General features: G+C 45.8%; 9 protein-coding genes across 19 annotated transcripts; 6 read left to right on the top strand and 3 right to left on the bottom strand.

Annotated features, from left to right (window-relative positions):
- The first annotated feature begins 8474 nt into the window (after positions 1–8474).
- cdcp2 (CUB domain containing protein 2) lies at positions 8475–11802 on the top strand. The gene is made up of 6 exons (XM_041068259.2): positions 8475–8541; positions 8699–9046; positions 9209–9550; positions 10436–10789; positions 10928–11106; positions 11251–11802. Exons 1-6 carry the CDS (start codon positions 8475–8477, stop codon positions 11554–11556), a joined length of 1596 nt encoding a protein of 531 aa, XP_040924193.1. The 3' UTR covers positions 11557–11802.
- tceanc2 (transcription elongation factor A (SII) N-terminal and central domain containing 2) lies at positions 11605–13499 on the bottom strand. Its single transcript, XM_029131915.3, has 4 exons — positions 13054–13499; positions 12824–12965; positions 12365–12558; positions 11605–12076 (listed from the first exon to the last, which is right to left on the bottom strand). The coding sequence occupies exons 1-4, from the start codon at positions 13150–13152 to the stop codon at positions 11888–11890; spliced, it is 624 nt and encodes a 207-aa protein (XP_028987748.1). The 5' UTR covers positions 13153–13499; the 3' UTR covers positions 11605–11887.
- A 333-nt stretch (positions 13500–13832) lies between these two features.
- tmem59 (transmembrane protein 59) lies at positions 13833–16733 on the top strand. The gene is made up of 8 exons (XM_029131911.2): positions 13833–14063; positions 14279–14384; positions 14603–14697; positions 14893–15045; positions 15149–15221; positions 15539–15653; positions 15735–15852; positions 16031–16733. The coding sequence occupies exons 1-8, from the start codon at positions 13908–13910 to the stop codon at positions 16181–16183; spliced, it is 969 nt and encodes a 322-aa protein (XP_028987744.1). The 5' UTR covers positions 13833–13907; the 3' UTR covers positions 16184–16733.
- A 300-nt stretch (positions 16734–17033) lies between these two features.
- On the bottom strand, positions 17034–18924 carry lrrc42 (leucine rich repeat containing 42). Its single transcript, XM_029131909.2, has 7 exons — positions 18524–18924; positions 18318–18449; positions 18111–18232; positions 17935–18020; positions 17755–17868; positions 17561–17645; positions 17034–17481 (listed from the first exon to the last, which is right to left on the bottom strand). The coding sequence occupies exons 1-7, from the start codon at positions 18922–18924 to the stop codon at positions 17186–17188; spliced, it is 1236 nt and encodes a 411-aa protein (XP_028987742.1). The 3' UTR covers positions 17034–17185.
- A 118-nt stretch (positions 18925–19042) lies between these two features.
- yipf1 (Yip1 domain family, member 1) lies at positions 19043–23033 on the top strand. 3 transcript variants are annotated; one of them, XM_029131914.3, is made up of 10 exons: positions 19043–19183; positions 19764–19857; positions 20004–20137; positions 20237–20317; positions 20410–20497; positions 20658–20774; positions 20859–21025; positions 21125–21307; positions 21963–22057; positions 22326–23033. In XM_029131914.3, the coding sequence occupies exons 2-9, from the start codon at positions 19824–19826 to the stop codon at positions 22053–22055; spliced, it is 897 nt and encodes a 298-aa protein (XP_028987747.1). In that variant the 5' UTR covers positions 19043–19183; positions 19764–19823; the 3' UTR covers positions 22056–22057; positions 22326–23033. The 3 variants fall into 3 exon arrangements, with proteins under 3 accessions (XP_028987747.1, XP_028987746.1, XP_028987745.1); XM_029131913.2 differs by lacking the exon at positions 19043–19183 and adding an exon at positions 19380–19605; XM_029131912.2 differs by lacking the exon at positions 19043–19183 and adding an exon at positions 19381–19601.
- Positions 23034–23184: 151 nt separating this feature from the next.
- Positions 23185–24682, top strand: zgc:113691 (uncharacterized protein LOC503529 homolog). Its single transcript, XM_029132691.3, has one exon. The coding sequence runs from the start codon at positions 23867–23869 to the stop codon at positions 24614–24616; it is 750 nt and encodes a 249-aa protein (XP_028988524.1). The 5' UTR covers positions 23185–23866; the 3' UTR covers positions 24617–24682.
- A 70-nt stretch (positions 24683–24752) lies between these two features.
- Positions 24753–30915, top strand: ndc1 (NDC1 transmembrane nucleoporin). The gene is made up of 18 exons (XM_029132690.2): positions 24753–24932; positions 25704–25824; positions 25912–26013; positions 26208–26382; positions 26470–26596; positions 26816–26924; positions 27004–27055; positions 27164–27296; positions 27552–27644; positions 27735–27816; positions 27920–28081; positions 28175–28429; positions 28595–28707; positions 28972–29022; positions 29535–29598; positions 29685–29785; positions 29967–30127; positions 30221–30915. Exons 1-18 carry the CDS (start codon positions 24894–24896, stop codon positions 30282–30284), a joined length of 2004 nt encoding a protein of 667 aa, XP_028988523.1. The 5' UTR covers positions 24753–24893; the 3' UTR covers positions 30285–30915.
- A 721-nt stretch (positions 30916–31636) lies between these two features.
- On the bottom strand, positions 31637–37652 carry dcaf8 (DDB1 and CUL4 associated factor 8). Of its 4 annotated transcripts, none has more exons than XM_029130701.3 (13): positions 37400–37652; positions 36917–36968; positions 36744–36839; positions 36036–36658; positions 35803–35943; positions 35640–35734; positions 35362–35472; positions 35139–35269; positions 34524–34631; positions 34310–34440; positions 34094–34213; positions 33903–34019; positions 31637–33653 (listed from the first exon to the last, which is right to left on the bottom strand). In XM_029130701.3, exons 2-13 carry the CDS (start codon positions 36951–36953, stop codon positions 33549–33551), a joined length of 1815 nt encoding a protein of 604 aa, XP_028986534.1. In that variant the 5' UTR covers positions 36954–36968; positions 37400–37652; the 3' UTR covers positions 31637–33548. The 4 variants fall into 4 exon arrangements, with proteins under 4 accessions (XP_028986534.1, XP_028986535.1, XP_028986532.1 ...); XM_029130702.3 differs by having other exon boundaries at positions 36744–36836; positions 37400–37651; XM_029130699.3 differs by lacking the exon at positions 37400–37652 and adding an exon at positions 37093–37360.
- Positions 37653–39024: 1372 nt separating this feature from the next.
- Positions 39025–66508, top strand: LOC114843880 (guanine nucleotide exchange factor VAV3-like). 6 transcript variants are annotated; one of them, XM_029130698.3, is made up of 28 exons: positions 39028–39868; positions 41898–42014; positions 43487–43545; positions 43763–43828; positions 44280–44397; positions 44683–44772; positions 45374–45442; positions 45520–45623; positions 45698–45797; positions 45962–46057; positions 47408–47476; positions 48023–48109; positions 48893–48978; positions 49127–49259; positions 50759–50868; positions 51983–52084; positions 52283–52374; positions 52990–53012; positions 54174–54204; positions 55396–55523; positions 57487–57552; positions 57725–57759; positions 57830–57946; positions 59985–60072; positions 60379–60508; positions 64020–64073; positions 65548–65696; positions 65783–66508. In XM_029130698.3, exons 1-28 carry the CDS (start codon positions 39665–39667, stop codon positions 65822–65824), a joined length of 2565 nt encoding a protein of 854 aa, XP_028986531.1. In that variant the 5' UTR covers positions 39028–39664; the 3' UTR covers positions 65825–66508. The 6 variants fall into 6 exon arrangements, with proteins under 6 accessions (XP_028986527.1, XP_028986526.1, XP_028986528.1 ...); XM_029130696.3 differs by having other exon boundaries at positions 44680–44772; XM_029130694.3 differs by having other exon boundaries at positions 39025–39868; positions 59985–60508.
- Positions 66509–66748: the final 240 nt, after the last annotated feature.

Here is a 66748-nt window from a genome sequence, read left to right as displayed (position 1 = left end):
AGGACCAGCTGAGAAAACATTGGCTTACCCAGAACATCCGCACAAGCTGCCCTACCGGGAAGCTGATGAAGTGGTTATCACGATACATAAGCTGAAGCAGATTTCCATATTCCATTCCTGGAGACAAAACACGTTTGTATGAAGAAGGGACACACGGAGCGGGAGATGTAGACCAGGAAATGGAATAATCTAAGCTCAGTGACCATACAACCTTTCAAAATAATAAGGTGACTGTGGGTGTATGTAGGCAGGGAGGGAGCCTGGAAAGATTTTATCACAAGAGAGCAAAGGCGTATTAATCTTAGTCACACGAAGACGACGGTAAGGGAAGAACTCAGCAAAGGTTAATGGGTGTAAACGGAGTAATAATGTGCTGCATTGGAATACTAAACATGCAGCACAGCAATCACTGCACTTTGTCATACGTCATTCTACATGAGGTAAAAGCAACGCATACGCTGCTGACAGAAAACAAGATGAAAAACCGCACAGCAGCTGCAAAACTGCATGAATTTAAAAAGGAAAAAGAATTGTTTGTGTGTGGGAAGCTCAGCTGGTTAAGGCTGTCAGCTTGAATCTGGCTCAGTCTTTCCAGCGTGTCATATCCGCTCATATTTCTTAGCAGAATAATCTCACAACATCTTAAACATCATCAACAACCTACACTTTATGCAAATAATCCATCGCAAATCCTCTTCAGATACTGAGTGAAAGATAAAATGATAACCATTTTCAGTTCAATATCTGAGTCACTTATGACCTTCATAATGACAATAAAGAGCAACCAAGGCAGGAACCAGCAAAGCTGGCACAAACTACGGTACATCAAACCTTGAGTGATTTAGTTCAGCCTCTTTTGGACACTGCAGCAGGCTACACGCTTCATATCTCTGCTCCAAATGCAAAATCAAAGAGAGCAAGGATTCATCAGCAGGTGATTTCCCTCATCGTCTCAGCGTGGCTGTCCTGGCAGCTGGCCGGGTACTCGCTGTGTTTTTTACTTCCCACTAACTAATTCAGAGGAGAATTAAAAGGCCATGTTGAAAAGTAGCAACCGAGCTCCAGGGATCACTTTCATGACACAGACACCTGCAGAGAGCAGTGAGAAAAAAGGGGAAACCACGCCAGTGTCTAATTTCATGTACAAACAAATGTATGTTCAAATGATCAAGGACTTTTGACAAAAGTTAACATTTTTATCAGCAGGCTTCCAGACCAGTGGCTTCCATTTGATTTAAGACAAACAAAAAAAAAACAGTCCTTCCACTTTCGTTGCTTTAGATAGCCAGGAAGATAAATCATGAGCGATCCCGACCTTGGTTGTCACAGCTCCCAAAACAACTCAAGTCCTTCCAGTAAAATGGGATTTTGCAGCTTTTGAACTGACACCAGCTCAAATGTAACCACTTAGCAGTTCTGAATCATCTGAATCAGCAGAGCTTGTACAGTCTGTCAGTCAGGGTCCAGGAGTGTTCCACATGAAAGAGCCCAGTCTTTAAATTAATTCAGGAAACACCCCATTATCAAAACTGCCTCATTTTCAAAAACATTATTCCTACTCATATACACGGTGCATTTGCCAACAAATTCCTGAAAAGCAAATAATTTTTGACATTTGCTGAGCTCACCATCAATGCAAATCTGAGCCTCACAACATCAGCATAGCAATTTCCCTTTCCCGCAGAAAAAAGGTGTTGTAATAGGCATGTTGCTGGTTCAGAACAACAATCCTACCCTTCCAACACAGTACTGTGCAACATCAATCAGGGCGGTGGGTACTAATGGAGCCTCAGTGGCCATCAGAGAAGGGCAGTCTACTGATAGATGAGGGAACACAGCACAAACAACCCCATGCACACAGAAATACACAGACACTCACATCAGCCTGCATTCAAGTAATGATAATGTCTTATGAGAGGCACTGACGATCCACCCACAACACTGAGGTTCACGGATATGGACAACATAGGAGTCATAAAAAGTGAGAAAATCAAGCAATATCTGCTTACTCTTTTATTACACAGAAATATTACCGCTATTGTTTAGGAGGGAGACTATTTAATTAGAGCGCTATTAATCACAGTAATTGGTCATTCTGCATCCCTGGAGTGTAACTGGCCAGTGGTTGTTAACCTTCTGTCTCCATCACTGCTGATGTCCCCAGAACTATTAATATACTGGTAGACATCATTTTTAAATGACCCGAGGGAGGAATCTTTATTGGTTCTCGATAAGAGGATTATTATCTCCTGTTTATTCATGCAAGGTGGACTATTCCTTAAGAGTAGTTTGAATTGTAGACATTGTATATCCTGCACTCGCTGCCTATTGCACTTCTGGTCAAATGCCCCGTACTTGTACATGCATAATGGCAATAAAACTAAATCTAATCTAATTTAATTGGTATTTTGTTTTGCTAAGAACTAGTGGTCGACCACGATTAATCAGGCAATCTTTGACATTTCTAATTAATCGCTTCCTGGTACACTCATTCCAGGCAAACAGTCTGGAGGCATTTCACTCATATGCGACTAAAAATGGCCGTGCATTAATGTAAAAAATTGTTTAGGTGCACCACAGTGACTCACTAGGATGCACATCATTAGCACATTAGAGCATCTCAAAATAGTCCTACAGTTCCAGCATTTACATGACAGGCTCTCCTCTCTGGGACCATGGGCAGGGCTCAGCTCTTCATGCAGTATTATAACACGTAACACAGGTTACGCTGTAGTTTTTGAACAAAGTCATGTCTAATACTCAGAATCAAAATGTCACAATATAATTAGGTTATGCTGTGATTTTACGTCCTTGTTTCCTCAGATTACAGCAGCGTTTGGTAATAATGATATAACTGTTCAGATGGAACACCACACGCCTCTGTCGAATACAAGCCTTGATGAAATTAGTTTCTATATTGCAGTATAAAGAAACATTTTCAACTCGTGTGAATGTTTAATGAGACGCACATTGCGGGTATTCTGCATGTCCTCTGTGTGTACATACAGCTGGTGCCTCCTACAGCTCAGGAAATGAGTTGTACATTACACCATCTGTCTAAAAGCAAAGAGCAGATTGAAAAGCAGAAGGGCCACAGAGGTCAAAAGGGTCGGCGCTAGGGAAGAAAACGTGATTAGATAGGCTGGATGTTGGATGGATGGATTGCTGATAGTTTCAGAAAACAAACAGTGAGTGTCGGTAGGAAACGTAACATCTGCTGAGCCATGCAGCAACTCTAACCTTACGACATACCACCACCTCCCCTCCATGGCTCCTGACAAAAGACAGTCCTAATTCCTATAGACACTAATTAAAACTTTGTCACTTGTACATAAATGTCAATTTAGGGCATTTGCGCAGACATGAATAATGAATAATACTGTCGTTCTTTCTTAATGTTAAAATGAACAATTACAAGACTATTGTAAGCGCAGTAATAACACATTTTCACCTCAGTGCCCTCCTATTTGTCATGGAGTATCTGAGCTGTCTATGTCACCAACTCCTGTCCTCATCCACTTCATCATTCTATTCTTTTAATTACTAGTAATATGCAATATTCAATTCTCTTAATTGCTATGTAAATATTCAAGCAAGATCATAGGAGGCGCAATCTTGTGCTATAGATGATGCATTATGAGTCAGATGTTTAGTACCCAGTGAGTAAAGGGTACTAAAACAGCTTAATCAAGTGCTCTTGCTATGGGCCATAATTGTACTCTGTTTATGTGCCAGAGCCCCCCCCTTCCGAGTTCCTGCTATCTGGAGTATTTACACTGCAGCATCACTATGTGAATGATTAATTAAAATGCTGTCGCTTTTAGCCCAAAACAACACAGCCGTCTAGACAGCTCAGTTGGAATTGATTTATAGGGCTTTCTATTTGATGCTTTACTTTTAAGCATTTGCTCTATGAAAAGCTGTGAAATGTATCATTATACAGAAACACTCCACTTATCACTGATGAAAGTATATTTCAAACTGTTCCTCTCACAATTTTTTGCGCAGTTAGCAAAACTAAACTGATTTATAGTGAAATTGCTGATGCATGAGCAAAAATAAGAAACATGTCCTGAGTATTTATTTTTAGAGAGATGTGTGATTCCAAGGTTGCATTTTGGTTTAGAAAGTCTGGCTTTGTGATTACAACAGATTGTGTGTATAAAATACAGGCTTTTATAGATTTAAGGCAGTCGAAGTACAGAGTATCTCCTTCCCCACCGAGGTCTTCACAGCTGAGACTGACAAAATACAATCAATTCTGTCAGAAAATACTTTAAATACTGAGCTAAAGGCCACTTATTACAAAGGTTCTGCTATGTCCAGACCATCCTATCAATTGCACTGTGTTACATTACATCTCAAATGCTCTACTCAGTACAAACCCGTAGGAAATAACCAGCGTTGAATGTCCCATGAAGCTAAAATAACATTAAGAATGTGCCTAAACCAACATACTGTACAGTATTGGCCTCCACTAGAAGTGAATGGCACCGCTTCACCTAAACCCATCAAAACAGCGCATTTGTACTACACAGAAAAAAGCCACACAGCTCAATTATTTCCTTCAATGACACCACTGTATTGATACTGTTAATTTAGTCTCTAGCAGGAAAAGTGCCGTTGGGCTGGTTTAACGTCACATAGCAACTCGCCACATAAATCAATCAAACACGTGCAAGGAACAGTTCCAGAAGATACCAGTGAACATGTGACTGGACTCGTTCCACTGATTTCCTTTCCTCGAAAGTTGATATGATCTAAAGATGCAGCATAAATATGAAGGTTTTCAAGCATTGTGGGATTTTACAGCCATGGTCATGACTTTAGAATACAGACTAAAAGGAACTGGGTCCCATCCTCATTAGACAGACAATCAAATCGCCCGTGGTCTCGTCTAAAACCTCTAATATTGCATGCGTGCGCTGTAAACCAGCAGGAGCCAGTAAATGTGGGCACAAAGGCCCTAAAATGACCATGTGTGGCGGATAAGAGCTGTTTGGTGCTTGGGGTGCCTCCACGTTGACCTTGGGCTGTGTGTACACATCAACCGCAATATAATCTAATAAACACACAGTCTCCTGCACTTAAGAGTGATTTCTCTATGGAGGTGAAATTGAACTGGCGCATTTCACATCCCTTTATGTCATATTTACATAGTTACAACAGCATACTGTACTCAATTAGCTGCCTTGGTGTAAATACAGACAATAGGAAACCCACACAGAGAATATTAATGAGTCAGTGGGAGACAGTTTATCTAATAAAGAAAGAATGTGTTCCAAAAAAATAAAAGAGGTTAAAGGTTTAGGCAGAAAAAAAGGATAGTAGCAAGCAGATCAGTATACGGTTAGCTAACATTAGCAGTAGCATCAACATTAGACGTTCGCCCTAGCAAAAGTAGCAACAAACACTTACCTTTATTAGGAAGAATCACAGAAAAACGTCTCGTAATCACTCCTTGAGTCAGAAACAGCGACGGTCAACACAGCCAACAAAACCTGTTGCAGTGAAGTTGAACCGTTGGCTTGTTAGCTAGCTACGTAGCATTCTCAAAAATGCTAATTATGAGACGAAAGATGCTAAAATTGCTTTAACCAAATTTATTACCTTATCACAGGTGTCTTTCTGCTTAAAACATGTTGACTTCAGTGACTTCAGGCGAAACAAGAAACCTAATTTCTGAATTGAATAAACCTATTTTCTTGACAGGTCTTCACACATGACACAGCAGGAAAATCACAGGTGACGTCGGTGATGATAATAATAGTAATCACACTGCACCTGTGGCAACTAATTACTGATACAATAAATACCATGGCTCTAATAATAATAATAACAGAAAAATCAATTAAGTATTGTGTGCAAAGTTAAATTAACATAACTAACTGATTAAAGACCTCTGGCTTTATTTGTCCTTTGGTTCAGTTTGACGGCCTTTGTGTGAAAGTAAAACAGCTAATAACACGCACGTAAATGTGTTATGAAGCAGAGTGAAGGTAGCAGAAGTCGTCACAGCCGCACACTGATCTTTTCTCCTTTCTGTTCCTTAACCTGAATAATGGATTTCATTGTCCCTCATAACTACAGAGCCGGGCTTAGCTCATTATGGTCAATAATCCAATATGCGAGCTCTCTGAATTGGCAGCGCAATGACATATCAATGTTGTCCTTGGTCCAGAAAGAAGGTGGAAATGTAACAAAGTGGCTTAGAGAAATGTTAACAAAATCACTGTGAGGGAGGAGAAAGAAGTGTTGTGGCTTTGAGCGAGGACCAGCTGGGAATACAAGGTACAAGGTTGTAGCAATGTTTACTGTGAACTCATTGGGTTTGGCTGCTCCACCACTGCGCCAAACGTCACTACTGCTACATCAGCTCATTTTAATGCTAACTGCAGCTAAGGAATCCCATCAAAAGATTTATCTGCTCAAAACAAATGAAAAAAACATGAATGAATCGCAGTCCTGAATGCGTGCATCAGAACTATACACTGCATAACTATATTCATGGTTATCCTTAAGCCTTCTCTGCAGAAACTCACCATGCATTAAATAAAGACAAATCATGCTGACCTAACGACATATAGCTCTGGATGCACTTGGAAATAGCTGGGAGATGTTCCGCCGACCTGCAGGCGCTGTGTGACGCATCCACTTTTTATTGTCCTGTGACACATATGCTTATATATTCATCTCATTTCTTTCTTTCAGAGAGAATTCATCACGGAGCGCAGCCTCACCAGCAGTCCCTATACACCCATAGCGGAATCTAACATAATCTGTTTTGATGTGTTGCAGGCAGATTACTTCTATTCACATTTTTCCCAAATGTCCACAAATATCAGCACTCGCATCGTTTGCCTTCGTCCTATTTTAATCACAAGATGCCAGATGCCATAGCTGTCAAGTGCCCCCGCACACAACACACAAACACGTATTTAGACACTCCTCTCACCTGCCAAGCAGCTAAATCCCTTCCACCTCTGTTTTATTTCATAAATGCCTTTTTTGTTTTGCTAAATTTACCACAATGCTTAATTTATGTAGTGTTGGCCCCAAATCATTTCATTAAGCCCCAAAGGGACACCAGGTCAAAGCATGCGGCTTGTTTCTCTTTGCTGATGAATTTATCAGTAGTATTTGTATTTCTTTTTTAGTATTTACTTTCTAATAGGTGATTAAATTGCTCTAAACAAACAATATCTTTCTAAAACACATTTCGGCCCTGCCCAGTATCCACATCCTTGAACAATGACGAGCTTTCAGAGAGGACAGAATTAAAATTCAAAGGCAAGGCAGTTCATTTCAGTTCCAGGAACCGCTGTGTGAAAAACACTTGACTGATTTTAATCACATTCTTATTTATTTCAGCTTAGAGCTCAGCTTGACTTTTCAGCAGCCAGTGGCGACTTGCAGTGCGCTTTCGCGGGCCAACAGCACCATCTAGCAGGTCTCCGAGGGCCCGGCTCGGCTCGTGGAGCCATTAGGCGCTCGCTCTCAAAGCGCTGCTGCAATAGCAAACACTTCTCTGCAGAATAGGGTTTTACGAAGAGTACTTTATATCCCTGTCTGTCATACACTCCACTGAGTCAGGATTATTGCTGTGTACATGTGTCTGCACCATTCAGTAATAAGACTTCCAAGCCAGGAGGAATGAGTCATGGGAAATGATTGGCGTTTGGCAAACACATCAAAATCTCTATGGCTGAGAGTCATTGCATTATTTCCTCGGAAACAGAACCTAGAGTGTAAACAAAATTTGCATTAAAAAGCTTGGATTTTTTGGGAGAGGTGACCTTGCTTAGGAATCATAATGCAGTGTCTCCCCCTGCATATGTTTAATTAGTAAACACTGACAAAGGGAATAAATCATAAAAAGTTCTCTCTTAGATTAAAGAGCAGAGGAGCCAGTGCTGGAATAGAAACCACTTGCTTTATGGAACTATATTTCTTTTAAGATTATCATCCGACAGCATCACTAATGCACAGCATCCAGTGGTAACATGTTGGTGCCTTTGTGTCACTAGACGGTTCTGCCCCCGGCTCCACGACATCAACAGTCCTAGCATCTTCTCTTCCTCTAATCACTCTAATGAAACCATTAATAACAGTGACAAATGTGATCATCTTCAGTTCTTCCCCCCTGGTTCTTTTATCAGCTCCACCTGCAGCTGCTGTATCCAGTGTGTGTGTGTGTGTGTGTTTGTGTGTGTGTGACCGTCATTAAATATGTATAGCGCCCCTCCAAACAGTGTCCTGACAACCCTACTCATGCTTATTGGATATCAGTCATTAAAATTTAGTGAAGAGGGCAAAGCGTGGCCTGGGTGGGTATCAGCTTCCTCATTCAGGGTGGATAAATTTTTCAAAGTCCCATTACCTCTACAGCAGCGCGGCCGATGTTTCAAGGCTGCATGCTCTGACACCGGCTGTCTGTGCTGGTACTGAAGCTGAGCCGAATCAACAATAACACCATGAGTCCCTGGGTGGCTCTATTGATTAATTTACTACTGGCTGTTGACAAGGCGGATTCTAAAAAAGGTGAGTTGCTATTTGTTATCTTGACGGAACAAAGCTTGATTTTTATGGGACTGCTTCGTCTTGCAGGTGCGGTATGTACAGCTAAAGCGGGCTGTCAGTTCTTCATTGTCAGCTTGTAATGCACTTTGAGAAGTCCTTTGTTTCTTTCCATTTTCAGATGTCAAATGTGGAGGGATCCATTCTGCTCCGTCTGGGAACATCTCCAGCCCCAACTTCCCAGGCCCATATCCCTACAACCTGGACTGCTCCTGGCTCATTGTGGTGGCAGAGGGCTCCTCCGTCCTCCTGACCTTTCACCACTTCGAGCTGGAGTACCACACCAGCTGTGCTTATGACTACATCAGAATCTACAATGGCATATCGGAGGATGAGGGAAACCTCCTTGGGACATTTTGCGGTGACATCGCTCCACCTCAGTTCACCTCGTCCTGGAATGTCATGTCCATTATCTTTCATTCAGACCGCCATGTGGCCCACAGGGGCTTCAGCGTTGGCTACAGAAAAGGTAACCTGGTGTATCTGATGCAGTGTGACAGTGGCTAAGTGTCCCCAACTTTAGTTGACTGTCTCTGGCCACGTCACAAAACCTTAAGTCAGCACTTAGCTCAAACAGAACTTTCTCATACTGTATAATAACGTGCAGTCCTGTGGCTGCTGTCCTCTCCAGACATGTGTGGTGGCTTCCTAACTGGCCTGTCCGGTGTGATCACCAGTCCGGGCTACCCTCAGGAGTACAGCAACAACGCCGACTGCTCCTGGTCCATCCATGTGTCCAACAGCACCGTGGTCACCTTGGTCTTCCTGGATTTTCAGCTGGAGAACAATGAAGAGTGCAACTTTGACTTTGTCGCCTTGTTTGATGGGCCAACAGTCAGCCACCGCCACCTGGGCAAATACTGCGGCACGGACAACCCCCCCTCCGTCGTCACCACCTCCAACCAGCTCTCCGTGGTTTTTAAATCAGACTTCAACATCGGGGGACGAGGGTTCAAGGCCTACTACTACTCAGGTAAGAGGTTTGTTCTATAAATGGAATCATTTAAAGTGCTTTCAGTAGCTGGCTTCATTCAGCATCTATACTTGTTTGAGCCTGTGTAATTGTGTAATTAAATATGTGACACTACAATATTACTCAGCATCACCTTTATTCCCAACAAGCACACGTCCTCGACTCTTAGAACAGAAGCTCTGCAATGAAATATTTGGAGTTATGTACAAATAGCTTTAACATTGAATAAATAATTGGGAGGTATAATTAGGGTAATGTTCATGTGTTGAAGAGAAAGAGCAAATGACATCATACTGGGAATCTTAATCAAGGCAGATGAATGACCCACAGCAAATCACACAGGATCCTGTCTTGAAAATTGAACACTTCTGCTAGAATGCAAAGCTCCATCACTGACAGAAACTGGGCAGAGAGGACCTCGTCACCCGTCTCACCCTATTCTTACCGTAAAAGTCCTTCAGTTGTCAAGATAAAGCTCAGACTTGAATCCAATAGAAACTCTGCAAAATAACTTTTTGACAGCTGCTCACCGTCACCTTTTGACCTCGTCACATACTGGATAAGAGAATCAGCAGTGCAGATAAAAATGCATGAGCCAAATGATGCACACACCGACGTTACACATATCAGTGGAAACACACAAATAAGTTTCCCTTCTGAAAATCATTTCATCACTTCATCAGGAGAAATAAAGCCAAAAGACCAGCTTGACATTTTGGCAAATCCACATATTTGCTCTGCGGAAAGTTAGATGAGAAGATCAATAAGACTCCCACAATCATTACATTGATCTTTCCATCCAAGTCAGTTCAAATACCAAACTGCACAGATTTTAATAAGCTAATATAAGATGATTAACCTCACGGAGCAACTGTACTTTCACAGGTGAATGTCAGCAGGTTCTATCAGATGTAAGTGGCAACTTCAGCAGCCCCCATTTCCCCAACATCTATCCCAACAACATCAACTGTCACTGGAGCATCACTCTAGCAGCTGGGTACCGCATCAAACTCTTCTTCCCCATCATGGACTTAGAGGATCGTAACAGCCTGTCAGACGAGTGTGACTATGATTCCGTTGCTGTTTACGACGGAGACAGCCACACAGACGCGCTTCTGGGACGCTGGTGTGGCAGGGAGCAGCCTTCCTCCCTCATCTCAAAGGGAAACAAGCTGCTAGTGGTGCTCAACACAGACAGAAATGAAGCTCACAGAGGGTTCACCGCCTCGTATCTTGGAGGTAAAAGTTGATTATATTGGGATGACATACAAATTTAGAATCCATGCATTTATTTGTCACACAGCCTTGTGTTGTAATTTGTGACTTCAGTGGACTTAGGTTTGATTCATGCGCTTCTTTTTCTCCCTGCAATTCAAGTGGTGCCTGTAAATGTTAGCTGCACAAGATCAGAGTTCACCATTTTGATACCTCAGCAGTCTTTACCTCAGCTGGACCGAGAGAGTATCTACCTGGGAAATCCAACCTGTGCAGCGCAGTTAACGGCCACCTCGTATAAGATACTGGCTCAGTTTGTCAACTGTGGTACAGCAAGCCAGGTGACTACCCGCATTCTCATCCTGGCACACTATAATAGGCAAGGATTTACTATACCTTAGCTGTTAAACACACCATCAAAGAAAATGTCTCATAGAAACAGCCTGTTTAACTTGAGTGTAACACTAAGTCATATTGCTTTACAGAAACATCGCAACATCACCATGCTGGTAAATAAACTCTACATTGATTTTTCTGATGGGAAGCAGCATAATGTACAAGAATATAAGGTGCAGTGTGATGCCCTGAGGAAGATTGCATCGGTGTCCATTATTTCAGCAGAGGAGCGGCGTCTTGAGGAGCAGGCCCAACAATCTGACACTGATAGTAACATCGATGCAGGAGAGAAGAAAGCTGAGTCTCATGACTTTAGTGATATTGTCTTCATTAGCATCTGTGTTCTGGCTGTAATTCTGATGGTAATAGCTATTGTTTGGCTTGTGCTGCTTTAGTCATTTATATTGTGCACATTGAACTGTCAAACAAGGAAAGGGCTTAAATTAATTTGTCATATTTTATTGACTTTCTATGTTTACCGACAGTATTAAACAAAACACCGGTCAACAAAGACTCCATTATTTCAGTACAAACAATGGCAATTTCATCACAACCAACAATAAAGTTTCATCTTCTTGACAATAAGCTACAAGCAGTAAAAAAAACAGTGTGCCACAAAATGTAAAAGTATTTTATATGTCTAACCAAAAATAAAAACAACATGTTAAACAAGCAGAGGCCTTTATGAAGTGTTTATGATCTGAAGTCCAGCCTTGTTATCATAAATTATTTCTTGTATTTAGAAACCAGCTGGTTGACTGTTGTTAAGTTGTCCTTTACCTGAGTTTTGATCTCCGGATGGTGTTTAAAGGCAAAAACCAGTGCCCTAACAGTCCTTCTGTACGAGCTGCTGACTAACCGGGAGCTCTGGTGAAAGACTTCTCTCTCTATGTTGTCTATAAGGCCAGAATCCTCCTGTAGTTTACATCATAAAATACAAAAAATGCAGTATATTAAAATATATAATAGAATAAAAATATATAATAGAAAATAGAATATTTTTGTTAGTCATTAACTCAGTCGCACTATTAAAATACTAAAACATTCGTATGTAAAATATTTTTTTTAATGTGTAACACACAATAAAATAAAAACATTTCTGCAGTGTGTTACTAAATTATCAACATTGAGTGTAATTTTTCTGAAGTACAGAACTAAGTAATTGTAACACAAACATTTCCTCACTGAGAGGATCTTTCTCACCTTGACCTCCAAGGCTTCAGACATTAGTCTTCTAGCATTGCTCCGCAGTCCTTCAGATTGCTTGTCAGAGCGCACTTCAATAGATGGCTTATTAGAATTCTCCTCAATGAATGTCCTCCAGTCAGTGTAAACCTTTGCTGCCATTGAACTCACCTCAGGATCCTGATGCTTTCGCATTTTGTTTACAGTGAAACCTTGGAAGAGAGAGACTTTTGTTATGTATTGAAGTAAGTTAAACTATGTGAATTTGACAAAGGGCCTAATATGATTGAGGTAAACATATCTTTGACAGCTGTTTGCACTTTGGCACTATAAGCAATCTGTGCCACAGCCTGAAAACGTGTAATATAATGCTATAATACACTCTTATGCTGATGTGTTCATACAAATATTGCCTTGTGCCAGGTATTAAACCCCACCACATGAGAAGCCACACAGAAAGCTAGACTTTGTCCCTACCAACTTTTGTGGATTTGAGAACCTCCCTGGATGGGATCTTCTTGCTCAGCTCTGTCAGAGCGTTTAGCAGGTTGTCCTTGCTCTGTTCTGGCAGTTCCAACATAGACTTGTAGCGCATGATGTCCTCAATCACAACGACCCTCTGTAAGACAGATTAATTAGAAACCAACCATGTGTCTCAGTAGCATTAACTTTCCCTGATTCATTCACGCATAGCACTGTTATCTTACCTTTAAAGACTCTAGTGTAGTTTGCTTGTAAACCTTCTCATTGGCTTTCGACTTTTTTGGTGTTTCCCCTTTTGGGAGTCGCACTACAAACTTGTCCATATTGTAAAAATAGCAATAAAGCAGTTCCTAGATAACAGTAAGGTGCTAGCTAACTGCTAACTGTTATTAGCGTTTAGCTTTATTTAAAATGACCTAAAATTTAGACCCGGTTAAAAATCAATTTGTCAAATGCACTGCTGAAGTGGATCAAAAAATCAGCCCATACCCGATGCGTGTTTAAATGTGCCTTTATGGCTGAAGCTGTGACAAATTACCTGTTTGTTTACATACAGTTTTAAATGCTAGAAAGCTACTAGTAGCGTCACAGCTATATTAATGTTGCCTTCAAATCGGAATCGGAAACTACATGAGTCTCGTATAAGGTATACAGTAAGTGCGTAACTACAAAATAATAAAATAGTAAAATTTTAAATATAAAAAGGTAGAAGATTTAAAAAGTTGTATTTACATTAAAATACATTCATTTGTGTTAGTTATGTGTGCCTTTTCAACCTTTGTTTATTATATTGGTATAATTAGTCTGTCTTCATTCCATTGTACTTTGTACTATGGAATATATATATAAATATATATTAAAAACAAAACAAAAACACAAGCAAATTAAAAAATGATATATAATGTGTGTGAATGATTTCCGAGCACAACAGTTTACAACAGTTTCATACTTTACGGGGAAGCCATAACACACCAAACGCTTATGGACGGTCTCGTGCGATTCAAACTCTCGCGACAACATAAAGCAACGGGGAAGGAAGACTAGAGTAGTGTTGTTTGTTTAGGTGTTCGCAGACAAAATGGGCACTCTTTCCTGCTTTGTCTTTATTCTAGAATTGTTCGCGCTGCTGGCGTGCACATCGGCGTCCACCAATGTGTTCGGTAGCGTCCTGGGAAACACCGCATCTTGTCATAAGTCGTGTGAAATGACATACAGTTTGCACACGTATCCACGGGTGAGTTCTCGTCGCGTTGAGTAAAGTAATTTCTGCTAGCGTCAACATCCAGCTTAGCTTAGCTAACGTAACCAACGTTTGGTAGCTCAGCACAGCACTGCGCCTTGATTTTTATAAAATGTCGCTTCTGACTTATATACATGGTGATATGGCGTCATCCTTCGCGGGTCTGTTGTAGTCGAGACATTCAACTGGTTCTGTTGGTTGTTTTGCAGGAGGAGGAGCTCTACGCCTGTCAGAGAGGATGCCGTCTCTTCTCCATTTGTCAGTTCGTTCGAGACAGCGACGATCTGAACCAGACTAAAACCGATTGTGAATCGAGTGAGTGTCTGACCTGTTTAATGTAGCGCCTTGTTCAGGCCTCTGTCACAGCTGGTTACTGCCATAACTTGTGGCACAGTTGTAGTTGTCGCATATAATCAGCCCTATGTTTACGAGTCATCTTCCACAACAAAGGGGCATGGTCCAAACACTCCTTTGTCCTGTTGTTATAATCCTGCTACCATCTGTCACCTTCCTCCACCTTTAAACTTCCGCAGCCTGTCATGAAGCCTACACCCATTCAGATGAGCAGTTTGCATGCAACCTGGGCTGTCAGAACCAGCTGCCATTTGCTGAGCAGCGGCATGAGCAGGTATGTATGTAATATTCATTCAGGGGTTGTGTCAGTAGAGAACAGTATGGGCACAGGAAGTTAGAAACTGTGCTGTCTGGTAATTGCATCCAGCCTAATGCCACTACATACAGTGTATATATATCATAAAGAGATAATGTAACATTTTACTTATAGGCACAAATTAAGTATAACTAATTTAAATAATTTCTTTAGTTGGAGGCGATGATGCCCAGGATTCACCTGCTTTACCCCCTGACCCTGGTCAGAGGATTTTGGGATGATGTAATGAGTCAAGCTCACAGCTTTGTCACTTCCACATGGACATTCTACCTCCAGGCTGATGATGGCAAAGTTGTCATTTTCCAGGTATAGTACTGAGTTTACTTTTATTATTTTTATCTAATTTTGGATTCTATATGCGAAGAACAGTATGTTCTGTTCTACTCTAGTTCTGACTTCTGTTTTGCAGACTGAACCACAAATCAAGTTTTTCTCACAGTTTGGAATGGAAAAGGAAATTAAAGAGGAGCCTCAAAACAACTGTAAGTCTTTCATATAAACATAATTCACTTAACTCACAGAACCCTGGTGAATGTGTATTTATTAGTATGGTTAGACCTCAATAAAAGGGAGTTCTCTGTGTTACCTGGTATAAATTAGACGGGTTGCATCCTTCATAGGAACAATGTGGTGATGAGGCTGAGCGTCTAATAATGGGATGTACTAAACAGAAAGACTAGTACAATGTTGGTTTTTGCCCTTTGATGCAGATAAAATAGACATTATAGTAGCTGCTCATCCGTCCTTATTAAACCGATTATGTGTGAGCGTTTAAAATTTCCTTTTCCTATTTTTCCAGTCCCTGGGCCGGTTTACAAAGAATACCAGCGCACTTTAATCCAGGAGAGGGACAGAGATATGTACGGTGACCGTAGCTATGAGGATGATTACAACCTCTTCAGCTGTCTCTCACGGTGGGTTAACGCACATTCATGTGTTCTATAGACAGGCTTGTTTAAGTTGCAAAAGATTCACAAGTGTTCTTCACTTTATAGGAACCCATGGCTGCCAGGGTGGATCCTGACCACAACTCTAATCCTGTCTGTATTGGTCCTGATTTGGATCTGTTGTGCAACTGTGGCGACTGCTGTAGACCAGTATGTACCTGCTGAGGTTAGTTCTGGGCTGCACTCTTTTAAAATTGGCAATTTACAGAAAGCAAACAAGGTTTTTAATGTTTGTTGTATGTTTTTGCACTGAACAGAGTAGTGACACGAAGAATTAACCTGGTACAACTTTAAAATAGCAAAACCTTTTAAACAAATGACCAATCATGTTTTTTTTCCTTCAGAAATTGAGCATCTATGGTGATATGGAATACATTAAGAAAGACAAACTGACTCCATATCCGGCATCTTCCCTCCTGATCATCACCTCCAAAGGACTAGATGAAGAAGCTGGGCCACTACCCTCCAAAGTGAACCTGGGCCAGTCTGATATTTAGAAGCCAAAGCTGTAGCAGAGAAGTGACATCCTCCTTTATGAATAATCTTTAGTTGATTTTTATCCACTGGCACAAGATCTGTTACAGGTCTGAACTTGCAGAATAACTTGTATTTCTAATATGTGTTCTGATTGTCTCCCTTTTTGAAGCATTTGCATTTGGAGTGGGTTTTTTGTATATTGGTGTATTGAGGCATTATATTTTAGTGCAATGCGAATCAAACTGGTTTGGGATTTTTTTCTGGCATGTGCATTAGCTCTTTACTGGTCTTTTTGTTTTATTAAATGAAGGTAAAATTAACTATTTGTGACTCTAAGTGATACAGGTTTCTCCCAAATCCTCAACCTTTGCTAAAATTGATTGTGCAAATATTTCAGACTATTGTTTGTTCTGTTTCATTGGTACGATGAAGCATAGGGACAGTACACACAGTGGGTCTGTCCTGCTTAGAAGGGACTGGTACAGTAAACCAGTACACACAGTAGCTCTTTCCTACTTAACTGTTGTCTGTTTTAAATATGGATCAAAATTAAACACACAATGGACAGAAGTTTTTGACTTTTTAAAATGCTTCTATTCAATAAATATAACCACATAGGAATGTAGTTAAGGTCTCTATTTGGATCGGCAGTGCTATGGAGCCGTCTTAGCACCTTTTTGCTGCTTTATGTTCCACGACACGGCCTCTAAATCAGGTCATAACCTTGCTGAAGTCAGGTTATTGTGCTTCACGATCCTGACAGACAAAGCTACAATCAAAGCTGCACAAAACCAGTTCACTGAATTAACTGGCGTGGCCTGATGAGTGCACTAGAGTTCCAAACCACAAAATGGCAAACTACAAAGTGGGAACATGCAAACTACAAAACTTTATTTACAGTAGACATATATAAATATAACAAGAAAACCACCTGGGAAAAGAAAAAACCTTGTACAGTTCACCAGTGATGAACAGACACATCAGTGCTGTGTTCTGGTCATGGAACGACACGAGTGAAGGCCTCAGTAGCTGTTTAACAAGTCCATATCCTCTGCAGAAAGCACTGACGCAGACAAACGTTTTGTTGGAGGGCTGTGATGAGAACTGCCACAGCTTTCAGGCTGGTGCTGCCTTTTTTTGCTATTATGCCAGGAAGGCTTCGCTTGGACATTTTCCCTGTCAGAAACCTGTTCATCCAGCGTGCGCCTGTTCACCGCTGGTTTGTAGAAGTGCAGTCTTTCTCTGTTGGCATCATCCTCGTCGTCACATACCAGCGGTGCAGCATTCAGGACTTCCCTGACGAACTTCTGCCTGCCAACTTTGGAACAAAACACGCAACACTAGTTTTGTTAAGGGGTCGTAATATTTTTTAGGATGTAAAGAAAGAATAAACTTACAAAAGCGAAGTGCAGATGTTCTTGATTCCTCAAGTTTCTTCTGTTTAGGCATCTGTGCGCTGTTTGTTTCCCACTGGACTATAACCTAAAAGTAAGGCAAACATACACTATGCTCAGGAAATCTCAAAATAAACGACTTGCTATAAAACTTTGCATGTAGAATGTGAATCTTATCAGTGTTTAGGAACATTTACCTGCTCTGCCCAGCCCTCGGTTTTACATGTTGAATGATCAAAGGCGTCCAGCGGGTTCTCTGAGTAGCTGAGACCCAGCAGCTTCCATATGGTTGTCTTCAATCCTGTGCCAAGCTGAAAGTATGGAAGACAATATCAGCATCACAGTATCTTACAGTGTTTTAGATTTTTTTGCAGTACCTTTAAGTTCGTTCCCGACACATCGAGTTTGTCCAGTTTGGGCAGGCAATTGAGGTATCTGAGCGCCCCCTCTGAGATGGGGTTGTCTGTTTGGGAAAAAACAAACTAATTAGCGTCTCAAACCTGGATGTGTGCGTTAGTGGAAATGTTGCTATGAAGCAGTGATGCTGCGGTACATGAAACGTCAAGGATCTGTAGACTGTCCAGGCCCTTTCTCATCACCCGGAGAGGCGCCGTCAACCTCTGTAAGCCGGCGTCTGACAGGCTGTTGCCTCCGATGAAGAGCTGAATGAGGCTGCTGTGGGGGGAAAAGGCAGAACGGTCAGAACAACGCGGTTCCAAATAATCTGCATCACCTTCGGCACAGAGAGGCCAGGCGCTACCTTGCCAGGGAGCTGGAGGTGAGATGCTGGAATATGACGTGATCGTCACCCAGTCTGCAGCCGAACAGATCCAGACTCTTCAAACTGTGGAATGTCTTTATTTCACTGATCCTCTCGTGCAAAAGTGGGAACCTGCAGAAATGACGAGAAGCGATGAGTGCTGCTGGTGTGAAGAGGCCGGCGGATGTCATGGGAACGTCCCGTACCTGTTCCGTAGACAGAGCGACCCCAGCACCATCTGCCCGTACGCATCACTGAATAGCTGCAGGGCTTTGGGAGAAATATCTGCGTTTAAAAATACACGACTCTCCTCCACTGCTGCGAAGAGTCGGTCTCCTATTTGCTCCGGGAAGCCAACCAGAGAGTCCACGTGGTGAATGTTGTCAGCCACGAACAGCAGCGTGATGTCAAAGAGGGATTTGGACGTGTACCTCAGACTCCCCTCTGCGTTGTAAGTGAATATGAAGTGCTCCTTTCTCAGCACAAACGCGTCTGTCCTCCTGCATGACGACAGCAGCTTGGGCTGTGCCAGCACGATGTCATTGACCCGTCGAAGTTTGCCTCGTTCTCGGACATAGATGGCCTCGTTGGCCACGCTGAAGCTCATTTTCCCCCCTCGTGAGCAGGACAAAAGTCTCAACTCACGAACATCCGCTAAACACCTGAAGCTGGACCTCGGAGCAGCTCATTAGCTAGCTAAGGAGTGGGAGCGATAACTTAGCTAAAACCGTGTCAACACGTAATTGTAAAGCACAAATCACTTTTGTCTCTGATCTAGATTCACCGTATTCCACATTTTGTTCCAGCTTCTTCGCTACTTGCGTGTTTTGAGCTTTTCGAGTTCCTGTCTTTAGCCTGCACAGTCGGTGGGTACCTTGATTCCTTCAAAATAAAAGACCGACTACTAATATATGCTTTTGCCGTGATCCAAAGAGACTAAAAGGCGTCGTAAACAGACGTTATGTTAAGTGAATACAGTTGTACATCAACAATAATTACCTTACTGTAACAATTTCAGTTATATGTTAAAATCTTAAACTTTAAACACTTACTTTGAAAAGATTTAGTGAAAGGAAAAGGTCTTGTTTACATTGCCAGGATGTCCTGCTCCGGTTAACGCTAAGCTAACCGAGAGAAATGAAATGATTTTAAATTCATGAGACAGTTTGGAAGGCTTGATCTCGTGACAGAAAAGCAGATTTAACATACTTACGGCAGCCAGGTTTATTTGCCAAACACACTGGTGGAGGTTAGCTAAAGCTAAAATAGTTGTCGCTAGCGAAGGTTGGTGAGTTGTCAAATTGAAGTTTGTAAAATAGCTTAGCCAATGTTAACTCAGTGACTTGTGGTGTGTAGCTGTTTCTGTACTGTTAATATTTTGTAACACTTTAAACAAATGAAAAAAATAGCCAACTTGAACGACTGAAAAGCTTTTTTCCTTTGCAGATTGAGGTGTTGCCTTTGAGCCACGTTGACGGACACTGACAGTAAATCCGCGTTGATCAAATGGCGTCGACAAAAGATCCCTTTGAGTTTCAAGGTGAGCCTCTCACAAACTGTATGAGACTGCTTCCTTGGTATTTTGATGAAGTTTACTAGTGTCTGTTTACCTGCATCTGAACTGTCACTGAGCTGTAAGTTAAGACACTGGTAGCAACACTTTCACTTCCTTTGCCATGAAATCAGAATTTGAAGAAGCGGGCAGTTTGTTGGAGGCGGACAGAGATGCAGTCACCATTAGCATAGAAGATGAGAAGCCGAGACAAGCCCCCGGTGTGAGTCCTGATGAGGAGCATCTTGACAGTGATGACAAAACAGAGGTCAGAGGAAAACAAATGCATTTACTGGGAATGATTGTTCTTTATGTTGAATAAAACGTGCTTTTGGTTCATTTTCTTTTCCTATGTTTTTAAATGAAGCTTCTCTCTGGGCAAAAGAAAAGCACCCCTTTCTGGACGTTCGAGTACTACCAAAGATTTTTTGACATTGAGACCCATCACGTATGACACAACCTTTTAACACTATCAGTTAATGCAAATGGGTGTAGCTTTATTTGGATTGCATATGTAATGGTTACCTATTTATTTTTCAGGTGAAGGAAAGAGTCATTGGATCAATGCTGCCATGGCCTGGAAAGAACTTTATTCACATTTACCTTCGTAGAAACCCTGATCTTTATGGTAAGAAATGAACATTTCTGCCTTCATGAGAGGCTGCCACTAAACCTTTGGTGTGTCCAACAAGAATATCCAGTTGGGGCTCTGCACTGTAGTGAACCTCTTAAAGAATCTGATAAAATCACAAACCTGAATTCTAATGCTTTTGTATTGGTGTTTTCAGGGCCATTCTGGATTTGCACCACTCTTGTGTTTGCCATTGCCATCAGTGGAAATCTGTCTAAGTTTCTGACTTCATTAGGCAAATCAGGCTATAAATATACCCCAGAGTTTCCAAAAGGTAAGTGCTGCTACTCTGTCAGTTTCTGATTTCTTTGAAAAAAGTTCTTGTAAAAAAACATTTTTAATTTGCTGTGTTTTCCAGTGACCATTGCTGCGACAGCGATCTTCAGCTATGCATTTTTGGTGCCCCTTGCCCTCTGGGGGTTTCTGCTATGGAGAAACAACAAGATAATGAACTTGGTGTCATACTCTTTTATGGAAGTTGTCTGTGTGTATGGATATTCCCTATCGATTTACATCCCTGCAGTGGTAAGACCTGAATCTTGAATCTGAATCTGAATAACATTAGGAATATGATCCCATGTATTTACATGTAGAATGAAATGCATATTTTTGCTGCTTTGTAAGGTGGTGTGGATACTTCCTTACGAATGGCTGAGGTGGTGCTCCATCGTGGTGGCCCTTTGCCTTTCTGGCTCAGTTCTGGTGTTGACGTTCTGGCCTGCAGTCAAAGATGACCATCCCAAAGTTATTATAGCCATCATGGCAGCTATACTGGTGCTGAATTCCCTGCTCGCTGTTGGTTGTAAGGTAACTATGCAACAGCTGTGATGCTGCTTTTACGTAACTTTTGTGGCTGGATTATTTACAAGGTGAATAGACAAAAGGAAAATAAATCTGTTAGAGGAAATAAGATACAACATTCATTGTCCAGCTTTGGCAGACTACATCTGACCCAATCTTGATGATGTAAGCCTCCTGTCCATCTTGATGCAGATAACAATGATTGCTCACTCATTTATTCTTCCTGATTGCAGTAGCGAGGCCCAACTTACCTCCATCAATCACAGGCACTAAACCAAAGGGAGATTTCGTGCCTGTATATCCCTGCTTGTTTCTAGGAAAAGACTCCATTCGATAGTCTCAAGTTAACTCCCTATTGGGAGACATTTAATCTGAAACTTTGACCGCATTCACTAACACGTGTGAGAATTAGCTGTTAGCGCAAGCCATTCTAAAATTAGTCAGTATCGTGTGTCTTCCTACATGTATGTAATTAGTCTACTAACTAAAGCCGTGTCTGGAGGCTGACCGAGAAGAATGGATTTCAGAGATGTATCTTTCATGTAACACTGACCATTTGCTCACACTCCAGCCTCAGCTCCTGACTGAATAGTAGTAGCTCTTTATCATGCAATTGACTCTTAGCTTAGTTCTCTCCTTTTGTATTTTGTTTGTTTTTCAGGCCTATTTCTTCAGCAAACCAGAACCCGTAGGAACAGTTGCTCCTTTAAATGAGGGGACCAAGACAATGCCCGCTACATTAAAGCCAGTCTAAAGGTAATCAGTAGTGGCACATAAGCCATTTTATAGCATTGTAATAATACACAAAGAATTTGACACATCTAAGTTGACTTTCTCTCTGGATCTTCTTGTTGTATGAAGAAGGACAATTTTGTTCCACAGCAGTTGCAGCTCCAGTATTTAACCTGTTTTTCTTCTTTTGGTCCATATTAGCTTTTTTTTCTGTCAGAATATCTGAGACTGGACTTCCCGTACACGATTTGTCTTTCTCAAAACAAGTGTTATTTATTTCTTTAAAATGCAGGTTCTCCTGTTGCCTGATTAGGAAGAATCAGGTTGCTGTGGTGATGAAGTCATAGGTTGACTGGCTTTTGCCTGCACTCTGACCTTCTGGCCTTTAAACTCAGCGTGCTTGTTCAGTTGACCTGTGTGACCCCTGTAAACGAACACTGGTACCAAGTATGTTATTTCTATGGGATGGGCTGTGAACTTCCTTAAAGATAAGTGGGGTATCGTGTTACTATGCACAAAAGATGTTTTTTCATATGGTAGCATTAAGCTTTATAGCCATAACCAGACTGTACAATATGAGTGGTGGCATCAAATGTAATATGTGTGTGCATTTTTATATACCATTAGTGACTAGCATGTATGCACGGGTACAAAAATGTTGTACAAGTAGGTGTTGGGAGGATTTTAATGCTCTGACTTACATACAGGATTGAGTATATATTTTGCTAGCTGATATAACCATAAGTGCCCTCGTCTGTGCGCATCCTGAATATTCAAGTCATTTAGCTATTTTTGATGAAGTGCTTTAATGGCAAACAACATTTGATAACGTGTGGTTGTTTGAAGAAGGAAAAATTAAACGGGGTCTTTGTGAGACCTACCTCTTTATTAATAAAGTTGTGGTTCTGACAGAACTTATTTTCATGCAAATGGTTAAACCTTTTTAGCAGATTATTTGTGTACAGTCTTTACTTTTGATTAAAGAAATGATTTACCATCATGTAATATACTTGTTTTTATTATTATCAGATCAACAATACTCTCAAATATGAGGTGCAGCTCAGCTTATCTAAGGAATAATGAGAGTCTATTAATTTCAAGCTTAAGAGGTGCTGTGATGTGCATATTATCTGCTTTTGTTCATTATCTGAAGCCAAGCAGTTACTAGTGTTCACGGAAAGTTTCATTCAGCAAACTTTAAATTTTTAAGTACTACAACCTCAAGTCACCTCGACTCCAACATGTGTAGCAACATGAGTCTTCCTGTCAGCTGCAGACAGTTCCAAAGGGTGCCAGCGCATCCAGTAGTTGGACATGTTAAATATTTAGGATGGAATTTAAACTAATATGTATAACTTCAGCATTTCAAAGTGGATGTCGGGCTTCTGCTACTGTTATTCCAATTCATGAATCTGAACTGTCCTCTAGTTGATCAGACTGATAGAATCTAGTGCGTTGCTGGTTGAGTGCACACGTCGCCTGCAGTGGAAGATTCACAAACACAAATCAAACGCTCACCACTTTACACTGGGGACCTATTGTAAGTGTGTATAATATTTCCACTGTTTGACAATGGTAACACTTTTTTAAGATTAATTACAAAACAGGAAAAAAGTGTCACTTGAAACGGTGTCAAAAGGATGGAGGCGCCCTAATTAATGGTCATCCTAGCCCCAGCTTTGAGTTACAGCTGCAGATACAGATAACCCTGAGAAGCCTCAGAGTCCGGCATGCGGCAGGCAGCACATTGTGTGTGTGAGCTCATCAACCAGTACTCGAGGAATATTTTATTTTGTCAGTTTATTTTATTTTGTTTTTTGGAATTTTTTTCCTATGATGGCCACGTCAAACGTGAAAGCGTCTAAGCTTGAGACGGGGAAGCTGTTGGAGAAATGCAGAAAGGAAAGAGACGAGGCCGTACAGAAGGAAAGTGTTCTGAGAGAGAAACTCAGGCAGTACGAGTCAAGGATTCGCTCAACTGAGGGCATGAAGCGGAAAGTGAAAACCTTGACCATGGACAACAAGGAGCTGAGGAAACAAGTGAAGGCTCTTCGTACTGAGATTGGACTTGAGAGCAACCCTAAGTTCAATGGAAAGACTACAAAGGATGTGATCAATGACTTGTTTGAGAAGGAGCGTGAGTGCAACGCCTTGGTGGAGAAGACGGCCAAACTCAGCTTGACTATCGATGACTTGACGACAGAGCTGGCAAACGCAGCCACGTCTAAAACGCTTTTAGACGACCAAGTTCAGTCACTGCAGCAGAACCTCAAGGACATGACCAATAATCAGCGGCGCCTGCTGAAGCTGTGGGAGGACAAGAAAGCCCAGAAGGAGCAGATCACCTTCCCTGCAATCGCCCAGAAACCCGGACAGAAGGCGTCCGTGCATAAAGCAGTTCAGACCGAGATGTCCATCAGTTCATCACAAAAGCTCCCAGTCAGCGCTTTTGAGACAAAGCCATTCTCCCGGGACAATGACAAAAAGACTGTTTTGGATAAACACAGTTTTTCCACTTTTGGGACTGGTTATCATGACAAGAGAGTTTCTATGCATGATGAACCCAAAGGCATTCAGAACTGACAGTTGGTGGTGGAGTATTGTTTAATACAAATGGAAATTAAATAAATAAGGTCTAACCTAAAGCTGTTGTCTTTTTATGTGTTAGTTAACCTTTAAGTGAAATGTTTTTTTTAGAGCTAAAGCCGTCAGGCAGCGAGACGGGCAGCTATGACCGGGGTCCTTCAGAGGTCCTTTGAATGCATGTGGCGCGATATGACAAAGTCAGTGAAAAACAGTTTGACAGCACGAGAATTGAATACGTCTTTATAGCCGCGTAGCTGCTATTTGTTCAAGCGACATGTTTTCAACACAGCAAAGTTGCTGGTTCACTCGCAAGGTGAGTCGTTTGTGTTTTGGAATCATTTTAGTCACAGAAAAAGTGTTTCGGCACCACTAGCATGCTAACTCATATTAGCCTGTATGTTTATGGCGCTACATGTGAACTTAGAAAGCAGAAAAAGGGTATTAGATAAAAGGATAGGAGAGAGATCAAACGGTAGATAAGCTACATTAACTAAAACAATAGGCGAATATGTACACACGTCTATTACAAGAAAACCAGCTAAGTTGACAGACTAGTAAATAGTGCGAGGTTTTGCACTCCCACAGTTTCAGTGCCATCCTTTAGATGCTTTTAGACGTTTAATGAGTCTATGAGAATGAATTTAAAGGTTTACAATTGACAGTGACGTAAGACAAGGCCGGCTGCCTATTCTAACATTGGCATATGTTGTTGTTGTTGTGCTTTTGCATATTTATGACACATGTACAAACCGTTTACTTACGAAGGTTATTCATTACACATTTTCACCCAGTGCTTTTATAAGGTGGCATCTAAAACAAAGAAGACAGTGTTGCCGAAGAATTAAATGACACATTTAAGCTCTTTGTAGAGTCTTTACAGTTGTAAACTTCTTACAGATGTTGTGATTAGACATTACTTTTTAGCTTTTTTAAGGAAACATATGGTTCTTATCTTTAATAAGGCGTTTTGGGAGAGTCAGATTTTCCATCCTGTAAAACACTGACATCTCTGCAGCCTTAATTAAATAGTTTTGTTATTGTAATTTATTGTGTTTGAATAGTTGTGGTTTACTGCTCTGTTCAGGTGATTTGCTGGAGAGCTGCAGCCAGTAACGCCTGGGCTGTCCTGTTGTTGCCACCCATCACAGCGGTTTTTCTAATCACCAGCAGGTTCAGTCTTTTCCGCCCCATCCAGACAATATCAGGTCAGCTGCCGTATTTATATTGACATTTTACCAGTAATAGCTGTTGCTTTACAGTGTATATGACAAGTCATTTCTTCTTGCTTGCAGAATGTTTGTCCCTACTAACAAGTGCAAGTGCCATCTTCTGTTTCATCCTGCTGTGTGGCGTGATACTCATGAGTGGGTTTCTAAATCTAGAGTATTACACAGGTGAGCGTTTATAGATATTTCCAGTTGACTTTGTTTTTAAGGGTTCCTTGTGGTTTATGTAACATGGAGGTTATTTTTTATAAAAGAGAAACTGCATTGGCTCACAATTTAAGCATTAAACAGAATAGCTACCAGGAAACTCACCCACGCAAAGGATATTATTTTAAAATAAATGATTTCTTTTTTATTTTTAGTAATTCCTAACATTGCATGCTCGAAAATCGCACTGCTGGGTCAGCTGCTCCACCCTCGTCAGTTTGTCAGCTTCCTTGTCCATAGTATCATGGGAATTATTGTGGCTTGGTGTTGTGCCATCACCATTGGAGATAGATATGAAACACTCGCCTACCCGTGCACACAGAGTGATGGGTAAGCAACAGTTAAAAGAAAAGAATACTCACATTGCCCTGTTTAAATGCTTGACCTATAGCTTTATATTGTCTGTATATTTTCAAGGTCTTCTCGGATGTGTCTGAATGAGTTTCACGTCGTCCTTGTTCTGGCTGGAGGTTTTGTTGGATTCTCTCACAGTCTGCTGAGTGTAATCTACAACATAAACTATGTCTCTTTCAGCGCGGTTCAGGTATGTGATGAAGGTTTAGGCACTTGAACTTTGATTAACATTCTCTGTGACCATGTTTCTTTCTTTGCCTGAGTGGATAAAATCATTGCATTTGTAATGCACACATACCATCACCTTAGCAGAGACCATATTGAACCTATACGTTTCACACTTCCAATAAAATACCAGCATCATATTTTCAGTTTCTTTCAATTATTGTTAATTCATCTGTTTCACCAGCAATACAAATACCTTCGCTTCAAAGGATCTCTTTCTTTGGTGGTGAAATGCAGCGCCTCTCAAGCACTTTACTCTATCAGGAACTACATTGTTGTTTATTTCTTTTTAGGTAAGTGAATGTTACTGACAAGTAACTCCAGTAACACAGAAAGAGGAGCTTGCAACTTTGTCTTTTTCTGTATCCACAGGACATATTCCAAAAGCATGGATGTGTAAAACACTGAATCTTCATTTGAGCAGGTCAGTTCAGTATCTTGATTTAATGTAATTTATTAATAAAGCTAAATTATTGAGTGGCTGGACGTGTAAAACATTTCATGAATGTGTTTGTGTGCTGCCCCCCTTCAGCTCTGCCCACCCTCTTGACTCAATAACTGGACTCTTGGACCTCTATCTGCTCTACCACCTGTGGATCAGTGCCACCTTCCTGCTGTTCATATGGTACATTACTCTGCTGTTGTTCCGGATCTTTATTACTGAGGTACGTGCAAAAAATAATGATAGACAGACAAATATATGGAAACCATAAAATTTGCGTTGCTGTGAAACAGTAGAGAAGTTTTATAAATAACTTGTTCCTTTACTTATTGTAGACACTAGGGGGCAGTGTTGCCACTGCTTTGACTATCTATTGCAAAATACCTGATTTAACTGGATTGAATAAATCGCAAACTTAGAATCTGAACTTTGTGCTGCAGTCCTGATATTATATTATGCAACACCTCTGCATCTGTAGGCCTACAGTTTTCCTGTGCAGTCGACTTTTACTGAAGATTCCCAACAATGTCTTCCCAAAGTTCTGCCAGAGAAGCAGCCAGTGGTATTAAAGGTAGGTCAAATGCAGAGCGTTGCTTTTGTTGTGTTTGCTTTATGGTTCTATAACGTTTGGGATGTGACTTCTCTTTTTGCCATATTTAAGTTTCTAGCTTTGCAGGACTTGGCTCTGCTCTCTCAACACTCCCCATCACGCCGCTCTGAGGTCTTCAGTCTGAGTCAGCCTGGTGTGTTACTTTAGCAGCATTCTTGCTGATGCTGTTTTCTATTTTCATGTCTTAATCACAGTTTTATACATTAACATGCATTGTGTCCTTATCTTTTGGTCAGGTGGTCATGCTCATAACTGGAACGCCATCAGTAAGGAGTGTCTGGCTTTGCTGAATGAACTGACTCAGAGACTTGTCGCCCATCATGACACTGTAGCAACTAATGGCAGGGCCAAATCGCTTTCTACTGGTAGTGAAAGAAGGACATCATCTGAGACATCAGGTATGTTGTTACATATTTTAGTTGAGAACTTTAGGAAAAGACTATTTACCTGTATCAGTTGAAGCATGTTATAAAATATGTCTTTTATTACAGTAACATCAGAGGATCTTATGAGTCCAAGACCAACTGTGCTGACTAAGACTCCAGCTTCAGTCTTTGCCCGATCTATCGTTGGGGGCCAACAAAGCCCTCTGACGGCGCCATTCACTCCTGACCTGGACAGCCCCTTCGCGTCTCCAGCCCTGAGGCGTCTTACTGCTCCAGTAGAACAGTGCTCACCATGGCACGGCACTGTGCAGAGCCCACATGTCATGAGAAGAGGACCAAAACTTTGGTCCACTTCCACTGGTAGGGTGGTTTAGAATAAACAGCAAGTTTTAATACACTTAATCAGCTGTATTTTCATTCATCTAAACACTTAATTTCAGTTATTCGCAGTCAACTTGTGAGTGGATTAGGTGATGGCTTTCTAGTTGGTTTCAGATTGTGATTTTAGCCTGTGTTCCTGTGCAGATTCACAGGTCAATGGCAGCCCCACAGCTTCCCCTGGCTTAGTTCCCAGTCCCAAACAGGAGTCGGCCAAACCAAGTTTTCTGGCTCAGTTCCTTCACAACAGGAAAGAACAGGTATAAAGCATAACTAGCAGAAACATCATGGTCTGTCCTGAAGTGTGCTTTTTATATATATCTGTATAAAATCTGTTTTGTTGAATCGATTCCTATTATACCAATGACTACTGATAGTAGAGATCATTTTGTTCTGTTCTTTGTGTGTATCCACTCTTTGAATGTGACACGTCCAGTTTCAAAGCTGAGGGTGAAGTAGAATAAGTCATTATTTGTGTTCAGTATTTTATGTCATGGTTCCAACTCAAAACTTAATTGTTGCAGGTTAAACAGTTCTTGGCAAAGAGAGTGCTGATAATGTATTTGTTTAACAAGGTAAGGATGTGTGAAGTGTGCATGCTTCTAGACTTCTGAGCATGGACGGCTTTCCTGCATGCTCCACCTGACGCAGTGGATTTTCTATTAGTTTTAACAAATCTAACTACCTCACCCTGCAGCCATCACTAATTTACCTCTTGGTTTTGGGTCTAAGCCTGTAAGAATTACTAATGAACCTCTCTGTTCCATTCATCGAAGTAATTACCTTAAAAGCTTGAATTAAGGAGGTGAGTAGCAGTGGAGTACTTTAAACCAGGGTTTGTGTGTGTGATGTGCTATCGTGTGATGTAGTGTGAGGAACCAAGAGCTTTATCAGGTAAATATCATGTGTTGCACAATTTCCTTTACAGACTAATATGTTTAATCTTCTTTGCTTTCTGAGAATTAAGCGTCTTCCTTTAATCATGCATGCATGTTGTAGCATTAACATAACCTTTTCACAATCTTGGTCTGAAGGTGCAATTATCAGAAAGAAGTCCACCTCCATCTTAGCTAATATCTGTCTTCAGCTTCCAGAAGCCTCCAGTCAGGCTCTGTTTGCCGACAGCCAGGCTCACATCTGGGCCTTGGAAGGTAGGAAAACGCGATGGATTTTAGCTCCTTCTGGATACATTTGAACCACAATGTTAAATATTTTCTACTTTTAATCCCCAATCTAGGGCTGTCATACCTTGTTCAAGCCTCCTTCTCTGAAGACCAGTTTGGGGTGGTACAAACTACGTTACCCAGCATTCTCAGTTCCATGCTGTTCCTGCAAGAGGTAACTGGTGTACTGTGATTGTACTAAGTGCACATGCACGATATGTCTAACTAATCCTAGTTCTCCGATTTCACCGCCTTGTGGCCTAGCATACCAAACTGACATTAATGGGGAATAAAAGGAGTTGATTTATATTTGAATGAGATGAAAACAGTCCACAAACAGCATGCCTCCTCCGCAGGCCGTAGACCGCTACTTCAAGTTGCCCCACGCGTCCAGTAAACCCAGCAGGTCGACCATCGGTATGGGAGACTCCTCCTACAAAACACTGCGCTTTGCTCTCAGGGCAACACTCAAGACTGCACTCTACCGGATAACAACCACTTTTGGAGATCACTTGAAGTAAGGCCATCATAAAAAAATGTCTTGGACTTTTAAAATAAATTAAAGACACATCTTGTTGACATTTTTGTCATATCTGATTTAAATTCTCAGAGCTGTTCAGATGTCTGCAGACCACCGGAAACGGCTGCAGCAGTTCTTGGAGTACAAGGAATAACACACCAGAGATTTTACTCCTGTGCCTTTTGGATTCTTATCATTGTGATTTTTGTGTGTCATCTTAAGTGAGGCAGGAGGTGAAAGCTCACAATGGTGCCTCTTTTAATATTTATGTTTGCACTATGTGGTGACAGATTGTATCTGATCACATCCCACATGCGTGGCTGACAGTCTGCACCAGGTTGGTAAGAGCTGTCGCCTCCTGCGCTTGGGAGATTCACAACTCATTCCAAGACATGCTTCACTTGATCTTAGAACAGTACCACAGCATTCCTATATTTGTGTTAATTGGAATGAGTTGTGAAGGGCTGTTTGTGCAAACGCTTGAATCATCTTTGTATCCAGAGCATTCAGTATGAAGTGAGATGAATGGATGAGTCCAGTCGCAGTAGCAGGCAGGGTTTTGTATGAGACACCAGCTTAGAGAACTGGTTTACAGCACATAAGTGCAAGTTCTCTACAAAGAGAATACAGTATAACCACCCTTAAATCAGACAGAACCCCCCTTTGTACATTTTTTTTGTCAGTTCTGTTTGTCTGAGGTGGAAATTTGGAGTGACTGCTTACAAATGACTGTGAGTTTAAAGTTCCATTCAGATACCTGTAAAATAAAGTAAAGATTTGTTAAATTGTTGTGACTTTTTACATCGTGGACTAACACATGGGACAGACCCCACAACAGCTGCTCCTATGAACATTATTTATGCCTATTAAGGGGCGTCTGATTCAGAATTGTTCTTTAATTAATGCAAAACATTTAATGGACACATCCTGGAAGGGAAAGTAGGCTTGTCTGCGGAGAGTCCTCAAATAATCAAAAAATCTGTATATTTTTTTATCTGTAATCTCGTCAGTGTGATGGTGAATTGTCACTCAGCCATCATCCAGTTTAAACCTTCTCCGGTGGCCTATGATAGTTTAACAATAGCAGCCTGGACAGTTTCACTTCCTTCAGTGTAAGAGGTGCTTCAGGATGTTCCACATTTTCCTTCTCAGTTAAGAGTGACATTAAGTGCACTTGGTGACGATTTGTCCTCCTTGGGTATTAGCGTGGACACATTCTGCCCCTTTTACATCAGCAGCCTTCATTTTAATGGTTTCAGAGAGGACCGTGGGGCTGTGGCATGTTTTCAGTGGCTCTGGAGGAGCATTCCTAAGTCTGAACATGAGCTCTGTCGTCATCTGCAGTTATTTCAGTTTGGGCTTTGAGTGTAATGCTGTAAAAGAAAGCCTGGATTACAGACTAGTGGAGTGGACTTTGAAAGACATGAGTACGAGCTAAAGTCAAGACATGCTAGACTTTTCCTTCCTAAAGGTTTATGGAGGTGCAAGGAAAGACCAGACAAGAGCTCTCTCTCTTTCTGTTTATTGCACGAATTATACATGTTTCCAACTGAACTGGTAGAATGCAATATTAGGCAATGGTGGAAAATTATTTCATCAAAAGCCTCAATACGTATAGAAGATGCCCAAAATAGCCACCAGTGAGAAAAATCTGAATACACCGATCTCAATTGATGAACTAGAATCTAGAAAGGAAAACGTTTTTTTCTTGTACGTGAGAATCAAAGCTTTGATGCTCGAAATGACAGCGATTCTGTTTATGACAGAGCGGCGTCATTGCGAAAAGGAAACAAATTAACAGAAATGGTGCCTCGAGTCGACCTCTTCATTTGGATTCTAAAAGTAATTTGTCCTCATATAGAATATAAACCTCTGCATCAATACCAATCAAATGTTTTGATTTTTCTTTTTTCAAACAATGTTTTTTTTTACAGTTTTATTATATATTTATATATATATACACACATATAAATTCAACTAACTAGAGTTCTCAGAAAATGAGAAAAGCTGGACTTTATCGCTCTCACAAAACAAATGACTGGCAAGCATATTGACCCTGCTGCCCTCCTCCTCCCTTCGTCCTCCATCGAGCCAATGTTGATACAGCACAAACCCAAAGGTTTCTCGGGAGTCGTGTAATAGCTGCAAACACCCAACCTGGTTCAAATGTTTGAGTTTGGGGGGGGGGCTGCGAAATTGATGAGACATTTAGCATCACAGAGGGATTCACACAATCAAGTGGAGCCCGTTATTACTCCCGCCTCAACTGGCTCGTGGGCAGTGTTTAAATTGCGATTGATCCAGGTCGGTTGTCGCTCCTTTAAATTACACAGTTCCCCGAGAGAGTCCAAAAATCAGTCCTTATATCACAGTCTACCGCTCCATCTCATGTTCACTGAGGAGGCTCCTCGCCAATGTCAAGATGGGTGTCAGGGGGAAGAAGAGGAAGGAGGAAAGGCTGGTGGAAGTAAAGACAACCTCCTCTACCTCAGTCAGGAAGTGCAAAACAGGCCGTCACTCACCAAAACAAATAATACATGGAGCTTCTCAGTGACACGAGACAACAGCTCCTCCCTCCCTCCCCAGAAAGAAAAATCACCCAGTGCACATTTTGGCTGTGTCTCTAACTTAAGCTTCCCTGATTCAAAATGCACTCAGCAGTGAGGGGGGGGGGGGGCTGAGGGCAGAATGTAAAGGTTTAGTAGTCCTCTGGGAGCAAACGTGTAATAAATGCAAAATAAGTGCAACTACCTGCTCAAGCTCAGGGCCAGAAGCCAGTGATATGCTGAGGCGACACAGAGGGGGCTCCGGGGCTTCGCTCGCTCAGTTCAACAGTAGAGAAAGTCACATTTAGGGGATGGGTTCAGGGTCACGTCGTACCTCTCCTCGCCCCTTGCTGGACCCCTCTTCAGTACAGAAAGTTCAGGAGCATAAGGAGGGAGGATAGTGGGGACGGAGGGCCGTGTGCTGGTGTTGTGGTTTAGTACCGGGTGCGTAAAGAGATGCTCGTAGCCATAAATGCACAGTACATTGTTCTGGGGCTCGGCGGGTCAAGCAGGGGCCCCCGAGGTGTAGAGGGACGCAAGGACTCACTAAACCTCTTCGTACATTCTCAAATGAAAAAAACAAAAAGAAAGAAGTGGATTCTGGAAGAGTGCATGTCGTCTGTAGCTGGAAAACCAGGCAGTAAGCGTCTCGTTCACTCTGTGTCACCAGTACCTTTAAGTAATTATATGTATTTATGTGTGAAAATGTATGTGTGTGAAATCAACACCCCAAGTGGCTGGTCAGTGTTTGAGTGTACCAATAGTGCTTGCCTATGTGCATTGATTCATGGGCAATAAAGTGTGTGTTCATCAGTATGTATGTATGTATGTATGTATGTATGCAAGTGTGTGTGTGTGCGTGCGTGTGTCTTTCAGGAGGACATGCACTGGACGTGGTCTGGACCCCCTTCTTCTTCATCCGAAGAATCTGGAGAGCTCCAGGACTCGTCCGTTTCTGCATCACCCTCGCGGGGTCTCTGGATCCACACAATCAGAAAAACAGGTCATTAACTGGTGGACGCGCACTAGAATAGAACTGTACAGTACCTGACTCCAGTCCAACACACCTACAGCACCATGATCTGATTGTATTACATTAGTGTGAATAAGGAAGTAACTCAAACGCTGGACAGAAACAGGCGCTGACTAGAAAATATCCTGATTAAATGCTGCAGCCTGTATTTCCCATCAACCAACCAACAAAACGTTAGTGTGTGGCTGCTCACCCTCGCTGGTCGTCGGTTCCTCATGTGTCTCATCAGGAACCACAGCAGCTGGGTGTCGTACTGATCCTCGTGGCGCACGCTGTCTTCATCGCGCTCCCGCTTGTTTTTCTTCATCACCTGGACAAAGGCAAAATGACAGATGTGAATGTCAGAACTGCAGCACGCGTGACACCTGCCTGTAGAACGGACACCTCTTTAAGGCCCTTGAGTCCCGTCGGGCTCTCAGCTGTCGGCGCCCACAGTTTGATGTCGTGGTCCAGGCCACTGGTGGCCATGCCTGGCAGATGAGGGTGGGGCTCTAGACAATTGACCTGCGATCGTCAGAGTGATACAGATTCATGAAGACGAGAAGAAAACAGTCACAATGTTCGATTCAGAGCGGTCCCCATTTTGTATGCGTGACTCACCACTCCCCCCCTGTCTCCTTCCATGAACTGGACAACACGAGCAGAATACTTGTCCCACAGGTAGATGTGTCCACAGTCGCTCCCGCTGACCACGAACTCACTGCATGGCCCATAGAAGTTCACCCCCTTCACTATGAGGCAGAGACAGAGTGGCTGAAGAGGGTCACACTCGGCATTCATTCACTGCTCATTTATTGCTGTTAGAATTCATTACCGGTGGCGTTATTACGATGTCCCTTATATCTCCTCCGATAGTCAGCGCCATCGCTGTGGTTGGAGTCGAACAGGTAGATATCCTCATCATTGTAACTGGCCAGGAGCTCTACACACACGCACACACACTATTACTGTATATCTGGCACCATGAATGCAGCGGTGGTTCCTCTTCATCACGCACACACACACACACATATGACTCAGAGCAGAGTTGTTGCCCTAAAACTTTACTCAGTAACTCGTACATGTGCAGCTGAACTTGACCTCGGTTCAACAAACGAGAGCACGCTGATGCGTTTTGTTACATTAGCGTGGACCCGATTCTGTTCGACTGTCCCTGATGTTGCGCCGCAGTTGCATCAGGACTATGAATGGAAGCAGGTTCAGCCTTTAAAGGCAATGACTCAAGCAAGTGAAGGCCTCATTATTTCCAATAAACATTTGGAAAACTTTTAAAAGTGAAACCCAGCATCAAGATAATCGAACCGGAAGTATAGTTTAACATTTTGATGATTGCAGAGAAATGCATTCATGCCATAAAGGAACTAAACTATTTCTGGAAGCCGTTCCTCGTCTCTCTTTGTATGAAGACGTGTGTGCAGCAGCGTCTTACCGGCGCCGTCGTGACTGTACACAAGGCAGGTGATGTTGGTTTTGGACTCGCTGGACACCAGGTGTGAAGGGCAAAACTTCTTCAGGACACCATTGTTATCGCTCTCGTTAATCTTCCTCTGGTCGTATATTCTAAAGAGAAACGAGCTGGTTTTAATGGCATCGCGGCATCAAGCAGCAGCATCGTGTGGTTTCCAGAGCGTTCCACACCAGCTGATTCTTACCTCACATACTGATCTCTCCCACCGACGGCGAAGTGGTGCGTCCTGGCTGGGTTCACATAGATGGTGTACAGCCCCACCTTTTTATCCCCCTCCTTCACAACCGCCAGTTTACTGTGTCAGACATATGTGGCCGCGCACAGGAAACAGGTTTTAGCTCCAGCGAACGTCTCATTCGAGACGAGTTTAGATAAAAGAGGAACACGTGTAGTGACTGAGACACAGGATGTTTGCAACATTCCAACTCTGAGCAGGTTCTGTCTGATGACGGCGGGACTCACTTGGCGGGCCGGTCCAAACGCAGGTCGATGCCGAACACCACGGCGTCCTCGCCGGCGGACAGGAAGGAGCACGGCGAGTCTGGGTCCAGGGCCAGCTGCAACAGGCACACGTTAGCGGGCACCCCAGGCAGCACTGGGCAGAGGCGGGCCGCGGGGCACTCACCTTGTGCGCCGCCCCCTTGTGCTGGGCCACGCGCTTGGTGTTCTTGCAGCGCTGCGTGGCCGACAGCTCCGCCACGCGGATCTGCCCGTCGCGCGCGCACATGGCCAGCGTGGAGTCGCCGCTGTGGGGCAGGAACTTGGCCTGTTCCCGCGAAAGCCGGGGGGAGGGGAGGAGATTATTGGGGGTAACCATGGCAACCAACTCACGCTCCGCGTCGCCGCCGGCGGCGTCACCTGGAACACGTTGCTCTTGTGGCCGCTGTCGAACTCCAGCACCGCGCTGCGCACGGCCCAGTCCCAGATCACCACGCGCAGGTCGTCGCTGCCCGACGCCAGGCGCGTGCCCGAGGGGTTGAAGTGCACCGTGTTGACGCAGCCCGTGTGCCGCTCCAGGCGGCCCTGCAGCTCCAGCCGCTGCACCAGGCCACGGGCGCCGCACACGCGCCGCACGAACTGCCGCGAGTCCCGGCCGATCTCCCTGGAGCGCAGCGACGGCACCGCGCGCCAGGTGGGCCCGCGCAGGTCGCTGAGCTCCGCCCCCAGCCACGCCTCCATGGCCTCGTCGTCCTCCTCCTGCTGCTGCTGCTGCTGGCGCTCCTCCTCCTCCTCCTCGTCTTCGTCGTCCTCGTCGGAGCTGGAGGAGCGGGTGGCGCCGCCGTCGGGCCGGTTCCGTTTCCGGGCCGCCCGCTTGTCCTCGTCCCTCTCTCGCCGGCCGCCCTCGCTCTCCCTCCCGTCCTCGGTGAGGGAGTAGAGGACGCTGCCGTCCATGCTGTCCGTGTCCTCCTCCTCCTCCTTCTCTGCCGCCACGTCCGGCATGGCTTTGTCTCCGGACGGTCCTCCTGCCTCAGCAGGAGCCGCTGACGGAGGGGAAAACGAGGTAAACAAGCTCAGACCTCCAGTCAGACTCTATGACGCTGATGAAGGACTGCAGCGTCTCTTTACCATCTAGTGCAGAACACTGCGCTCGGACGTCTCTGCTTCCGGAGGCATCTTCCTCCTTCTCCTCTTCTCCAGGTTCCTTCTCTCCAGAACCACCTGCTGAAGCCAAACACAGCCACTCATTAGCTGCCGCTGCGACGCGCACCGCGGATAATGTTCCAGCGCGGAGCCTTCACCGTTGAGGACCGCGGGCTCGCCGTCAGCCGCTGCCATCACGTCTTCTGAGTCCTGCGTCCAAGCACAAAAGTCGCTTAATGGTCACATTCAGGCGGCGCCCAGAAGAACGGCGTCAGCGCTGCTCCGCCGCTGGCGGCTACCGACGCGGCTGCGCTCGCCCCGCGGCGCAACTTACCTGGCGGCCGCGCAGCCTCCGCCGCCTCGGCCCCCGACCCACCACGGTGCGCAACGGCATAAACAAAGCGACGGACGGACCGACGGACGGACGGACGGGTGCAGGCCCGGCTAATGCCCCGCTGCTCTGCACCGTCCTCCGCCGAGGACGACCTGACAGCGTCGCCAACGTACGGCGCGGCTAGCCGCGGCTAGCCGCGGTAGCACGCGCGAGGCTAACGCGGACGGACGGACGAAAATAGCGGCGCTCGGCCAAACAGCTGCCTGTCAAACAGCTAGCAGCGGCTAACTAGCATAGCCAGCGTTACCTCCGCTCGAAGGCCGGACGAGGCGTACTTCTGAGTTCAGTCCTAATCTTTATTGCGGATTTATTCGCGGCCCCTCGCTACTTAGCACACGCGCTAAGTGCCTCGACCTGGAAGCGTCCGGCGACAGCACGCGACATTGGGGGCGAGGACATGGAGCGCTGAGTGAGGGACAGACTGGACAACAACCACCAACGCTGCCTGCTCTTTATGTTTTGACGGCTCAGCTTCTATTTTTTTGTGTTTCTATTTCCGGTGTCGTGCTCGCGTCGTTTTTTTTTTAATCCGGAAGTTTACAATAACAACAAAAACACTGGGTACAGTACAGTAAAGACGGAACGGAGAATTTGGAATTTCAATTTGAAATGAAATTAATATATGCTGATATGTTTCTCTACTAATTAAGATTTAGTAAAAATCTAAATCTGGCCTAAGAAAAAACAATAACCGAATTTATAAATTACTACAAAAAGTTAATAAATAAATAAAAACCGAGCAAATTACAAAACAAGCCAAACAAGAAGCGCTGTCAGTTTATTTCGCCTTTTACTACAATCTAGTTAGTGCGTAATTATAAATGACATATGTGTATAAATATTATGTTTAGTGAAATTAAAAAGTAGTTACTGGACTTTTTCCAGTTTTTGTTGTTTTCACACAATTTTGCTCCACCACACCTTAGAATAAAATATTAATTTATTTAAAATTTATTTCTGCTATTTGATTTACTCGAATCAGAAATGTTTTTGTAAGAAAATCTGTGTAAATCTCCGATTGTCACTGATTGTCAGTTCTTCACAATTAAATTAAACGTTAATTGTAATGTACTCAACTTGAGTAAATGAGAGGAAACTTGAAAGCTGAAAGTTGACATTGTAGTTGCTGTAAAATTAAATATGCAATTAATAATTATATATTTAACAGCATTAAGCGTGTGTACTTCTCTTACCCCCGCTGTTCAGTTTGAAACATAACGTTATAAGACTCAATCGACTTGAGGGTGAGGTAAAAGAGAAAAGCTTCTGTCTGTACACTAAAAATGTTCATATTTACACCATACTATTAAACTCTCATACACGTAAAGCCAACTCCCCTGCTTAGCGCACATCTTACTGTTCTACAAGTTCATATGGTTTATCAGTTACCACAGAAACAGCTGTCTCTCTCACTCTGGGTAAAACAAGACAGGATCCATCAGCTTCCTTCCTGTGTTTATATCATGAGCTTAATGACACTGATCTACAGTTAAACCCAAGGCTGCAGAATGTGCCCCCTCCCTTTATCTCCCTCTCTCTTTTTTTCTAAATATATCTCTAAATATTTTTATTGCACTTAGCGCTTGTATGAAAACATAGGGATCACAGCTCCTAAGCACACAGCAAACTCAGATTATAGTCACCTGGCAAAGCTGTTTATAATCCAAGCGGAAGGTCAGTCAAGTTGGAGACCTGGAGTGAAAGGATTAGTCTGTGCCACATACTGTACAATTATTATTGTTATATGTTTAATAGTATGAAAAGTAGGTTAAAGCAACATTAAATGAATAGATGCAGAAGCTTTGACCTGTAGAATTTCCAGGTTTATAGAACAAACTATATTAAATATAAAAACGTATTTATTGTGCAGTGTATTTCCATTTTGGGTGCAGCCTATAAACTAAAATAAAACCTGGGCACTGGCAGTGACCTCTGGGTTTTGTGTGAAGTGCTCCAGGTATTTGACAGCTACATCTAGTGGCCTGGTGCGTCCTCGTGTTTGTGCTCCGAGCTCACAGGTGTGTTATTATTTATGAATCTCAGTGTGAGGACGCACCTGCTCCAGCTGGTGGCACATATAAAATGAATTCACTTCAATATTTAACCCGAGGGCTTGAAATGAGATCCTTAGCTACATCTCTTTCATCAATTCGAGTACTTTTTCCTGATTATTTTGATCATTATTTTTCTCCCAGTACCTTGTGATCGGGTTGGGGTGTTTTTTTTTTTTTGTTTTTTGTTGGGTTGTTCAAAAATTCACCAGAATTACGACCCTCTGCGAGGAAGAAGGAAGGGGAAGTTCGCGCAGACCGAGGGGGGTTTTGACGGCAGCCCGTCCCAGCTGTGCAGCGCACATAAGCCGCAGCGGCGTCTCCGTCCTCCAGAGGTGACGCCGGAGTCGGGCGAGACGAGCGGACGCCGCCGAGCGCAGCCCCTGTCATGCGTCAGGCGCACGGGTCCGAAGTAGCGACAGACGTTTCGCACTTGGCGTCGACGAGCCGTTTCCGCGCACATGGAGTACTGGAGGCAATGTGCGCTGTGGCTGATCGGCTGCAACGTGCTGCCCGCGAACCACCGCGTGACTGCGGACACGGCGCAGGTGTTCGACTTGGCGCAAACCCTGCGGGACGGGGTGCTGCTGTGCCAGCTGCTCAACAACCTGAGACCTCACACCATCAACCTGAAGGAGATCAACCTCCGGCCACAGATGTCCCAGGTACGCGAAGCCGAGTCAGCGGCGCGTTTCTACCGTGGGTGAGCGATGGAAACGGGCCCAACGGGGACAGTAGGAGGCCCTCGAGTTATTATTACGCGATGTAGAGGGACTGGGAAAAAAATAAAAGCAAAAGTTAAAACTGGCGTCCAACCGTAAAGCTGCGGGTGGAAGTAGAGTCCAATTTGTTCTGGTGTTAAACACCTGCAGGCAGCAGTGATGTGTTGGAATAAACAAGTAAATGGAAAACACACAGGGCAAAGCTGTAACAGTTAGACTAAACAAGTAAATGGCGAACACACAGAACACAGCTGTAAACCAGAACCAGTTCTGGACCATTTTAAACTGGTCAGTGAACATCGGGCCCACAGGGATGCGTGAGTGACACCTGCCAGAATGAGGACATCATGTGTTGGATGTCTTTGTCAGGTCTTTATGTGGTGATTAGCTCCAACAGCCTTAGGTTCATTTAGAATAAGGGAGCGAGTGTTGAATCTGAACCACAGCCGTAGATTTGACCTCTTTAGCTGTGATGGACTGGACCGACCTGATGAATTCCTGCCCTCGATGCACCCATTAGCCTGTGCGTGCAGCAGCCTGTAGTTCCCTGAGTTTGAACCTTGGTGCTTATGATGAACATTTAAAAATTTCTGGTTAAACCTAAAGTAAATAAAACAAAGTTTACACAAATTAAATTAATCTTTTTCCTGGTGCATCTCTTTTTGTGACAATAAGTTCTGTACCTTTGTGTAATAAGTTATTATTAGGAGACTTCCTGTGCAACGATTTGCACTGCAGGTTCTAAGATCTTTATCAGGCCAAGTATTAAGACTGAGGCACAGCTTCGTAACAGGTCATGTGCTATATGCATAAATAAATTAATACATTGTCAGCATTACTTTTAACAGGTTTGGGGATCATCCGTCTTATAATGTGCTGTCAGCACACTTGACTTTGATTTGCTCAGCAGACGGACGGTCACCGCCTGCAGCTGTAGGCCGCTTCATTGTGGTCCAGACGGGCATGTGTGTCAATGGGCCCCAGATTCTGAAGGTTCCTATTATTGGGCTCTGGTGACCCACGATCTGAGTGGTAACAATGTCATGGAGGCACTGAAGTGGAGGCAGAGTGGAGCATAAAAAATGCTATATACATTATGGATAGGAAATGAACATTATTTTATTTTGAAAGGACGATTTAAGAGATGACGTGATTATTTCTGACAACTAAAATGTTTTAAGCTGCTCCATCCTCAGATCATTACAGTAATAATATCTACACTTAAACGCGTATTTTGGGAGTAATAAACATCATTTATGAATCCATGGCGACCGCTCACTCATGCCCTTGTTTGCTTACGTCTTAAACCTAATACTTTGGATTGTATTCAGGGCTACTTTAACTGAACAAGCTTCGAACTCGTGCCAGTTTTGTCGCCACAGTCGACGCAGCGGCTCCGTCTGCCTGAGTGAAGCTGTAACTGGTGGTTTGTGCCTGGTGCTGGTGCGAAGCCCTCGCGTCGGCGCACTTCCTCCCAGACGCGCGGGGCCCCGGGGGGCGGTGGGGCCGTTACAGGCGCCTCCTCGATGGGCTGATAAAAGCCGCCCTATCTGTCGCCTAGAATCTCGTTGCTGCTCACGTTCCGATGAAGTCAGCACTTCATTCACGTACTGTATTCGCTAAAATCAACTCAGTCGGTGCAACTGGTTGTTGTTTAAATAGTTTAATGTGAGAGATGACCCCATCTTGACTCTGCTCTCAGCCCGTTAATAAACTTTATGGACACAAACGATGAGCAGTTTCATTTGGTTTTTGTGAAACTCTCAGTTTGACTTTCACTTTGCAGAATGTGTGGCTCACCTTCACTCGGTTTGAGGCTTGTTGAGAGTCGCTGTGGTCCCGTTGGAGTGTTACTGTACCTGTTAGTCGCAATAAAGCAGCGAGGCTTGCTTGTTGTTTGGCCCTTCATAAAAACCAACAACACACACACAAACAGACAGATTCATACATGCGAACCTTGTTTTCATTCCAGTTCCTGTGCCTGAAGAACATCCGGACCTTCCTGTCGTCCTGCTGCGAGGTGTTCGGGATGAAGAAGAGCGACTTATTTGAATCCTTTGATCTGTTTGACGTTCGTGACTTTGGGAAGGTAACGCTCTTCTGCTCCAGTTTATTTGCGTTTAGTATTTAAGGCCAAACCGCCTGGTGACATCATCCAAGCAAAGAATCCCCCATCAGATTCGTCCAGTAACAGCCTGTGATGCGGCGTCTTTCATCACCGCCCGCTTCCTGCTGCCTTCTTGTCGTTTCCGTCCCGTCCGTGGGGAGCGGCCGGCTCCTCTTTATTGCTGTGCTACTGTGGGAGCTGGGCTCAGTGTTTGCGCTGCGGTACCGGGTCAGTGGGTTTGAAGTGAGCGCCTCTCAGCTGCACACTGGACCCATTTAACTCGCCTCGTTTCTGCATTTCTTTACTTCTGAGCATTTGATGCCTCAGAGCATTTAGAGCTGTTGGAGCGTTTATGAACGAGCTGTCTGTGGGGAAATACATTATTGTTTATCTTTTATTCAAAGCCTGAACTTTGAGGACTTCGCTGACATGTTTCAGGCCTTTTCATCAAACGACCGATTCTTTCACCGAGTCCCGTTTTGGAGCTTCGCGTGCAGTTTCCTCACTCCTCTTCCCCTTCGGCGCTGAAAAGAAGCTTCCAGTTAATCTGACTGTCTGTAATCCCACAGTGGAGGCGCTGCCTACAAATATGTACAGCGCGTCCAAGTCGGGCTGCTTAATCTCAGCCGTGTTCAAGAGTTGTCCATGGAACAAACAAGCTTCCGGTGCAGGGAGAGGTTGCGCTGGACGCGGTCCAGCGGGAGTTGTACCGGAATGCTCAATCTCCTCCTCAAACTCAAATCTCAGTCCGCTAAATCCACTTGACTTGTGCCAAGTCGGCCCTGTAGACGGAGCATTAGCCCACTGAACCACCACTAACCTACATTCCTCTGCTGGGCTTCTACAGGCGTCACCGCAGGCAGAGCAGCAAACAGGAAAACGGCAACAGACACTTCTTCAAGTTCTCTCAAGTCAAACTGTGTCGAGGTCTTGAATGCAAAAGTGAGATGCATTTAATAGAAGGAGCATGTGCACGCGTTTCCCTCCGTTCTTGCTCTTTGTCACATTTAACCCCCCCCCCCCAACATCAGCTCAAGTGTGAGCTTGAGGTAACGTGACCATTTCCTGCAGACCGTCGGTGTAGCAGCTACTGTACAATCAGCAGATCGCATCTTTCCTCAGAAACCCAACGCTTGTTCTCGTCTTGTGAAAGGAAGCGTCATCTGTGACAGCGAGCCAGTTAATGGGGGGCGTCTGTAAAGGCTTACGCCATAACCACCACAAACGTACAAGATGCATCCATCTGTACCAGCAACACGGGAGACTGGAGACCCGAAGGTTCACGGGTTTCAATTCAGTTTAAAGAGATTTCAGGGGATTTTCCGTCATAACAAACCCTTGCTCTTCAAACTCTAGCTGACAGTAGACTGACTAATGTTCTCTGTCCGTGGCTCTAAGTGACCCGGTTCTGACCCGACCCGTTCTGTCTGACGCCTTGCCTCTTGTTTCTCCAGGTCATGGACACCCTGTCCAAACTCTCGTACACGACCATCGCACAGCAGGGGGGCTTCAGGTAAAGCCACCAACTGACAGCTGCTTGTTTTCCCACACCTCCAGCCTTCACTGAAACTCTAACCACACTCAGCCACATCTTCCTCTCCCCTTTGTGCTACACGAAGCCCATGAAGCTGTCGATGCTTAGGCAGTTCCCACTGTAACTAAAGGCAGGTTGCTGCTCTTCTTCTTGTGCCACCGTCCTCATCCTCGGCCTTTAACCCTGTCATTCGCAGACCGTTTCCCACAGAGGAGAGCGTAAAAGATGAAGACATTTACAACAACCTGGAGGACCTGATTGAGTGAGTTCAAAGCCGCTCCCTGCAGGTCTATGAGTGACGCGGGAATGCCTGGACGGCTCGTTAGCGTTAGCGCTCGTTAGCGCACCCAGCGCTGGCTGGCTGCTGCATCCGCGGGGTCCGGACGCCCACGTGTTTCGATAAACGCCCGGCCCCGTTTCTCTGTTACTGTCAGAGGAAATGAATGAGTAATTGTATGAATGGCTGCAGCGCACCTACGTTAGAATTATGAATGGGGACAAAAACAATAATGTCAGGTCTCACTGTTCTATGCATTTGAAAGGCTTAATTGGGGTCATTTGTCCAGCGAGTGGTGATTCTGTGACGCAGCCTGACCACGCGTGGTGCATTTACTCTTCAGACCTTTTGGCAGCAGCTCTTTCCACTAACGGCTCCATTGAAGGCTGCTGTGCTGTGGCCGTGCCTGTTTTAACCCGTGTGCTCTGTGCGGCAGCGAGCAGGCGGCCGACGGCGAGGACGACCTGTACGCGGCCGTCTATGGGATGGAGGACGACTACGCCGGCGGAGAGATCTACGAGGACCTGATGAGGACGGAGCTGCAGCCCCCACTGGTACTGAAATGAGTCACACGCACGAAGCTGAGCAGTGGCTTCATTGAAGCGCCTCAGTGACACGGCTGCACACGGACCGTTTCATGTTCCTTAACACGCACACTCAGCAGTAGCTGCATTAATACAAACACTGACCTCGGACCTGATGAGAAAAAGCCACGAGTGGACCCAAAAGCCCACATCTGCGACTTGTGGCGTGAACATCTGTGAATACGTCTGTGGTCCATGATTGTTACTGTGTGTGATCACTGGCTGCAGCCTCTGAGTTTGGTTTGTTTCTAGAAGCAGGCAGAGGTGGACGTTCGGAGCTGCTGCCTCACAGAGATCAAACAGACGGAGGAGAAGTACACGGAGACGCTGGAGTCCATCGAGAAGGTACCACGACGCTGCTGGATTTAAAGGTCGAACAGAGACAAGACAAAGTCCATTACGAAACGACTCCAGACCAAACGAGTGCGCTGGAGGTAGATTTCAGAGCGTTTACACTCGCGGGGACACAAATTAAAGGGGGCGAATCTGCCTCCGCTGCCCATTCTCTTCAAAACACATGAGAATCAAGTCAAACGTGAATCGACAAATTTATTCCGAAGGCTAACGGTGGCAAACAGCAACACTACAACTAATGAAACCAACGAGTCAAAAGGAAAGTGACAAACCAAAAAGCTGAACTCCAGCGAATCACTGAACAGATGTTGCAGTTTGAAGCTTCATTTAAACATTATTTCTGTGTTTCAATGTCTTTACTTTCACTGTCCAGTGCATGAACACAACGTTTTGCATTTGGGGCGTTTGAGGGAAATTCCGCCGTCAGCGCTCTCCTAATCGCTCTCATTGATGATCTGCTGTGGAACCTGCTGTGGGTTTCAGCTCCACTGCTGTCACTCACGGCCTAGATCTGTTCCCTATCGCTCCCAGTCAAACCAGTCCCTTCGTGGACGCGTCTGACGAATAAAGGTTTTATCGTGTGTCTTTCCAGTATTTCCTGAACCCCCTGAGGATGTTCTTCTCCGCGGCAGAAATTGACAAAGTTTTTGTTAATATCTCAGTAAGTAGCAAGTTTTTCTTCACATTGTGAAAGTAAAAATGTCCGACCACTGATTTCTTTTATTTCCTCTGATGCAGGATTTGGTTAAAGTTCACAAAAACCTGATGGTTGATGTTCAGGACTCCATCCTGAACAGAAACGCCTTAAATCTCTACCAGATCTTTATTAACTACAAGGAGAGGTACGTTCTGTCCACTGGTCTGTCCACTGGTGTACGCTCCTCACTGAACCCCATTCCTCCTCTCTGAACTTCAGACTGCTGATTTATGGGATTTACTGCAGTCGGGTCGAGATCGCCATCGCTGTGTTAGATCTCATTTGCAAAGAGAAGGAGGACGTTCGCCTGAAGCTGGAGGTGAAAACACACACTCTGGCCTCGAAGCCACTAGTTACCACAGTCCTAGTTTACCTGCAGCCCCTAGTGTTTAATCTATGTGCTGAGTTTATATCGTGATAGACTCTAAAAGTAAAGCGATGCGAGCGGCTTCGCTGTGAAGGTGTGTGCTGTGTTTGTACCAGGAGTGCTCCAAACGGGCCAACAACGGCAAGTTCACGCTCCGGGATCTGCTGGTTGTACCGATGCAGAGAGTCCTCAAGTACCATCTCCTGCTTCAGGTGAGACATCCACATGGGACTGTAATAGAAAGCAGGTCGAGGATTAGCTTTGTTTCATGGAGCTGTTTTTTTAATTTGGTCTAATTATTTCATTCATTTAATTCAATTCTTGACTTAACTTGTCGGATGTTCTCCTCGTGTCAGAGTCTCCACTTGAGGGCGACATCCTCCACAGACTTGTTTTAGCGCCGCATGCACTACAAAAAGCACTACCTGTGACAGGTCGTGTACATAATGCTTTAGATGGGTTATGCATATAACAAGCAATATATATATTTAGTGGGTTATTGCTCATCTCCAGGTACAGTAAACATGCAGAGGCAGTTTATTTCAGGTGACAAAAAGCTTTATTGGTGTTTTTTTTTTTCAAACGAGGATGTTTGAGGGTGGAAATAATTCTCCTGTCTGTCGCCTGGTATAAAATCATAATGAGATTTAGGTTATTTTAATTACAGGCCCCGTTGTGTTCAGCGTAGTGTGAAAACCATCAGAGAAATGCAGCTCCTCTAATCCCTCACTCAGTCTGCGCCGCCCGGTATGAAGCAGAGGTCAGACTATAGCTGCCAGGGCAGATGAGAGCAATGACTAGAGAGAGAGCTGCTTTAAACTGCTGCACCGGGTAAAGACTTCCTTTGGTAAAAGGTGATGATCCTCTGTTTTTACCAAAAACCCAGGGGTGGGACTTTGGGACGGGAGAAGCAAAAAGGTTGGATGAGGTGGAAACGTGAGCATGAAGCGAGAGCCGATAGGAGGCGGATGCACGTGTTTCTGTTTTGTTCCTGATCAGGACTGTATTATATAATTCTCTGCTCCACGCGGCAAAGAATACACAGCAAATACAGCATAAGCGCCTAACAGGTGCTATTGACAGCCTGTGTTATTAAAAGCAGCATCTGTCTAGAATTAGGCCCAGAATAAACCCGAGCCCCCAAAGCTGCTAAAAGCTGCAGCGTCCTATTAAAACGGCCTCCTGCGCCGCGTGGCCGCAGGTTCGTTCTCCGTGGGATTTCATCAGCTGACTGCTTCCAGAGCGCGGGCTACACTCAATAATAACTTCCACTTGTTGATGAATCAATTAGACGTGGGTGTGGGTGGAGGTGGAGCTCGTATCTCTACACAGTGCTGCACAGTGATCTCCTGCTCACTGTGTTGTTAATTATAGGAACTATTCAGCAGAAGCCAAAATCCTCTTTATCTTTAGCCTTTAATTTAGTTCATGTGGATGAAAATCACAACCATAAGCTTTCCTCCAACTATGCTTTGTTTCATGTTCATGCATTTTTATTCCTGGGTATTTAAATTAGCTGAGCACTAATGCCCCCCCCCCCCCCCCCCCCCCCCCCCCAACAGGAGCTAGTGAAACACACCCATGATGCTTCTGACAAGAGCAACTTGAAGATCGCTCTCGACGCAATGAAAGTAAGTGCAGTGCTTCTGGTGAATGGGCAGTAATTATGTAATTATTGTGATTTCAGCTTGTTACCAATAGCTGGGAGATCGCGCCAAACAGTCGCTGCCACTCAGCCGTCACTTTCATCGGCCGCAAAATAGCCGTGAATCATTCATGTCTCGCAGTTACAAATGGGCAAAACACGATGGGAAGGTTTCAGCGAGTGCCGAACGGCCTCCTCTCGTCATTCAGTCCTGAATGAATGAAGGGAATTCATCACTTTACAGTGGCGGCTGCTCAAAAACGAGGGAATGCACACGGTTCACTGTAAAAAGCTTAAAATCCTCCCTCTGCTTTATGGTTCCTCCTGCAGATCAGACGAGTCGAGTCAAGATCTGTATTTACCAGCGTTTTCCTTTAAATGAATTGTATTAATGTTTTTTCTGTGTTTTTTGACATTGTGTGTGTGTGTGTGTGTGTGTGTGTGTGTGTGTGTGTGTGTGTGTGTGTGTGTGTGTGTGTGTGTGTGTGTGTGTGTGTGTGTGTGTGTGTGTGTGTGTGTGTGTGTGTTGCAGGACCTGGCTCAGTATGTCAACGAGGTGAAGAGAGATAATGAGACTCTCAGGGAGATTGATCAGTACCAGAGATCGATTGAAAACCTGGTAAACCCAAAGACTTTTTATTAGAACTTTGAGCGGTTGTCAAACGCCTCATGAAACACAAAAGTCGAGGAAAGCGTCTCTTTAGTAAATGATCAGCTTCTTTTAGAGACTGATTCCTGTTCAAATGGAGACAGCTGCGTCTCGTGGCCATCAGTCACAGCTTAAAGTCAATTTGGCGCCGCTTGTTCTGGTTCTGGTTCCGTCCCAGTCCGTCCTGCAGTCAGCACAGCGTCCGCCCCGAGCCTTTACGCCTCAGCGCTAAACGCGAGCTAAATGCTCGACATCCACATTAAGATGTGGAGATTTGAGGGAAGGAGGTGCAGGATGAAGCCATCAAAGTGGAGCCGCATGTTGGAGGCCTGACAGCAGCACAGGTATTATGAGTCAGCGTGTGAAGACTTTCCTCTCGTCTCCACCCAACAAGACTGATAAGCGAGCGTCACCGGAGATAACGAGAGTCAACAGGAGTTACCGTCGGAGCTCGGGTGACATTTTGCGGGGAGCGCGCGTCAGTTCGGGGATTTGTAATGACTCCCTGCTGTTTTCACTGTTACTACTGACGTCGCCGCTGCGCGACGCAAACCAAACAACCCCGAAGCTCAACTCAACACAACGTAGTTCTCGTGATCACAGCTGCTGTGGGATCGACGGAAGATCTCCTAGGAAACGATCCAGAGGCCTTAACACGTCAAAAGCATGATTTGACCCGCTTTTAAAGCTCCAGACCAATGCTGACATTTAAATGATATGCAATATTATGATGGTGTTTGATTGTGCTTTCAGAATCAACCTTTAATCACCTTTGGGCGACCGAAGGGAGACGGAGAAGTGCGCATCATATCCAGCGTCGACAAGAGGAAGCAGGACAGGTTGTTCTGCGTTAAGGGTCCTCATAATAACGACCTGTATGGAGTCAAATTAGGGTCCGATTAGATTTGTGCGTGCGTAACAAATCTAATCTGACCTTAATTTGACTCCGTAGACCTGAGAACAGACACATTTTTATTTTATTTACAGACACATCTTCCTGTTCGACGTGGCTGTGATTGTCTGCAAGCGGCGCGGAGACAACTACGAGATGAAGGACATACTGGACCTCAACTACTTCAAGATCACCAACAACCCCACCTCCGACAGAGACGCCAAGAAGGTGTGCGCGTGTTGGGATCAGCCTCCGTGAGCCGTCCGGCGACGGCGTCGTCAGATTGAGAAGCTGAGGCCGGGCTCCGTCGTCAGCGCCGCGTGGGAACGTCTGCAGGCGTCTTGTTGATGCCTTGTTGACGCCTTGTTGACGCGTGCTCGCAGATGGTGTCTTCTCACGCCGCCGCTGATCGCTTATGTGGAGCTGACGGCCTGCCAGAGCGCGGCGGCGGCTGTGGCGGTCGCCGAGGGCCTCCATTAGCGCCCTCATTTAGCGCTCAGCGCCAGCGTTAGCATGGGAGACGCGCAGCGATCGGGACACGTGCGGCGACGCTTCTTGCGCGTTTCTACGCGTTTCCGCGCGTTTGTCATGATCGCGGCGGGTCCTTAGCGTGCGGCGGCGGCGCTGGGACGCGCAGCACACACCGCGGGACGGAGATGCTAATACCAAGTGATGAATGTGTGCAGTTCTCCAAGGCTGCGTGGGGCTATACATCATTTTGTGCTAAATGAAACTTCAGAGTGTGGATGTGGTGCCACAGTCATCAATGATTTAATACTCAGCAGAGCCCTAAAACACTCAGGGCCTCGCAGACCTGGTCATTACCGACAAGCGAAGCCCACCACTCTTTAAGTTATTAGATATGACACAACAAACTGGGACGGATTAGGGAGCGCGGAGCCGAGGGCTTTGGGAATTGATTGGGAGTAGCTCCTAAATACGCCCACGGGCAGCGAATTGAACCTGTCAGCGGCGCGGGGCCGGAGCAGCCAAGTCGCTGGTGGCGCCGCCCTGCTTCTGCTGCGACAGATGTAACGCTGATGCCACATCTGGCCGCCGTGCAGCACGTCTGTGTAGCGCTTTTGATCACATTCCTAAATTAGAACTTTGAGATCTGTGTTGGGTTCCTCTCGGGCGGATTATCAGACTGTGACTCCCTGTAATCACGGCTTAAGTGGTCTTTGGGAAGAACTTTGGCTAACCTCCAGCCACCGAGGCCGTCATGGCCGCTGCAGTCAACACACGCTGCTTGGTCGCTGAAAATGAATGAATTCAAATGAATTTAATATTGATCCATCCAGGTCCATCTAATCAGTTTATCTATGTAGTGTCACGTGTTTATGACGGCATGTGAGAAAACCAGCAAATCCCACTTCAAACATGGGACAGCTGTGGAGAGGACACCCTTGAGCGGAACCAGGGTCCGAGCGGGCGGCCATCTTCCTCCACCGCCGGGCGGACGCTGGGAACATGCGGCTGTTTGCTGCCGTTCTCTACTTATGCTCTCCTCTGTCTCTCAACGGGTCGGGGCAGATGTCCGCCCGACCGGTTCTGCTGTAGGAATTATTCCCCTCCACTGTTGCCTGGTGCTGCTCAAGTGGGACTTGATGGCTTCTCTATGTATTTGGATTTTTTGTGTCGTGGAGGTTTTATGTACCAGTAACATTGTTCACGCTGTATAAAACAGGCCTAGGTTTTGACTGCTGTCTTCTTGCTGCCTTGCTCAGTGGTGCTACGGTTTCTACGTGACCCACCAGCAGGGCTATGCCGGCTTTGAACTCTTCTTCAAGACCAGAGAGCTGAAGAAGAAATGGCTGGATCAGTTCGAAATGGCCATGTGAGTACACGAGACCCCGTCAGCGCGCGTAGCCGCTTGCTAACAACGCGCAGCCGCGCGCATCGCTAGGGAAACGCACGGCGCACGTGCACGCGCGTACGTGCACGCGCCGGGTGGTTGTTTGTTTTTGTGCGAGTTTCTCCAAGGCCAGAGAGGTGTTGACTCTTTCATGTGCACTGTTTGATCAGGTCTTAGCTGTAATCAAGCGCGCTGCTGCTGACAGCGGCACGATAACGCGCGCACACAAACAAACCCACACATTAAACACGAAGCCGCACAACTACAAAGACGCGGTTCCTCCTCAGTGGGTCTTTACATCCCCGCTCTGTGGAGCTACGTCTTCTGTCTTGTGTTGTAGTGGGAGGTTTTGCAGATATCCTGTCGACGGCCTTTGTCGAGCTGTTTCAGCAGAGTAGTGTTGCTGATAACAAACGCTTTTGTGTTTGGGATGGATCTGAATGAAAACAATATCCCAGACGCAAGCAGGCGACCGGCCGCGGCCTGAATATGTGTCTTGTATCTAAGATGGTGAAAAGATGCAGCCTGCAAGTCGACTGAACGTAAACATGGCCACACACACACACACACACACACACACGTCAGCACCACAACTCAGGCGTAATTGCCTAAATCTAAAGGGGAAATGATCAGTTTTCAGGCGAGCCTTCTAGCTCTTTGTTGGATCTGGAAGTGACACCGGAAAAGGGTCCATTCAGCAGGTGGAAAATTGTACCTGTGAGACGGACGTGGGCTCCCGATGAAGGACCCACTCACGGCAGCGCGCGCTCTAAGTGGCTGCTGGATGGCGCGTTCAGTGCAGAGAGCTGTTTTTGTGTCGGCGGCATTTGTTCCCATTCCAGGACGGCTGCTTTCGCTTCGGCTGTGCACGTTTCCCCCTCAGATTTGAGCAGAGGCGTCTCAAGTTTGGAGCCCACACGCACGTGTGCTCGGGTGGAATGGCTTTTAGTTCACTCATAGAAGGAAATGAGCTGCAGACGAGTGCAGCCAATTGTTCATTAGGTGATTCAGAGGCCGTGTCTTCAGCTGTGCCAGCGTGTGGTCACTCAGACTGAGGCCGTTGATGAAAACCTGCTTTTCTCCTTCTACGTTTCAGATCAAATATTCGTCCTGAAACAGCCAACCACAACTCCCACCAGTTCAAGATGCACACGTTTGAAAGGATCACGTCCTGCAGCTTCTGTCACTTCCTGCTCAGGTACGAGTCTCTCTTTGGCTCATTTGGCTCAAACCTAAGATCGTATGCATTAAAGCGTTAAATTTCAATCCAAGTTTCTCCCTATAATTAGTCGTAAGTAATAAATGAACCAGTCTGTTGGCTGCAGACAGCTTTTCTGGTTTGGTTTTCCTAACGGCTGTTACACTAAATCTAATAAATCCCGTCTCCTGCCTCCAGGGGCATCTTCAACCAGGGCTACCTCTGTCTGAAATGTGGTCTGGGGGCTCATAAGGAGTGCCTGGGTCGCCTGGGAGTCTGCGGGAGAACAGGTGAGCACAAAGCTGCACGCTGTCCTAGAACGTGATTGTTGATGTTTTTATCTAGTCTACATTTATGTGTCTGCCCATAAAAGTCGAATCTGAAAGGCAGATTAAAGTGACCACATTCAAGGAGCTCATCGTCATATTTTTATGCTCTTCCTGTCCCTCGTTCGCTTCTCGTCCTCCAGTTGAGGGTATAAATATTTATTTCCCCCAGACATTGGGTGAATATGCTGAGTTCTTGACCTGCCATTACCTGGTCACCGCCAGCTCAGATCTGCACTTAGACCGATCCAAATGAAGTCTAAACCAGACGAACGGAGCCTTTTATTTGCAGTAGTGATGTGATGAAAAGCTCCGCTGTCGCTCCTTGTTTAGCAGTGGTGCTGCGTTCCTCCGTGTGGAGCTTTAGCTCTTTGTCAGCGGTTTGGTGGAGGCGCAGACAGCTACAGGCGGCTCGGGCCTCTGACAGGCCTTCTTAGCCGCAGCTCTGTGGTCTTTATGCATTCTGAGGTGTGATGAGGGCCAGCGAGGTCGACACTGGAGGTTGAGTGTCAGGAAGCCACCGCGCCCCCCCCTCATATCGCATTCCTCTCACTCTGTCTGTCTCTCACCTGACTGCAGATCCTGCCAAGCCGAAGCCCAAGGTAAGACCCAGACGCTTCTTCTTCCTTCACGCCGACACCAAAGCTGACATAATTAGCGAAGCATAAGATACAGTACATGCTGCAGAGGATAATATTCATGCGTGTGCTCACGCGGGGCCGTGGGGCAGAGCTACAGCTGCCTTTTCAGCCTGAGCTGAGAGATCCTGGAGTCTGAATGGAATATTACAGGTTCAGTCTTTATCCACGGCGACATAGTAGAATTATGTTTTCATTTATTTGCTTTGTTCAATGACACTCGGGGTCAAATTAAATCGACTGGCTTGTGTTTTTAAGCTCCCACAATTTAAGCCTCACACGAGACGAAGGCTCCCGATGGCCCCTACAGACCTCCGCGGTCGGTGAAATTGCAGAGAGGCATTGATCAGGGCAGGAGCACGAGGCCATTTTTAAAGTATTGACCGTTGCCAGGAGAACGACGGCCTCAATCATTTTGATATTTGGAGCCGAGACGATGCCACAGCGCCGGGTAACTGGATGCTGGGAGGGGTCCTGGTCAGGCAGCAAGGCTGGAAACACAGATGAGATGAGATGACTAACGTGAAGCAGGAGAACAGCAGCACCGGCCTCTGTATCGGTGGAAACACCCCAACCTTAAGGCCTCTGCAGGCTCACGAACGATCCGATAGCTGCAGAATGTCACTCAATACAGTCTGAAACGTCTGCACCCGGTTTACTGCTCAGAACGCATGCGTTTCACAGTGGAAAAGACAAAAGCTGTCCTGTTGGGGTCAGGGCGGCTTATTGAATGCAGACTGACTAAATATGTTGCAGAATCAGTGTATCTGTTCGGCTTTATTGGTATTAAGTTCCTATTTATGAAGAAAATGTAAGAAAATAAAAACAATTCTAAAACTCAGAATAAATAACTTCAATCAGGGAGGGAACATTCCACATGGACACGTCCAGGTCGTAACAGTTAACGCAAACAGGCTGTTGGTGAGTGTGTCGCATTCATTGGAAATAATTAACAACCAAACATTTCCGCAAATGAATTTGTCACAGAATCCAACGCTTGCAGTGCGTAGATGATGAAATGATGTACGTCTGCGTTGTGAGATGGGATAGTTTTCAGATCGGGCGATCGGGCACCTGCACTGACGATTGTCTCTCTTCTTTCTCTCTTCATGCTGTGTCCTCCAGCAACAGGAAAGCGGTGCGGCTCCAGACCCAGGTCAGTACCATGTGACCACTCACGCCTTTGCTGATTTGCTCATTCATCTTAGAATCTGTGGTTTGAAGCTGAACCCACGTCAGTGTTTGATCAAATGTTACTAAAGTCTTCCCCTGATGATGTTTTCTTAGAATCTCTCCTTCTCGTTCGCGGGGTTTAAAACCAGGTAATGAGCAAACGCGGCCTCCTCTTGACAAATATTTAAGAACAAATAATAAGGTGCAGAAACAAACGTGAACCAAAGCATTAAAAAAGCCTTTTTTTTTCCTCGCCGCTCTCCTCTCCGTGTCCTGAGGTTTCGACTCCAAGTGGGTGGAATGGTTATGAGCAGAAGAAGCATTTCCTGTCCATACGCCGCGGCCTCGGCCGCCGAGCGAGCGCTGCCTTTGTGATAAATCAATTTCCATAAGGGGCTTTATGAGAGCGACTGCTGTGCTTATTGTTCTTATTAAAACCGTGAATGTGAGATCCTCCATTCATCTGGGGTCGGCGGCAGCTAATAGTTTCCTCAGGCTGGTTTGCAGAGGAGCCCTGGTCATGGGGGGGGGGGCGTCTCTGGGGGGCTGCGTGTGTGAGTCGGGGGAGAGTGAGTGGCTGTGTCTGTTCCGTTGGCAGAGGTGCTCCGTCTCGGCCTTCGCCGCACGCTTCTGGCTCTGTTTGTGGAAGAGAAATTGGAGCCGGGCCGTTCAGGAGTCGGAGAGATGGATTTGCTGAGGTGGTGATGGTTTAGACCTGTCAGTCATCAGGGCCCACGTTTGGGGAGGAATCCGCATTTAAAGAGCGTGAATCTGAGATTTCACTGTTTGCAGAGTTAAAATTCACCTTTTTGTGATTTTGGTCTTTTCAGGAAACACTGCTCCCTTTTTTTCCCAGCTCATGAATTTAAATGACATTCATTCATGTTTTTGTTTTTGCCAGTGTTACTGAACGCGTGTCCTGTAGCAACGAATTAAAGCACGAGAGCTTTTGGTATTTTTGATTTTTTACTGTTCTAGTGTAAAAAAAAATCACCTGATTTGAGTTATTACAGCAGAACAGGTCAGAACGCATCGCTGGTGACCTTGTGGAAGTGCTGCAGGTTACTGTGGCTCTAATGAGAAAAGACGAATAACTTCACCTTCACCTGGAACAATATTTGTCTTTCTCCGTCTTCGTACGCTTCCGACTCCTCGCTCATCATGCGTTTCTCAGGTTTGCCCAAGGTGGTGGCGATCAGAGACTGCGGCGGCGACGCCTGCCCCCACGGACCCCCGCTGAGCATCCGTGCGGGCGACGTCATCGAGCTGATGTTCGCCGACGTGGAGAGCTCCTGGTGGCAGGTGCGTGAATCGGAGCCCGAAACGCCTTCCAGTTTGTAAATCGCCCACAGAAGCAGGGCTGCGTTGTGTCAGGCGATGGTGAGACCTGCCTCCGTCAGACGAGCCAACAAAAAGCTCTGACCTCCCCTGAACCCCAGCCATCACACTGAATCACAGCCCAGATCGGATGATGCAACCAATTAGCGGCCTCGGCTGATTGACCGACCGCCGCCGTGCGCCCATAAACCAGTGGACAGTCCCGTCTCTGGAGGATGTTTTAATGGTAATACTCAACCTCACGCCTCAAGAGGTCGCCCATAGTTGGACTGCGTTTGACCCTATGCATTTGGGAGCGGGGGCGCTTTATCCGGGGTCAGACCCCGGCCTTAGCCCCATGTCCTGTGCGTGTTTCTCTGTGACGCGACACAGCGCGGGGTGGAAGGTGAGGGCGCGGACGCCGGGAGGCTGGGTGGAGCCACGCCGCAGTGCGTTGCCATGGTTACCACGCGTCCCGCATCCACTGAGAATGCACGCTTTGTGTTTGCTGCTAGAAAAAGGCAGGAACGTCGCAGTGCAGTGATTGATTTAGTTTAACTGGTGCAAAAAAAAAAACACAATGGCAGAAATAACTTAAACACATTTAAACTGAATAATAAGAAGAGCATCTTAGGTCTCATTCATTTAGTTAATCTAGTTTATGAAAAGAAGTATTTAAATTCAGACGACGGCTCACCCTGAGCTGCTTCTGCTGCAGGTTTCTTCCATCAAAGGGAGTTTTTCTCCCCGTATTCATCCGTTTCTTACATTGTGAAGTTCTTTGAGGTGACTTTTGTTGCAATTCGTAATTTTATGTAAATGAGCTGGGTTTAATTACAGCTGGTGGACGGCTGCGACTGCACACCGCCGCTAAGCCGGTTTCCAAAGCGTTTCAGGTCTTACAGTCACGCATGATGCATTCCGGTGGAAAAACTCTCAATCTAAACAAAAGTTCCAGGGCTAAACGGAACCAAGAGCTCCACGGGGCACCTCTAATCTTCAGCGTCCCCAGTGGCGCCAGAGGATGGAATTACAGAACATTGAGAATTCATATCCCCTGTTACCCAGAAGGCAATTATCCCCCGTCCCACTGGCAGAACAATAAAATCAATCACTGTAATTTCATTTGATCCTTTGGCTGCTGCCTGTTTATGCCAGCAGAGTAATAAGTTTAATCTTTATCATACGCTTATCAAAGGCATAACAAATAGAGAGAGGCTCCCCAAAAAGCTTTGATGAAATGTTTATTACACAGAATGAATCACAGAGATGGGTGAAGATTCGCTTTCCAATCTAGTTACCGCTGCACGGGTCTGCGCGCTGCAAACAGCATTTCATACTGTAATGAAGAGCAGGGCGAAGGGAAGCAGAACGGGGCAGGAAGTGGCGTGAGGAGCTGCACACGGTCACGCTCTCCGCCTCAGACTGACGATTCAGCCTCACGTTCAAGTATGATACGTGTACGAAGGCATCCACGTAGGTGCCGGTCTAAATATAAAGGCTGATGTGTTTTGCCATATTTAGCCTGAGAAAACGGCTTTTCACACTCTGCTCGTTAGCGGAATTAATGATTTTTATATAAAGCTTGTGTTTGCTCCAGGCGAGTTAGCTAAAGCGCAATTGTTAGTCTTTAGCGCGGAGCGGAGGCCTCGTCCTGTTTGGATATTCAAAGAACAGAATAAGATCCATTATTCCGTGTTAAATGAGCCTCTTGTTTTGATGCAGTACAAATCTAACTGGCGGCAGAGTTTGAACCATAATTAACTTGGGCTGCAAATTAGATGCACTGCTTGTTGTGCGCTAATTGCTGAGGATTTATTGAAGCAAGTGTGGGAGGGGAAAAGAAAAGAGAGAGAGAGAGGGCGACAGAGAGAGAGACAGAGAGAGAGAGGTGTAGTTGTTGCTCCCAGACAAATATAATGCGATTAACAGCCGGTTGCCATTGCAGGGCAAAGTCCTGGCGACAAGCAAGACTGGCTTCTTTCCAAGTGACGCTGTGAGGCCTTGCCCATGTGTAAGTAATCCATAAGACAGATTCAGTGTGATTACGATGCATTCAGTGGCTAATAAGCGCTATTGGTGTCTTAGCACAGGAGCGTGGTCGTCTTGAATATCACACGAGTCACTACGAGTGACCTCCACTCTCTCTTCTGCACTGACTCCATTAAAACACATTTCTTCCTCAGGTTCCAAAGCCGGTTGATTACTCTGCCCATCTCTGGTAAGAACACACACGACCAAGCGTCAGCACGTCCTCTGCCTCCGTCTCACTGATTCTTGGGGGATCCCAGGTTCGCGGGACCGATGGAGAGAGTCCAGGCTGAGGTGGAGCTCCAGGACCGGGGGAACAGCACCTACCTGGTTCGACACAGGAGCAAAGAGTGCTCCGAATACGCCATCAGTATAAAGTAAGTGACGTTTTCCCTCAGTTTGCTAAGAATAGTAGACTAAACACAAGGCGCGGGCAGTCAGCAGCCGCCTGGTGGGCACAGAAACACCTTATCGCGAGAGGCGAGTGGCAAGAGCCATTCAAGCAAACAACAAATGCCCACGTGCACATAACAGCCGAGCACAACAATGGTGCAATATCTGAGAACAAACGGCTCATCAAAGGCTGAAGTGGAAGGGCCGGAGCAGAAGGGAGACCACGCTGAGCCCGCTCACGCCGGCGAGCAACACGGCGCCTATATAATCAGACCCGCACGGAGGCCGGCGCCGCTGATGCAGATTGTGGTGGGCAGAGTTGAGTTTAGATGGAGGGCAAAATAAACAAAAGCACAGTTTCTCACTTCGCACTAGCATTTACGTAGGTACGGCTTCAAGCCATGTGGAGAGTTCCCAGGTTTCAGGCTAAACAGCTTCTGCTGACTTTTAAATGCGTCTGATGAATTCATTAAAGAAAAACAATACTACTGTATAATATATATTTAAGACAAAATTAAATCAATATTAAATATTAGTATAAGATTAAAAAAGGGTCATTATATCAGTTTTCTTCCATTAACATCAAACACATGTATGTTCAGTTCGAAGCTGTGGTGAAGGTTGAAGCTACAAACACATGGATCATTGCATCCATCCATCACAAACCTCATAAACAAAGAGTCAACGTGTTGTTTTAATGACGGTGAATGAAACACTCCCCATCCTGACTCTGTTAAAAGGCTTTTAATGCTGCGCCGCTGACACAGCAGTGAGAGCGTTCGCCTGGTTGTGGAGGTAAAACACACAGACGATTCGCCAGCGTGAGGAGCAGGTGGGGGGAGGAGGAGGAGGAGGAGCTGCAGGAACCTGAGCGCTGGAGGTCGAGGCCTCGCCGCACGTCTACGCCTGTAACGGAGTCAGGCCGATTATAACTGCTCCACACACAAAGACACCCTTCAGGCTCAGGCCTGAATACTCTCTAATCTATGCGACGTGAGAGAATGATGAGAAGTGACTGAGCTCTTATCTGCCCTTCCTGTATCAGGGCTGCATCACACCTCAACCTCTGGGACCTCATTTTCGTTCGCGGCCTCGGAGCGGCTCGTGACCCGTCGTGGCGGCAGCTCGTTCCGGCCCGTCTGGACTCACGCGTCTCTCGCTGGAAGCTTTGATGCACGGGAGCCAGTTTCCCAACGCGCCGGTCTTAATTGCCTGTCTGACCGCTTAAGATCATTATCGGGACGGCAGTTTGAGATAATGGAGCTTCATACGGAGCTAATCAGCTGTCTAACGTCAAACACTACAAATGGTCAGTTTTGCTGGGTGCTGAATGATATTTATGTGTCGTGTGCAGGAGGAACAGAACCGACCAGGGCGCAATATAGCTCAACACACATCAATAATGTATTAGTCTCCACTATATATAATGCATCAGTCCGTTATATACAGTGTTGACTCCAGCGCGTGTTGCACATCAGCGTATGGGGGACATACAACACAGAGACTTGACAGCGCATCCGTCCTGCTGCTTGCAGCATATGCACTGCACTGTGTATTTATAGTGTGTGCTTGTCAACAGCCTGAGCTGTGAGTTTTCACATGACATATGCTCACCTTAACACGCGATTGTTTAATCAGCCCGTTCTGCACAGTGTCTAATATTAACATGATGCTTTTATTAAAGTGCTGTCAGGGTTTGCGATATTTTTTTAATTGGTTTCATGTACAATAATGCATAGTTTTAACAGAAAGGAGCTCCAGGGATCTTGACTCCGGGACCGGCAGCCTCGTTTTGGGCAGCGGGGAGCGTTGAGTGGTGCTGTAGCGGTAGCGGTACCGGTGATGTGAGCGGGTCGGTTCTGTTCCGCAGCAGGGAACAGCCCACAGTCCTCGTGAGGCGGTGCTGCTCGGCTCAGCGCGGTCACGGGCAGTGGGAGCGGACGGCCCTTTTCCATGCTTGGCTGTGGAGACTGGCCTGATGTATAGTTGATCAGCTGCCCATGTCTTATTCATCCTCCACAGGTTCAACGATAAAGTGAGGCACATTAAAATTCTGACCAAGGACGGCTGCTTTTACATCGCAGAGGCCCGGCTCTTCAAGACGGTGCTGGTAAAGGTTTTAACTTTGTCTGTGTGCTGTTGTGTTCCATTTAGATCCACCGCTTTCCCCCTCCATTCGTGTGGTTCTGTTGCTGCTGCTAACGTTATGCTTCCAGGACTCAGACTTCATGTGAAGATGGAAAATTGCGCTTCGCTGCTGCTCAGACTCGTGGTCGTGTCGAGCTTCCCCCTCAGCAGCCTCCCCACACGCCTTCGCTTTCATCCCTGTGCATTTGGACAAGATGCCGTCCAGAGTTACCCCGACTCACTGATGTCTCAGGGTCTCTCTTTGCTTTATTGTGATTGTTTTACACAGGACTTAGTGGAGTACTACAAGCAGCACTCTCTGAAGGAGGGTTTCAGCAGTCTTGACACCACTCTGCAGGTCCCCTATAGGGAACTGTCCAATGGAAACATGCCCAGGGCTATTACCAAGGCTGGCAGCGGTGAGTCTTCACAAACATCCAAGTTCACCTGTCCGACCGGGAGAAATACTATCAGTTCAGATCAGATCTTCATCCGGCTCTAGTTGAAAGCTATTCTGAGCATTTGTTTTGACTCGCTTGGAGAACTGGAGGCACGGGCGTTCGCTACAGCAGTCTACTTCAATTAAAGTAAGGGGAGCTGTTGCCTGGGACTGTTAGACCTGCTTGTGAAGTCTCCATGACCAATCAGTCACTGGAAGCTCCATCGCGTGGAGACAATAGGACGAGCAGGACACAGAAGCAGCGCTTGCTCTCTAAACTGTGTTTGCCTTAATCACAGTATGTCAGCTCTAACTTTGATGTGTCAGACATTCTAGTAATATTTCACACAGCATAATGAGCTAACACAAATCCCAGCGGAACAGTACACGTGTAAGATAGTAGCAGTTATCCCCGTGGGACATCCCTCTTCAGTTTTACTTGATTTATCCATTTTGTACACAGTTATGTCAAATGAATAATGTTATAATATCAGATAGATGTCGTGTGTGGACAGAAAATGTTTGATGTTGTTTTCAAGGCAGTGTTAAATTAATGCCCAAAGTAATTTATCCAGTGTTGTAAGATTCTACTGAGTTTAATTATTTTACACCAACGCACAAAGGTCGTCTCAGGCACTTTGCAGTGCAATGTTTAAGACCTTTAGTGGATAGCAATGGCAATTATCAGATAGTATTAGTTAAGAGGAAGCTGTGTCTAAATGAAAAGCATTGGTCCGAGTATAGAACCTTGTGGAACTCCAGAATAAATGTTTGTGCATTAAACACAGACGAGTCATTAGGAGTTAAACTGACCTAGTAGAGTTCATTTATAATGTTGATCAGTTAGATGAGTCTTTATATCAATAAGATGCTGGCTTTGAGTACTGTATTCTAGGCTGGCTGCTGTCTGTTCATCGCTCTGTCCTAGAATTGCAGATGCTGAGTAACATTTGCGAGTTCACACACCTCACACAGAGGTTGCGTCGTTGATAACCTGGCTGTAAAGCTACAAACGCAGATAATGCTCACTGTCAGAGGGAAATATTCCCTTTGAATTGTGTTTCATGAGCCAGTGTGGTGAAGAGGTCATTCATGGCTCTGAGGTACAAAGCCCTGTCTTTCACCTTGCCAACATGGACACATGAACACGTGTGTGCTTGTGTCTCAGTAAATCCAGCCTCAGAGACGCTAAGGAGCAGGTCTGTAGCACTAGAAGCCTCTTTTTAATGAACAAGCATTTTAAAAATTGAATTAACTTAAATTATTGTTTGTTCAAATATGTGTGCAGCAAACACAGTATGGGGCTATTTTTGTTTGTTTCCAGCCTTTGTTTGTTATAACAGCTGGAAACATGAGGCTGGTGTGTTTGGTTAGCGTTGAGCTGTGGGGATGCTGGTAGGTGGAGTGCTCCAAACAGAGCTAACTGCCTGCTGTTAGCGGTATATTTAGCACGCACACATCACATTGCTACTGATCAATACAGGCGAGATCGCTTTCATACGCCTGATCCGTTGATTCCACTGCAGTGTCCTCTGCGTGCGTTTTCACCTTGCATCCGTTTATGCTTTTCCACATAGGCGTAGAGAAGGAGTGGCGCTAATGGGGCTAAAAGAGAGATCCAGTGCACAAAGGGAAGGCATGCAGCGAAGGGAGATGAAGGCAGGGCGAGGCACAAAAGAGAGACAGTGAGTGAAAGAATTAGAAAACAGCCTCGGCAGCTCAGCAGGCTTTGCAGAGTGATCCCAGTCAGGGCCCAGCGCCCCGGGCGAGCACCAGGAGCCAGCTACTCCAAGCGTCACCCTCCGCCGCTGCGCCGCTTTGAGGCCGCTTCACAATCTTCCTGACAGGACATGACATTTCACTTGGTCCGGCGGTGGAGGAGGCGCCGTGACGGCCGCCCGCTGACAGGCACCTGAGGGAGCGCCCGCTCCAGGCCTGGCGTCCCCGCAAAGCTGGGGGAAAGTTTGCCAATGTGATGTGATGCAAAAGAGCAGGAAGCAGCTGGAGGTAAAGCGTCGCGACTTAAAGGAGGTGTACGCGTAAACAAGGGCGGCGGCGGCGGCAGCCGAGGCGAGCTGACGCGCGCCGGAACAAAGGCGACGTCGGCCCTTTGTGTGCGCGCGGATGTAAAATCCTGCCGCATCCTCGTCCCTCTGCCTCTTTTGGCAGCGCCGGCCTCCCAGCGCATCAGGCTTCAAAGCGGCTCCGCAAGAGGTGTGTTTGTGCGCGGCTGCCATTCACGGCGCCGCCGTCTTTGAGAGCGCGGTGACAGAGCCGCCGCTGCTTCCGCGCATTCGCACGTAGATTATTATTGCCGTAAGTCGTCCACCCCCATAGACAGACTTGGTGTGGGCACCGCGTTCTCTGTCTGGTAAACAGTCTCTGTGGAGAGACAGATGTCACGCCGAAATAACATTAAAACACACAAAATGGTTTGAATCCGAAAACAGACACCTCATCGCGACGGAAGCGGAGCTGGAGGCTGCGCAAACAAGCACAAGATGCGGGGACGCAGCACAACTCTGGCGTCATTTGTTTGGAAAAGCCTCCGCCGGCGTCTGTAATTAACTTTGACTGAGTCCTGCTCTGTGCGTGTGTGTGAGTGCGTGTGTGTGTGTGCGTGTGTGTGCGCGTGCGTGTGTGTGTGTGTGTGTGTGCGTGTGCGAGTGAGCGCTCGCGGGTAATTTGGAATATTCTTTACTGTCTGTCAGGTGGAGCCATTTGTAAGTATTAATGTTATCGTGAGTCTGAGACTAACGAGCGTGAGACGACGCCTTCACGATCGGTCCAAATGACGCATGAACGGAGAGTTCATCAATGAAAGACTGAGGGTTTAAGTGTGAACTTTTTTAAATTCTTCTCCGGCTTCGTTAAAGCGCTGTTTGTCCGGTGTGCGTGTGTGCGTGTGTGTGTGTGTGTTGCCACATATTGCTCTGCATTCACTTATCCCTGTGGGGGACGGGAAGAAGGCACGGAACCATATTGTTTTGTTGACAGGAGGTGCTTTTCTCCGTGTGGCTCACATGGGATTTCAAGCGAAAGCAGGAGTCGTCGTCTCCGACATGAGGAGCTCCAGCCGCTGCCTCGCCGCGGCCCCCCGCTGGGCCCAGGCACACACTTACCCCCATGCTGCTGCTGTGGCTGTGGTTGGAGGCCGTGGAGCTGCGCTCGCTCGCTCAGGCTCCACGGCGCCTTTTGTTGGTCAGTGTTAAAGCTGCACCAACGGTGAAGTGACAGTTTATCTAATGCTGTCACTGCTCTGCCCTCCTCTCGCTCTCGCTCTCTCTCGCTCTCTTTCTCTCTCTCTCTCTCCCTCCCTCTCTCTCCCTCTCTCTCCCTCTCTCTGCCTGTTCTTTGACTTTGCCAACTTTTCTTCTCTCGCTTCTGTCTTTCTCTCTAACTTGTGTTTACTTTGCTTATGTTCTCTCTCTGCTCCCACCACGGCCTGAACCCCCCCCCCCCCCCCCCCCCCTCGCTTCGCTCCTCTGTAGTTCCTCCTGGCGGCTGCAGCTTTGTTCCTCCCTCTTCCTCGCCTTTCTGGTCAGGTACAGGTACAGCTTTTCTGCTTTCTTCCTCGTTCCCTCGCCGTGTGTCCACATTTCCAGGTTTCCAAAAACACACCGTCTTGTCTTTTCCTGCCTCTGTTAAATAATGCAGTTAATGATGCCCCGCTCGCGTCATCTTGCTCAGACAATGCGAGTTTCCACGTGGAGAAATAGAGAAACATTCTCATTAGTCTCTTGTCAAACTAAATTGGGGATAGTGGGAATTTCTGACAGCTTTGATATTTTCCACTTTACAAAATGAACTAGAGAAGAGTCAACAATCACTGGTGACTCCAGCCAATTCCCACGCTTGTATTTTTTCATAATCCAATAATTACTCTGTCAATTCAGATAATTAAAAGTGGTTCAGATTTACGTATCAGTTTTACTAAGACTTGCAATGGTGGAAACCCAGTGATGCATGAATACAGTAAATCCCCAAGTCAGACTAACAAGGAAATTGGGATTTTCTTGTCTATAAAAAACTTCCATCATGTCCTGAAAGCCGTGTGTGTTAACAGCATGTTGTTTATGTCTTCCTCTGTGTGCATGTGTGTGTTTGCACAGATATAGAGTATTCATGCATGTGCTGTATGTGTGGGCAGCGTCGGCGTCGCTAGGATGCCTGCCTGTTTATGCACCAGGGGGCAGATTTTTGCATATCTTCCAGCCGTGTTATCTGCAGTTTCTGCAGAGGTAAACAAACCCATGCGCACCTGCGTTCACACGCGATACGAGCGCCGGCCCTCGCGTGTGGGAATCACCACGCGTGACCCGATGGGTGCTGATGCAGCCCCAGCTGGGTTGAACCGTAGCTCAGGTCCAACACGTGAGCTTGATGCGGTTACGCTCAGGTCAGCGAACCAAGACTCCGCTGCTTTACTATCGGGACCAAACAGACACAGTTGTGTAAGCGCTCAGAAATGGAGTTTACCAACATCAACGTTGAACCGGATGAAGGCAAATACCAACTTGCTGTTCTTGGCGCTGGCTGCAGCAGAGCCTGGCGTTGGCTTTGGGTTTCGAGTGTGAAAGTTCAATCTCAACCCAGGAAATAAAAGCGCGACACAAGAAAGACCTTCAAATCATGGTCCAGAGCCGCGGTAATTGGACTGGACTTCGAGTTACCATTTTTTACAGGCGCTCGCTAGGTGATAAGGCTAAAAAGGTAGGAAGCGTTTGTGAAGGCAGAGAGAACGGAACAGTAGGTGGCTTCCAGAGGGTGACTCAGTTCTCCAAGCAGCAGATTTCAAGGTGCCACAGATGGATTGTTCCCAATCAAACGGGGCTTTTTCTATTCATTTCTCCAAAGTTTTATCTCAGATTTGAATCGATATGTTCTAAAACTAGGATTTAGGATTTGTTTAGTCGGTGCGACAGAGGCAGACGCTGCTGCAGCGCGTCGCCCACTCTCCAAGAGCCGCCTTTGAGTCGCTGTGCATCTCCCCCCGTGAACGAGCCCGCGCTCTGTCAGTGTTTTCTCCCAGGGTGGTGGGCGTCGCCGTGGCGCGCTACGACTTCTGCTCCAGGGACACGCGGGAGCTGTCGCTGCTGCAGGGAGACGTGGTGCGCATCCACACCAGGATGTCCAGCGGGTGGTGGAAGGGAGAGGTCGGCGGCAGGGTAGGCCGTGGGAGCGAGTGGGGCCCAGACACATGCGCTGTGATGTTGCTGTGCTGCTCTGGACTCCTTTCTGTGCTGCGTCTCAGGTGGGCTGGTTTCCCTCTACCTACGTGGAGGAGGAGGACTGACTGACGCCTACTCGACGCCGGCCGCCTCCACCGAGCTCCTCGTCGGCGCTCTCTGATAAAACCCGGAGACCTGGACTTGAGAGGGAGCGACGGAGCCCCGAGGAACCTTCTCCCGCCCTCCGACAGGCGCCGGCGCGGAGCAGATGTCAAAATCACCGATTCCGGGAGCGTCGCGGGCGCATCTCGCCTCTGCGCAGCCCCGTCTGCCCCCGCGGCCGCCGGGAAGGGCATGTGCTGTTCCCAGATAACCCCCCCCACCCCCCCCGCTCCTCAGCCAGTCACCTTGTCTTATTATTGATAGCTCCATCGGCCGGCGGGAGACTCGCCTTCACTGTCATCATGTCTCCGTAGCAGGAAGTCTCAGTCACGCGGCTGGAACGCAGGTCCTGCTGACAGGTGGCCCATTGAAATGCAGGACACGGGGAGCTTCCATCGCTGTTGGGACTTTTGTGGTGAACTTTTTGTCTTGGATTCATTCTTCTTATTGTTTTTATGATTATCATGATTTTGGAATACTTCTTTTTTAAAGTTTTAATTTGCTGGACTTGATATGTAAATGACATGTGATACTAGGAGAGCTGTCCTTCACATTTGATGGTGATTCTTCATGACCAGTGTTTATTTAAGAGTGTCACCTCATCCTCCATTGATTAAAAAATAAAGAACCCACGTTCTTTTACTGCCCACAGTGCTGGCGTTAAACGGCAGGTCACCCAGCATCCGTGTGTGAGACGCTTGTGTGGGTTTTAGCGGCGCCTCCATCTTTTGATCCTCCGCCGTGGAAACGCAGCCCTTTTACATTCCACGGGTTTGTTTACCTCCACTCCTTCTGGCTTCACAATGAGTGATTCAAGGGTGATGTAACAGCTGCTCACTGTGGAGCAAGGTAGCACAAGGGCGCTAAGTGGCGGCGCTTCGCTTCAA

Source organism: Betta splendens, chromosome 17, assembly GCF_900634795.4.
Source record: "Betta splendens chromosome 17, fBetSpl5.4, whole genome shotgun sequence".
NCBI classification, from domain to species: domain Eukaryota; kingdom Metazoa; phylum Chordata; class Actinopteri; order Anabantiformes; family Osphronemidae; genus Betta; species Betta splendens.
This window is presented reverse-complemented; position numbering and strand designations above follow the sequence as displayed.

Bases quoted from the DNA above. Each gene is read 5' to 3' on its own strand.
- tceanc2 (XM_029131915.3), bottom strand. From the start codon at position 13,152: ATGGACAAGTTTGTAGTGCGACTCCCAAAAGGGGAAACACCAAAAAAG. The intron at 12,966-13,053 runs GTAAGATAACAG...TCTGTCTTACAG, and splicing joins CTACACTAGAGTCTTTAAAG to AGGGTCGTTGTGATTGAGGA. The intron at 12,559-12,823 runs GTAGGGACAAAG...CTCTCTTCCAAG, and splicing joins TCTCAAATCCACAAAAGTTG to GTTTCACTGTAAACAAAATG.
- cdcp2 (XM_041068259.2), top strand. From the start codon at position 8,475: ATGAGTCCCTGGGTGGCTCTATTGATTAATTTACTACTGGCTGTTGAC. The intron at 9,551-10,435 runs GTAAGAGGTTTG...GTACTTTCACAG, and splicing joins CAAGGCCTACTACTACTCAG to GTGAATGTCAGCAGGTTCTA. The intron at 11,107-11,250 runs GTGACTACCCGC...ATTGCTTTACAG, and splicing joins ACTGTGGTACAGCAAGCCAG to AAACATCGCAACATCACCAT.
- dcaf8 (XM_029130699.3), bottom strand. From the start codon at position 37,152: ATGCCGTTGCGCACCGTGGTGGGTCGGGGGCCGAGGCGGCGGAGGCTG. The intron at 35,735-35,802 runs GTGAGTGCCCCG...TGCCTGTTGCAG, and splicing joins ACAAGGGGGCGGCGCACAAG to CTGGCCCTGGACCCAGACTC. The intron at 34,214-34,309 runs GTGAGTCACGCA...TGACGATCGCAG, and splicing joins AAGGAGACAGGGGGGGAGTG to GTCAATTGTCTAGAGCCCCA.
- LOC114843880 (XM_029130693.3), top strand. From the start codon at position 39,665: ATGGAGTACTGGAGGCAATGTGCGCTGTGGCTGATCGGCTGCAACGTG. The intron at 44,398-44,679 runs GTACTGAAATGA...GTTTGTTTCTAG, and splicing joins CGGAGCTGCAGCCCCCACTG to AAGCAGGCAGAGGTGGACGT. The intron at 52,085-52,282 runs GTACGAGTCTCT...TCCTGCCTCCAG, and splicing joins TTCTGTCACTTCCTGCTCAG to GGGCATCTTCAACCAGGGCT.
- ndc1 (XM_029132690.2), top strand. From the start codon at position 24,894: ATGTTTTCAACACAGCAAAGTTGCTGGTTCACTCGCAAG. The intron at 26,014-26,207 runs GTGAGCGTTTAT...TTTTATTTTTAG, and splicing joins AAATCTAGAGTATTACACAG to TAATTCCTAACATTGCATGC. The intron at 30,128-30,220 runs GTAAGGCCATCA...TTAAATTCTCAG, and splicing joins ACTTTTGGAGATCACTTGAA to AGCTGTTCAGATGTCTGCAG.
- lrrc42 (XM_029131909.2), bottom strand. From the start codon at position 18,924: ATGAGCTTCAGCGTGGCCAACGAGGCCATCTATGTCCGAGAACGAGGC. The intron at 18,233-18,317 runs GTAGCGCCTGGC...TTCCCCCCACAG, and splicing joins ACCTCCAGCTCCCTGGCAAG to CAGCCTCATTCAGCTCTTCA. The intron at 17,482-17,560 runs GTAAGTTTATTC...TTTGTTCCAAAG, and splicing joins AACATCTGCACTTCGCTTTT to TTGGCAGGCAGAAGTTCGTC.
- yipf1 (XM_029131914.3), top strand. From the start codon at position 19,824: ATGGCGTCGACAAAAGATCCCTTTGAGTTTCAAG. The intron at 20,498-20,657 runs GTAAGAAATGAA...TGGTGTTTTCAG, and splicing joins TAGAAACCCTGATCTTTATG to GGCCATTCTGGATTTGCACC. The intron at 20,775-20,858 runs GTAAGTGCTGCT...TGTGTTTTCCAG, and splicing joins TACCCCAGAGTTTCCAAAAG to TGACCATTGCTGCGACAGCG.
- zgc:113691 (XM_029132691.3), top strand. From the start codon at position 23,867: ATGATGGCCACGTCAAACGTGAAAGCGTCTAAGCTTGAGACGGGGAAG.
- tmem59 (XM_029131911.2), top strand. From the start codon at position 13,908: ATGGGCACTCTTTCCTGCTTTGTCTTTATTCTAGAATTGTTCGCGCTG. The intron at 14,698-14,892 runs GTATGTATGTAA...TAATTTCTTTAG, and splicing joins CTGAGCAGCGGCATGAGCAG to TTGGAGGCGATGATGCCCAG. The intron at 15,222-15,538 runs GTAAGTCTTTCA...CTATTTTTCCAG, and splicing joins AGAGGAGCCTCAAAACAACT to TCCCTGGGCCGGTTTACAAA.